Below are 72,089 nucleotides of genomic sequence, written 5' to 3'. Positions count from 1 at the left end.
AGGTAGAGGTGGATCCGGAGTTGCTCGTCCTTGGATGTGTAGGCGAGTCCGATGATTTCTTGCATGCAGCAGAAACGCCGGGCTTTCGCCTGTGGCCGCATGCCGAGTGCTTCGATAAACTCCAAGGTATTCAGTGATGGCCTCTCGAAGCGGACGGCGTTGCACCATTGCCAACTGGATGACGGACTTTAGGACTCTATTGAATCTTTCAACTTGCCCATTAGCTTGAGGGTGATAAAGGGAAGATTTTACGTGTTTTATGCCATTTGTCTGTAGGAACTGGTTGAACTCATGGGATGTGAATTGTGGACCGTTATCTGTTGTTATCTCGAGAGGCAGGCCCTTCGAGAAAAAATCGATTTCAAAAAGTCAACGACTGACGCTGTCGTGACGTTGTGGGACGAAGCCACTTCCGGCCACTTGCTGTGGTAGTCCACCAAAGTAATGAAGTAACGTTCTTTTGGTGGGGCTTGCTCAAACGGCCCAACAATGTCGATGGCAAGCTTGGTCCACGAACGGGAAGGAAATGCTACCGGCTGTATAGGGGCGCCGGGGAAGCCTTAGCGGGGTTGTCGGTGGAGTGACAAACAGTACAATGCTGGATTACGTTCTTGATGTTTTCTGCGATATGTGGCAACCGATAAAGTTCCTTTATAAAACTCGTCGTCCTCGATATTCCTTGATGGGTCTCATGGCCGACCTGGATAACCTTGTCGCGCAGACTCGGCGGCACGATGATCTTCTCCCCTTGGAAAAGGAGTCCGTCGACCACGGAAAGCTGATCTCTCAGAACGAAATATGACCTGAGTTCTGGAGATAGCTTGCCTTCATCTGGCCATGATGATGAAGTATATTTCATGACTTCACGCAACGCAGGGTCTCGTGAAGTTGCCTCCTGGAATTCCTTCTCTGTGAGGGAAGCGCAGACGATGGAAACAATTTCTTCTCTAAAAGTCGTACCATCTTCAGTATCGTGAACTGGAAGGCGAGAAAGGGCATCAGCAACGACATTGTCGGTTCCTTTGCGGTACTCCATTACAAAGTTGTAATTGAAGAGCCTGGCAACCCAGCGGCTGATGCGCAATGGGCGAACGCCAGCTCCTTGCGTAGACATCAGGGTGACCAATGCTTGGTGGTCGGTCCGGATGGTAAACTGTCGACCCCACAGGTAGATGTGCCATTTCTCGCAGGCCCAGAGGATTGCGAGAGCCTCTTTCTCCCCAGTTGAGTATTTTCGCTCTGCTTCCGTGAGAGAACGGGAGGCGAAAGCAACAGTCCTCAGCTGGGATCTATGCTGTTGCTGTAAAACAGCTCCCAGCCCGTAATTTGAGGCGTCCGTGTACACAACAACTGGGAGGCAAGGGTCGAACATAGTCAAAATGGGTGCCTGCTGAATGCAGGCCTTGATCTGCTGGAAACTGGTGTCGGCTTCGGACGACCAGACGAAAGTCACACCCTTGCGTAGAAGACGACGAAGGGGCTCCACAATGGTGGCACAGTGCTGGATAAACTTACTGTAATATTCGACAAGGCCCAAGAATGCCTTCAACTGAAAAGGGTCACATGGCGCCGGAAAATTCAGAACGACGTCTATCTTTGACGGAAGGGGCGCTAAGCCTCCCGCCGACAGACGATGTCCAAGAAAAGTGAGCTCTTGGACACTAAAAACGGCCTTCTTATTGAGTTTCATCCCAGGTTGGGAAATTTTCTGCAGCACAGTATGCAAATTTTCATCGTGTTCTTGCTGAGACGAACCGTACGCAATGACGTCGTCCAAGTAAAACTGTACGCCCTTGCAGTTTTTAAGGATATTAGACATGATCTTCTGGAACGCTGCAGGCGCGGAAGCCAGGCCAAAACAAACTCGTGTGAAACGAAAAAGGCCTTCATGAGTGATGAACGCTGTAAGGTCACGGCTTTTAGGATCAAGCCGGACCTGATAGTATGCTGATGCGAGATCCAACTTGGAAAAATGGGATGCTCCACTTAAGGAGTTCAACAGCTCGTCAATGTGTGGGAGCGGAAAAGAGCCGACAACGATGGCCTTATTCGGCGCTCGGAGATCCACACACATACGGATGCCGCCCTCTTTCTTCTTAACAACCACGATGGGCGAAACCCACTCCGAAGCACTCACGCGCTCGATAACTCCCTGCTGCTCGAGCTTCAGGATCTCCGCCGTTACTACGGCACGCAGGGTGATCGGCAGTCGACGGAGCTTGGCTTGAACTGGCGGCACATTTCGACGGACGGTGATCGTATGGGTTTGGTTTTTACCAGACCTAGACCAGGTGAAAAGAGATCTTCGAAATGTTCGAAGCCAGCAGGAAGCTTGGAAACGTCCCTCGACGTAGCTGTGCTTGGTGTCCTCGGTGGAGATACACCTGGCACAGATGGCTCATGTGGGATACTTGAAAAACGATTTAGAGGACTGGGCATGTTCAATGGATCTGAAGATACTTTCGAAGGTCTCTGAGACTCGTCTGAAGAACCTGATGGACTGGGACTCGTTGGCTGTGAAACACCAGCCGGTGTCACATGTCCCGGGATGGTTGAACGGGAGCCACCTGTATGAACGATACGACACGTCAGAGACGCGCCCGAAAGGATAAGTTTCAGATCGCGCACGGCATCGGTGCCAAGGAGCGATCGGCCGTCACGAACAACATAAAAAAGAATAGTCGCCGACCGATCCTGAAATTTGACAAGTCCGTAAAAACAACCCAGAACGGGGATCTGCCCTCGCAGATAATGGACGAGGGTCCGTGGCGGTTTTCTTAACTGTAGTTTTTTAGAGGTCGTAAGCCGTGAAAACGTCGCTTCAGAGAGAATTGAGACTTCGGACCCAGTGTCAATCAGAAGGGACATGGGAAAATTGTTCACCTCCACGTCGACTACGAAGTTGAGGCTACGGTGACGGTCATGCTGCTAAGGACTTCTGGCCGGTCCGACGGTGTAGACAGTGGAGAGGATCTCCTCGTCCTCGTCCTCCTCAGGGAAGGTCACGATGCCATGGATGGGGGCCCGCGCTCGGTTGCCTCCGCTTGGCGGAAGTCGGCGACCGGATCCTCGGCCGCGCCCAGCGGGAAAGGCCAGCTGGCGCCGATCGCAGGCGGATGGAGGTGGACGACTCCGACACACGTTGGCGAAGTGTCCGGCTTTGCCACATGAAAAACACGTAGCTTCCGACGCGGGGCATCGGGCCCGAGGGTGGGGTTGACGGCCACAAAAGTCGCATAATGGTGCACCGTAACGGAAAGCACGCGCTCCCGGAGGGGCGTCACGTGCTGGTCGTCGCTCGCAAACACAAGCCGATGGGCGCGGTTGGTGGCGCGGAGATAAATTGAAACCTTCAGCTCGGGATGAGGAGGTAACAAATTGCTGGCGCTCGCCGTCTTGGACACGGCCTGATGACGGTGACGGTCGAGCGGCGTTGTTTTGCGTCCGCGGCGCGAAGACCCGCTCAACACAAGACTGTACTTGCGAGTTTAAATTTGTTGATAACTGGCGGAACTGATCGCAATCGCGAGAGGACTGCTCGAACTGCTGAGCAAGGAGTACAGCACGTTCGAGGCTTGGTGGCTGAGCCCCCGCAGCCTCTCGGATTAAGCGATCTTGTACCTCTGATGATCGTAGTCCAGCCAGAAAAATCTCGGCGATGCGATCTTCTAAAGTCGCTCCGAAATTGCAAAAGGAGCCCAGGTGACGCAAAGCACCAAGGAATTCCAATACACTTTCTCCTGGGGCCTGAACCCGAGTTAAGAATTTCTTGCGTTCGAGAACTACGTTGGTAGTAAAGCCGAAGTGTCGATCTAATGACTGGAGCAGTACGTCGAATTCAGTAAGCTCGGCACTAACGGCAGCTCCTGCTAGGTTGAAGGTGGACACGACCTGTTGACCCTCCTGGCCAAGCATTCCAATTAGCAGGGCCCGTTTCCGTCTCGGGGTGAATGCGTCGGCATCGATAGCATCTAAGTGGTTTAAAAAAATTAATTTCCACATCGCCCAGGGTAGCGCGGGGGCACCCGGTATTGGCATGAATGGCGGAGGAGCTCTGCTCGCGAACGCCGACATCTTGAAATCTGTCGAGGTAGCTCGATCTCAGTTATTCCAGTTATCCTCGTCGCAAGAATGTAGTGTATGAGGGGCTATACTGCATTAGGATATATGCGCAGGAAGGCTTACGGTACGACGACGATGGCGTGGAGGGCAGCGGCGGCCCGCGGCCAAGCGGACACGCCGAAGGAAAAAGGACACGTCCAGCCCCGACGAACGCTGCTACACTTCTTCTTTATTCACGCGCACAAGGGCGATTAAAGGAAAAGGGGCACCCTGGTGGCGATTCATAAACTCAATTACAACGCACTGCTGTTCTCAGAATCCACAGAGCGCGACACAAGTCCGTGCGCCTCGCTTGCTAGCAGTCCGAGTATTGCCTGGTTGCCTTTCTTGACAATGAAGAAGTCGATGTCTCCCGAGTGACTGTTCGCAAATACTGGTAGGCTCGCTACGCCGATGTGCTTGATGACGTCTCCGTTTTATGCTCGAAGCACGGAGCTGCTTGGCTTCAAGCTTGCCTTGTCCATGCACCTTCGGTAGACACAGTAGGGCAGCAAGTTAGCTTGAGAGCCCGTGTCCACCTTCAAGAAGACTGTCTGGTCAGCGACCCTTGCGTTGATGATCCAATCTGCCTGGCTCCTGACGCTACAAATCTTCACGTCGAGAATCTCAAAGTTGTCGTGGTCATTGAGAATTTCTCCGACACGGGGGTCTCTCTTGCAGCACGCCGCAAATTGATTAGTGCCTCTGCACATAAAACACGATTTTCCAAATGCCGGACATCTTCCACGCTCATGCTGGCGGTTGCAGTTGCCACACTTGTACGGCTGCCTCTTTTTACGCGTGCCACGAGCTTTTCCCCCTGCGCCAACACCTCACTCTGCAGAGCTGATACTTCCGCTGCTTTGCAGATCTGTTCGGCCTTGAGCAGCGTGAGGACCTTTTCCTTGAGGATTTTTTTCCGCAACTTCGGATTATTTGTTCCGAACACGACCTGATCCCGGATAACCGAGTCGGTTAGCTGAGCAATGTTGCAGCAGCGTGCTTGTTTCCGCAAGTCACGCAAGAAATGTTCGAAGGGCTCTGCCTCCACTTGCATTCGTGTCCGGAATATGTACCTTTCATAGACCTCATTCTGTTGTTCGCGACAGTACTCCTCAAACTTGGTAGCCACTGTTCCGTAGTCATCCTGGACTTCATTCTCGGCGAAATAAGAATTTTTGAATATTTCCAAGGCGTCGTCCCCAGCAGCACTCATCAGCAGCGCGGTCTTGACGGCTTCAGACCTTGGTTCTTTTGGTAAAGCCGTTGCCTTCAGGAACAGCTCGAACTTTTGTCGAAATAGCTCCCAGTTCTTTGCAATGTTCCCGAATAGAAGCAGCGGCTCCGGTGGCTTGAGTAGTTCCATTGGGTTGAAAACTACTGCGTTCCGCTCTTGCTTCGAGCTATCACCGACGTGGACGGCATCGCACTTCTGACACCATGTATCAGATAGGCTGTAGCAAGTCAACAACAACGTCTATTTGGTAAGCAGTTTGTAATATAGGCCAACGCGGCCAGTACAGGTACTAGGCACGTGGCTCATGTTAATCTCTTAGGAAAGATGACAATGCGGTTTACATTCAACGTAGACTTGACTTGCACGATACAACTGTGGTACGAATAGAGGCTCGTACACCCATTTGCTTCGACCGCGGTGCGCTACGTTGTGTCGTGCAGCACAGCGCCTCCCAGATGGCTCACCGAAAGTTTTGCAATAGCAACAGCACGACGCAGGCAGTCTAAACGAGGCGCTTGTGGTTGCAGTCGCACTCGAACGCAACTTTGTGAACGAGACTGAATGCGCCCGGCATGTGTCGCGTATTGCTTCCGCACCTGGGCAGTTACCGTAATGATTGGTAGCCAAACAACTCAGTCAACTTCAATGTTAATGGGCTTGTCAAGTTCGTACAGAGGTCATTTCGAACGACAGACCGTTTCCGACGGGTCTCTCCAGGAACGAGAAACAATCTACCTTTGCAGCGGGTCCCACGGAGTGGATCTTCGCCTCCCTCGCGAATTTCGGAAAGAACGTCCGATCAACCACTGGAATTCACAATAAGCAACGCGTGTAGCGCGAGCGCCAAGTTGTAGAGGACGCGGCACACCCGGATAACGACTTTAAAAAGACGTGTATCCCCCACAGAGAAGCATGAGAAACCAGCCCTGCAACAGTGTATTCCACTAGCCGCTTATCAAAGGCTCATCTGCTGGGGTTGCATGCAACCGAGCGAAGAGAGAACATTAGACAGTTTTAGTATTGCGTTGCTGGATCTTACGCACGCATACGCAATAGCATACCGTACGCTAAAAATGACCTGCTCGGACCGAATTTAGTTGTGCGTTACGTTTTCGAGTGAACACCGCGCATGCATGATCTTGGTTAAATTTGCTAGAGCCGTAAAATTCCGCGTGCTTATAGCGCAACCATGCTCCTGGAAAAAATACTGAAAAAGAAAAAGTGTCCAATCATTTTATTTCAGATTAAACCAAGCCACAGTTGCCTCGTCAAGCGCGCTTTTCTGCGGGATACAGAGGCTACGAGTACGAGTGCGTAGCCAAATTCGATCACGGAGCCTCCGTCAGTCGTCCCGTTGAAACGGCACCTTTCATGAATGCTATCGCTGAATGAAATTCATGACCCTGATGTCCAGTGCATAGCAAGAACCTCGGCAATTTCTTTTAGAGTTGTTCGTCCGTCGGCGATGAACTGTGGGAATAGGCTTAGCGTTGAGCAGATCGCAGCGTCGACGCACACTGCGAGCGGCGAACATTTCCACTGTGCAGTCCTTCAGCTGCAGGGCGATCTGATTCGCCCGCGGTAGGTCCCAGAAAGAATCGCCGAGATGAACACCACGCAATTTCACGTAACACAGAACTTCAAAAACACCACGTCGCCCTTGCTGCGCCAGTCTAGGCAACCGCCATCTTGAAACTGGCGCTCTCGTTGGGTACGAGATCTCTCGAGAGCGTCCCGCAAGGCCCGCTAGCCAGCAACGCAAAATCCCCAGCGTTGCGTGCGTACGCAATATTCTAGCCCTTCTATTGCGTTCTGCGCATGCGCACTCGCGAGCCGCAATCTCCTTGCGTACGCAAAGCTATAGCGTACGGTCCACTAAAACTGTCTATTATCTAGTGGCTGCGACGCGCGCATGACACCACCTATTGTACATGGTGTCACAAAAAAAAAATTACACGGTCTTTCTTACCGCAAAAATAAACTAGGCATAGCCGAACGCTCATTATTCGTCCAAAAGTAGAGCTAGAGGTCAAAACCAGACTCCAAAGTTTCAGCCCAATCCGATAACTTAATCAAAAGTTATAACTGATTTTCTAAAAATTTCATTGGGAAAATGGCGGCCAATAGAGTTTTCGAACAGATGGGGCTCTATGGCACATGAAACCGAAAACGGGTGAAAATGGGCTCCATTTTTCCATTGAAATTTCCGGAAAATCACTTATAACTTTTGATTAAGTTATCGGATCGGGCTGAAACTTTGGCATCTCGTTGTGAGCTCGAGCTGTACTTTTGGGCGGAGAATGAGCATTCGGCGATGATTAGTTTAGTTTTGCGGTAAAAAAGACCGCGTAAATTTTCTTTTATGACACCTTGTATATGCCTCACACCTTGATCAAGACGCAAGGAGCGTTCGACGATAAGTAGCTTATTTTACATTTCGACAAACCCGGTTGTAATTTCACCCAAATACCCAGTATGTAATCTCGTTGCCCGTGGATTGGATGCATCGGTGCGTGAGGCTGGCGTTATTACCGGCGTTAATTTCTGTGGTAATTAGGAAATATGCAACTTGTATTTGGAAGCGAAAAAAGGGCAGGAGTGCCCCCAGTTACCATGGTGCCCGTGCACAACTTACTCTGGCCTTTTTGTGAAAAGAAGTGCGCGTGAACAGCTCTAATCGAGGTTCACGCGCGTGTCTTCCAAAGCTACAAAATCAATCTTTTTTTTTTTCGTTGGGTCGTTTGGTGAGGCGCGCTACTTTTTTTTAGTTGGCCGTCGCACTGCACATTTAGTGTAAACCGAACGGTATCTTAATGCTTACAATTTCGGTATACTTCCATACAGCTAAAACCAAGTAATTTTCAGTGTTAAATGTCGCGTCTTCTTTCACTGAGAAGCTATGATTGAACACTAAATAATAACAAAAAAGGCTCCCAGTCACGAGGAAGCTCGCATTTCGAACGCATTAGCCTCCACGATTGACTGCTGCCATTGGCAGAGGTGAGCTCATTTAGCTTTGTATTTTGAAACCTTGCTATTGCGTACCGATTCGCTTTTTCAAGGCAGGAGAGTTGTGTTTTAGTGGCACCTCGGAGCTGGTATTCAGGGGCGTCTCGTACCTGCCGTGTAAAAGGGAACCGTGTCTTTTGGCCAGCGTAAATGGACCACACATCGGAGGGAGCTGAAACCTTGTGAAATTGTGGAGTTAGCGGCCGGCAGAGAAAGCGAGAGTTTAAGAACGTGCTGTTAACTGGGCCAAAGCTAAAAGGAGAGAAACGATTTTTTTTTTTGAGCCCACGTCTACCTAAGCACGATATTGTCAAAAGAATAAATAACTTTGCAGGCATCTATAGGGTGTACTTTACTGCAGGAACCAGTAAGTAAGAAAGCAATGTTCCTTTCCTTGCCGCCAAGATTTTTGTCGCCGAAAGCGAAATGCGAAACAAGCGAAATGTTAGCTGTGTTTCAGGTGAGCATTCCGCTTGCCTTCGAGGAATAAATCACGCAGTGCACCTTGCTTATGGAGGACTAATGGCTGATCTTGTTCTTGCACGCCTCTCGGTTAGTTCCGAACAAGCGAAGATAGTCCCCAGCTTTTGCGCACGGTGCCTAGCTCGAACCAGATGGCCTCCTTGGGGATAAAATGGTAGTTCGTTGGACGAAATTCTGCCTTTCGTCCTTTGAGACCATCTTCTTTATTGGAGTGTGGAGCGTACTGGTGAACTCAAAACATGTAGGTGCGCACTTATGCGCAGTATCCATTCGACTCGTTGAGATACCACTGTTAAATGCACACATTTTATCGTTCTAATGTTTACAATAAAGTCCTTCATGATTAGTATGATGACTGCACTTCATTAGTGAATACTCTGTTTATTTTGTTGCTCCCAGTGAGCATAACGAGTTCGTCTAATGTTATCTCCCTTTTTTGTAGCTGTACAGTACATTTTGAAAGAAGAAAGACTCGGAGGATGACGCTTTTTGCATAACTCGATTTCGGGCTCTCTTTCCAGGTCGTCAAAAAGAAATGTTGTTTACGGTAATGTTCATTTTCGCTTCGCTGAAGGAAGTTGCACCAGCGAGCATTGACGGAAGGGACGGCGGTTACAACGTCGTTGTTGCTCTTCACAGTTCTGTACCACCCTCTGATCTGATCATCCAGAATACCAAGGTACTCAAGTAACACCCCGGGTTAAGATTCTAGATGCCTAGTGTTTTGGTTGTCACGTGGCTTTTTTTGGCCTCGGTAAACCAACGAAATGTCATAAGTAGGCTTCAATGCTGATTTCTTGGTTGATATGTTGCCTATTTGGCTCACGTCTGGAGTTTTATCAACTGCTCTAAACGACTTCATTTTTGCGAAAACATTATCTCCTCGAATTTCGCGAATCGCCTACAATTCGAGAAAAATGGTTCCCGCAAACAAGTCCGGTGAAATGTAAACACATTAAAATCTGTGTTGAGATCCCATCGCGTCGCAAAATTTAGAACCCGCGAATTATTCTAAAACCTCAGCTTCGACCTAAATCGCGAAATATTGAGCCTGCGAAAAATACGTCGCTTACAGTGTGTGGCAAAGGAGAAAAGGTCATAGAAAAGCCAACGATAAGTACCTTGACACGACGTAATGCTGAGGTAGCATAGTGAAAATGCAGGGAAAGAAGAACGGGGCAACACAAAGTGGTAACTCGTAACTTGGGGTTTTACTGTAAAGAAGGAAGGACAGAAAGAATGTAACACCGCATTACACACCTTCGCACGTGCATTCCCCACCCTGCGCCTGACAGCTGATCATATTTGCGCGTCCAAGAGCCACACCGTCAACTTCATCGTAACTATTTTTGTGTTCGACTACATCATTGATGCTTCACTAATGCTGTCTGTGTTTTTTATGTAGATCTAGCCCGCCTCTAGCACCTCCCCCCTCTATTTGCTATTGCGCCTTTCACAGATAGTTGTGTTCCTTAAGCGTGGTTGCCCTAAAGAAAAAAAGGTAATTGTATCTTCTTGTATGCACCATGTTGCCAAGGATCGCCAAACGTAGACCAAGTGAAGCGTTCTCTTGGCGTGCTGCCTAGGAAACGTTTGCTAACATCCAGTATCTGACCCCGTTTTCAGTTAGTTTAGTTACGTAATTCACCTTCAAGATGAACCTATATCAACGACAGTAATTGCAGAGTAACTTTTTTATACATTTCGTTAACATGGGAGCTTGGGCGATTTGGTGACTCACTTTGAGGTTACAGCGCACGAGACACTGACAAAGCGAGACACACGCAAAGAGTTGTTGATTACGGGCTTTTTGGCGCAGAGCGAAACACACACAAAGAGATAAACACAAGTGCTGACTTACAACTCCTTTGTATTCGTCTTCTATTTTTATTCCCGAAACTAGTTTAAATACTTGAAGTGGGGCGCCAAAACAACGAGGACACAAGGAGAGATGCAGACAGGACGAGGCGCACTTTCAACTGAACTTTTAGTTTAAATATCAGATGATTATGAATGAAAGCAAAAAAAATAAATAAATAAATAAAGTAGCCTGACAAGCGATTGCTATCATCGTGCTAAATATTCTAATTCTTCTTTCAGATAGCGTAAGGGACGGGCTACTGAAACAATTATCTTCTAGGCGCGCTATCATCGCTGCCTTCTAATATTTCTCTTGAGAGCGGGTTCTTACTCCTAGCTATGCTGGTACTTTTCCCGAGATCTGCTGAGCACCTGCAATCCCTGCAGTGGATGCCGAGTTGTACAGAAATGACTTCGTGGGTGTTATAATAATGTCCCTTAATAGATCATTTAAGCACCGGCAACTTTGTCGGATATATTTCTTCCAACATGAGACTGGAATAGAATAAGTCACTCCTTCAGAGCAAGGAACAAAGCATGTTTGGTGCACGGTGTGCTGAGTGACTTACTTTCCTACGCACAAACAAGCTTTTTAACCTGTGAAGGACAGTAAATCACCCAGCACACCGCCAATAAAAAAACAAAAAAAAACATAATTTGTGCCTTTCTCTGACGAAGTGATTTCTTCCGTTCCACTTTAATGTGGGAAGAAATATATCGAACAAAGTGGCCGATATTTAAATGATCGATTAGGGGAACACCATTATAACACCCACGAAGTCATTTCTGTACAACTCGACATCCACTACAGGGATTGCGGGTGCTCAGCAGATCTCGAGAAAAGTACCGTCATAGCTAGAAGTAACAACACTCTCACCATGCAGAGAAACAATAGAGGCAGAGATGATCGCGCGACTGGAAGATAATTGTGTCAGGAGCCCATTACCGGTGAGATGTTTCGGTGGCGCCCTCGCGTGGTTACCTTTCGTGACGTCATTACCTTGCGAACAACAAGTTCGATGGTGTTTGTACTTAGCATGGCGGAAGCTTAAAACCATAGCATTATTGAACCAAGACCGTCAAAATTGAAATCCTCACGTTCCTCTATTGCCGTTCATGAGAACACTTTTGCAGACGTCATAGTCAGCATTCGGCCAATCGTGGAAGGCCGACCACCGCGACCGCTTTCGATCACGCACATCGCCAATACCTAACGCTATGTGGAAAATAATTAGAATAATTAGCGCAATAATCGCCGTTGTTTCTGAGAAGACTTTTGGATTATTCTCCTTGTTTTCATTTAAAGCAATCTAAGATTTAAAATAGTCTCGCGAAGATAGAAGTAGAAAGATAATACGTAGAAGTTGTAAGTCAGCGCTTGTGTTTGCCTCTTTGTGTACCTCTCGTTTTGTCCTCGTCTAGTGCGCTGTAACCTCGAGATGGTAATTAGGCTCCACATAGAGGACACGTTGCCACACAGATATTTTGACTTCATTTTCGTAACTCTATGATCGATAACTGAAATTGCATTTCACCAAAAGTACGATATAATAGATAAGAAGTAATCGACGATTTGTTCTTGAGAATCAATTCTATTTCTTTCCAAATATTTTGTGACCTAAATGGCTCGGAGTGTGATTGCAACGAGACTTCCTTGCGCTTATTGGATATTTATATATTTACCTTTTTAACACAGTCTACAATAACGTACTGACGCCTGAACGTGTGTTGCTTTTGTTCGTGGTGGTTCTGTCACACGACGCCTTGATCATGCGAATATAAAAATGATCCTTGTTTTTTCTCGGTCTGCTTATCTTCATAAACTCCTCCTAAAGGTGCTCTTCAGGCAAGGCTCCCAACTACTGCACGGGGCGACGTACGGGAAGTTCTTCTTCAAGCGCGTGACCATTGTCCTTCCCTCCTCCTGGCCCCAGACGAGTGAGAGACAGGTGACAGGGGACAGCCTCTTCCCCAGAGCTGACGTTCGCGTTGGCGGTGCCCCTAGCGGTGGGAGCGGGAGTCGCCCTTTCACCCGCCACCAGAGAGGCTGTGGAGAGAAAGTAGAATACATCCAGGTGCCGACGGAATTTCTAGTCAGCATGAATCTTTCTTCACTGGCAGAGTGTGCGAGTCCAGGTAGGCACGGCATTAGGGACGTTTTTCAACACGAACATCGTTTAAGCATTACAAACATGATGATCATGTACCAAGCGGGGATGAAAAGACGACTTCGATATATCAAACATCAAGAACGCGGAATGAAAGTGCGCGTTGTTTCAAGAAATTTAAACTACGACAGAAACCGAAAGTTTGGCGCATTGATTGCCAAGCATACGTAACCTGCACTAAGCGTTTGAGTTTTTTTTTCAGTGTCACCTTTTTGTCAATGTTACATTTTACACTATGCTTTGTTTCATTTTAAGAGTGATCGCGGCAGAAGCTACACGAGGAAGCTCAGGGCTTTCAGCGTCCCTGTGAAGCACGCGCTCGTGCAGTGCAAGCGTTGTTCAGGGCCCGATGCTCGTGCTTGTAGCATCGACTGTGTCTGGAGTTGAGCCGAAAGGAAATATAAACACAAGCCTCGTAGAATGCCTAAACGCTCACGTGCAAGTTGCGTTTGACTCAGGCACGTAGCCAGGGGGGAGGCCCATGAGGCCACGCCCCCCCCCCCCTCCCCCCGAAATCTTCCATTTTGCTGGGGCCTCCCCTCCTCCTCATACAGCATTTTGTTATGAGCGGGCCCCCCCCCCCCCCCCCCTCCCCCTAAACAAAATCCTGGCTACGTGTCTGGTTTCAGTGCATGCAATGGACATTTTAAAGCAACCAGCGCCGTCTGGGGAGTTTTTTGCGAACTACAAATGAAAGGCAGCCCCACTTGCCTTCGCCCGTCAAAACATATTGGCATCGTGCCGTTTTAGCGGTTCCCAGAGCTTCCGTTACGCCATGCTATCAATACTAAACAAACGAGGCGTCGAAATAGACGAAATACGCGTCTATTTTGACATATATTGACAACGCTGGTCGTGCGGGATCATAAGGTCCATTAGCGTGAGTCATACGAAGCACGGATGTCCTCGTTAAGAAATGGGCCAACTGGCGCCGTGGCCCTGGCGAGCCCGAGAAAGTTTACGGTAAAACAGGGGAGACTTCACTCCTCGCCACGACACGGTCCGGCAAGCTACGGCGTCCCGCCCCATCACATGTTCCATGACGAAACAATGGATGCTACCAATCACGTTCACGAGTGGAGTGGAGAGGAAATTAAGGCTAGGTTTGCATGCAGTCGGGCGTCGCCCGGCTCCCGGATGCAGCGAAACGCACCGAGCAATCGGACATGTCCATTGGTGGGGGTATGTCAGTCACATCGCTTTCCCCTCTCCGACCAACATGGCTCGCCACGGCTGGCTGTCGTGTTCAAACGGAAACACGGAAATGGGAGTCCAGCGTTGTTTACGGAGCGGTCGTGAGCCGTTCACGGACCACGCCGCCAGTTTGCATTCCCTTTAACTCGACGTCATGCGGAGCCCTAGTCTCCTAGGTGGTGTATTGGTCAACCGCGCGCAAACAATCCCTTACGCATCTGTGTGTGCGGGCTTTTTGTTAAAGTGAACTGAACTCTCCTACTTTACGTCGCGTCTATAACGGAACGGGTGCACTTCCGGTCTGGGGTGTCGGCGGAAGACCCCATGCAGGCAGGGCTTTGCTATGTTGTATGGAAGAAGCCAAACTAACGCTTATAATTAACTTCTTGACAAAACGCCACAACTGGGGCTGAATCAAAAGCAGCAAAAGGGATCAAGTTCATTTTATGTATTTTCGGTTCACCCGATTTGTCTGAAAAGGTAGATAGGTGCAGTTACAAGAAAAAAAAAATGACTCCTCCGGATCGGGTTGCTTTTTGCGAGAGGTAGTTCGGAATTGAATTCGCGCATACATTTGGTTGTCAGATTTTTTTTCATTTGTTCCAACATGAATGCGGAAAAATCGCGAGATTGTGCGGACCATCTGGACCGCGTTCAGTGCCCCTTCAGGTTCAAGCGGCCGTCTGCTCGTTCAAACGGTCGAGGAACCAGGGCCCGTATACCGCACATTGACATGGCAATTGTGATAAAGGGGACATAGTTTTAAATAAGAGGATTTTTCGGGAATTGTTTAGACTAGGTATAAACAACAAAGAGAAGGGGAGGCTGATCATTGCTACATCCTTACAAACATATGTATACACTTTCTACAAAGAGGATATATTTAAGAGGACTGTCAGGTTCTTTATGGTAAAAAGGAAGGAAACAGGTCCGTCTGCTTTTTGATATCAAAAATATATTTGCACCCAGCTGCTGTTCTACTTTCCGAATCCCCTTAAGCCTGGTTCAGACAGTTGCGTTTGACTTCGTTTGACTGCGTTGCGGCAGCGAGAAACCAGGACATCCCTGCTACTTATATCGCGTGCTAAGATGATTCTTTGAATTGGATTGCACGCTTCACACGAAGCACAGATGTGCCGGTGACTCGCTTTCGGTTCTCGACGCAACGCAGTCAAACGCACTCAAACGCAAGTGTCTGAACCGGCCTTTAGAGAAAAAAAAAGATAATCTTATTAGCAAATAAGCAAAAGAAATGGGCGTACGTCCGAAGTTCGAGTTGCCAAGGTTGGCACTGGTTTACGCACGTGGGAGAAGCCGGTCTCGTTGGACGAAGGTGATCAGTCAACCGGTTGTTGGGATGGCTTTGCCGGTTTGCTCTTGAGCCAGGCTTGCCGTTCAGGGTTGACGGTGAGGACAGGTCGGCAGACTTCTATGGATGACAGCTTCGCCGGTGTATTCCGGAGCCAAGCTTTTCCGAATGCGTCCGCTCTCAACCCTGAATCTCCTCGTTCTTCTTCACTTCCTTTTCTTCTCCTTTTGTTTTTGTCTCCTTCCATTTTCTTCTTCTTTTTGTCGCCGTTTTGATCACATCATTACAAGGATATATTAAAAGAGGATACATTTACTTTGCTATACACTGTCATAGCCTTTTGGCCGATATTTTGTAAACATTTTATCCCACTTAGTGTATAAAGATTGCATAACAATTGTATAAATATTCTATAGAAGACATATAAAGCTTCCTCCATCGTATCTATCCCCTTTCTATAGACAATTGGCAGTTTCTTGCAAAAAAATAAATGAATCCCGAACATTTATTCTAGGTTTGTCACAATAAATCCATGGAAACATGCACTCGCTACTTGCCTAGTGGCCGTACACAGACATCACAACGGCACACGCCACGTAGCAGTCAAAAACTTGTATTTCAGTTGTGTTGACTGCTCCACGGTCACATATATACCTAAACTTGAAAAGCAATCATTCGAACGAGAACCACCTCGGAAGCTAAAAAGATTGCAAGTATATTGCTTTTTTTTTTGCCAATTATTTGCACGATATGTGATCTCTAAGGGTTGGAGAATTGTATCCCCTAATATAAAGTATTGCAAGAAGCGATATATATTTGATACACTTGAAAAAAAAAACAGCTTCTTAAGGGGTTCAAGCTGGGTGAGATGTCGCTTCGCGGTGAATCATAGTATTGTTTCAAGTCTAGTGTGTAAATATGTAAGAGAAATATGACGTCAGTCTATTGAGACGTGTTGAGAAAAACACTAGTATTTTAGAGCGCAGCTCTTAGGGGCCCGTTCCCGGCTTGAGCGGCGTCACCGTCGCCGTCGGCGTCGGCGTAACCAAGGTCATCCCAAGGTCATCTCAAGGTCACGTGACCCCACGTGACCTCGTGATCACGTGACCCACAAGGTCACGTGACCCCTCCCAAGGTCATCTCAAGGTCACGTGACCCCAAGATGACCCCAAGTGGCCCTTTGAAGGTCACGGGACCCCCAAGGTCACGTGACCCATCTGAGGTCACGTGACCCCTCTGAGGTCACGTGACCCCCGAGGTCACGTGGTCTCCTCCCCAAGGTCACGTGGCCCCCGAGGTCACGTGACCCCCAAGGTCATGCGACCCCTCCCAAGGTCATCTCAAGGTCTCGTGACCCCAAGGTCCCCACGTGACCCCCAGGTCACGTGACCCCTCTGAGGTCACGTGACCCCCCGAGGTCACGTGACCCCTCCAGGTCACGTGACCCCCAAGGTCACGTGACCCCCTGAAATCACGTGGGGGTCACCTTGGGGGTCACGTTACCTTGAGGTGACCCCCATGTGACACCCAAGGTCACGTGACCCCCAGGTCACGCCTCCCCAAGGTCACGTGACCCCCCTTCTCGAAGTCACGTGACACCCCCCTTCCCGAGGTCACGTGACCCCCCCCCCCCCCGGAGCATATTAAAAAATGAGGGGAGGAGGAGGAGAAGGGGGGGTCTACCCTCCCCTCAGTACCCTTCACTCCTCCTCCTCAAGAGCTGCGCTCCAATTCGGCGTTACAGGGATTTGTAAACGGCTTTCCCTTTTTTATCGTCTGAACTCTACACAATTTGGAAAGACAAAAATTTATATAAAACATATTAAATATTCTCTTTACGACGTCACTCGATAGGGAGATGGAAGTGTCATTGAAATGCGAGTAGAATTTTTATTGAAAGCATGGAAATTTTCGGGAGGGCAGGAGACATTCACCGACTTGAAATGTCTGATTATCATTATCTAATTTTACTTGATGTTTCCTGTACTTGATGTGGAGAATCACAGCTGCCGTCCGAGCTCCTTTTGCAGCCCAAGCGACGTCGCGACTGAGAATAGCAAGCAGATTCTCATAAGTACGTTTTGGGGAGTTGGTGGTCATACATAATAAACACTGAAGCGCCAACGACAAGGACATGTGAAAGATGTAGACACAAGCTCTAAATTAATAACTGACGTTTGATCAAAGGGTGATGAAACTGAAGATGTTAAGTGCATTTAGATTTCAAAGAAGTTATAGACTTTTAATGTGGACTTATTTACAATAGTATCTTGGGAGCGTGTCATTCATTAACATGAATAATCTCACGGATATACTGGTAAACACAGGTCAAAGGCTACATTCAAGTTTGATATATAAAATATGAAAATGTGGTGAATTCAAGGACTATATTTATATGTAAAAGGAGGAATAAAAAGGTAATTTAGGGACACCAGTCAATCAATTTTAGCTCTGTCGTCGACAATGCAAACGATGCCGAACTCATGTCAGCTTGACCTTTCGATGTCATCTCTTTCGCTTCAACACTTCTCTATTTGTTTGGTGACTTTGGGGTTCACCTACAGTTCATCAGGTGCTTTTCTAAATGGGCCGACGGTGATAATTTAAGGGATATTGCATGCACTCTGAGTCTTACGCTTATATACCCCCCCCCCCCCCCCGACTCTTCCATATAGACTTTCCCACGGGGCAACGGGATTTTGTATTGGATGCGCGAAATTCAATGAACTTCCGAGTCATTGTGACTTTACGCTGGTCATGACAATCTTGCTGCTTAAATTTCGCGGCCACTCGCTTTAAGCTGAGGAACACTCAGGGAGCGTAGGGTATTACAAAGATAGGATAATTCTCTGGTTTCTTTTCTTTTATATGATTTCAACATATTCTGGACGATCTTGGACATAACTGATATTGGGTACCCTAAAGCTCAAATTCTTTGCACTTGGTTGTTGAAACTCTCTCCTGCTGCGTGCTCGCAAGAGGTTTTAGAGCTACACCCAAAGCAATTGCAATGATTTTTCTGTGCAAGCGTTTGGTGCGCGCTGACTCATATTGAAGTAGACTTTTCTTCAGACGCGGGGAATACATCCAGCCCATATTTTCGTTGTTGAATGTTATTTTCAGACGAAGAAATTGTAGAGTCAGGTTTTTTGTTAATTCGCGTATGTAGTTGAGCTCCTAAGCCTGTTCGACGAAAAAAACTTTAGTGGTTTCCACCAGTTGTGATTCGTCCACTGGTCGTGCATTAGAGTACAAGACAATCATCGAAATATCTGAAGATACCTGTAACTTGAACAATTATAATGTTCTCAGCAGTGGCTATGTTATATCTAGAGAGGTATAAATCACACCAATAACGAACCCGCACGATCCGATGCGTATAGCTTTATTTTGTACTAGGAATTGTGATTCAACTTCACCAATGTGAAGCCGACATACAAGTTAGAAGTTCCAGGAAGGAATCCACAGGATTACCACAGTTGTCTTTAAGTCCGACGCTTTCATTCTCAGTATGTTCTCTCGACGTAGTAAATAATTCCTCGAGAGAGATTGAGTAAAATAAGCTTTCCACAACGAGAAACAAGCCGTAACAAACGGTTGAAATATAGTTTTCAGGTAGTCTAACAAAGACTCCGAATTTGGGACTAGGAATGGGTCATCCAGTCGTAGAGTTTGGAGGTGTCGTTGGAGATACACTGACATGTCTCGTAGCTACGAGCCTTTTTCCTTCAGAAACCCGCGAAGTGGAAACCTCCCTTGTGTGTCTTGACGCTGAAAACGACATTCAGTTGAACCCTATTGGCTGCTGATATATATTTCCTCTTTGTGTTAGATCACTCCTGCGTCACACTTGAAGTACGCTAGTTTTCCGAACCTTATATTTGTGCCCTCGTTATTTGTTAATTTTTTTTACTACAATGGTTGCACCCCTATTTTATTCGAGTATATATCTTCTGGAGCAACAATGCTTTCTCCTTTTCTTACAGTTATCTGATATATTTCTCTTCCAGAAGTTTGTTCCACTTTCATTAACACATTCGCACGTTCTTCTACACTCCGTCCTCTCTAAGATTCTAGAGTTTCTGTGGCTAAGTCGTGAATGGTAAGCACCACTTGTACGTTCTGCATTTTTTGGAGTGATGTTAAGTTTGGGACCTTTCATAGCACCTTAGTTTTTTTATAGATTGTAGACCTTTTCCTTTTACATGTAAATATCGTCCCTGAATTACCTTCATCATCGCATTTATATGTAAATTTTTAATGTGGCCTACAATTAATGATAATCACTATATGCGTGATGATATCTATATCGATGAACAGCACGCTCAAAAAATAATATTGTAGTTAATTCTACATTTGAATCATTACTTTAAAATTTATAATTATTTTAACATATTTTTTTCCTTTTGATAAGATTTTTATTAAACGCGACTTGTCAGTTTAGCGCATATCCTGCCTACGTCTTTCACATTTCTGTGTTCTTGTCGCTTCCGTGCTTATTGCGTCAATCAAGCCTTAGCGTCCATTCTGCGGAGTCCATGTGGAACAGACCGCCGAGCGTCACATTATTGGCACGAAGTTTTTCGAAGCAAGAAATCTTGTCAAGTTCACTGAGACGATAACACACTCAAACATTACGATGAATTCGTAGAATCAACAATTTCAATGCGAGAAAGAGCACGGAGACTTTCACCGACGCCACATGGCACGCGAATGGTTGCTTCATGGAGGACGGCGAGTTTCTTGCGTATACATCATCGCGCATGCGCGCCGCCGGTGTCGTGCTTCCAGGGACGCTTCAGTTTTGTTCTAAATATAAGTTGTGTAGAGCGAACTCTAATGATGCGTCGATTATATTTTTTCAGTGTTTAGTTTAACTCACGAGTGGGCTCGTTTTCGGTATGGAGTGTTTGACAATTCCGGACATCCCTCACACAACGCTTGCCATCTTTTCTGTACCGAAGGTTTGCAGGTGAAATTAATTTTTTGCTTTTTTGTTTGTTTTGAATGTTTCGTGATGTACTTTTGTGTGTATCTTTTACATTCTGAAGTTAGTCTGCCTCAACTGACGACTTGTCTCTGAACTCCAGGTGAACAATTTAGCCAGTTCATCAGAACCGCTATCCCGAGGTCTTTGGCTTGCGCCAAGCAGTAGTGATTCACGACTGCACGCTTTGCAATGGTCACGGAGATTGAAATGGACAGGGGTGGAGGTTAAACCCAGCATCCCTGGTTTTGCAGCGCGAGCTTTTGCCCCATCTGCTGCGAGCTGGTGTACGCTCTTCAATATGTCCTGCTATAGAGCGAAACTTCACATACAAATCCTATACCCAGGCTCCTCTCACGTGACCCAGTTATGTTTCCAAAGATGCCCTGATTTTTTTACAGCCTCAATTATCAAATCTGTTTTTTTGGCACAGCAGTAAAATAAATTGTTTAGGAGAAGAACTTTGGTTCAAGCATTCGTTCACTAGTATGAACTGTTACATTAAATTTGCAGAAGAGTTACAGACAAGACAAGTCATAGCATCTGCCGAATTTACCGTGACAAATTAGGCATTAGGCGAAGCGTGTTATCTGTAAGTTCTAATTAAAGAAAAACAAAAATGTGGGGCTACCTGATGCTTGTCATTTTTAATGACGTCAAAATATAGGTTTATACTGTGGGGTTTCCTCTATCCCTATCTAGGCCTAGCTTCAAGCAGGCCGTGGGAGTCGTCGTCACTAATGGCGTCGGCCTCCCGGATACAAGGAACCACGAGGCCGAATTCCCCGAAGGGGCCGGCTCTCCCTTGCCCATTTGGGTGAACGCGCCTTCGGCACACCCTTAAGAGTTATAATGGACGCGACTGCTAGTGGCCTCCCCGGGCGCGTCCATTCTCCGAGGCTACATAAGCTGGCCCCGAAGGTGGGCCAGAGGCTCTCGTCGGCGGAGGCCCTGGCTCTACGGAGCTCGGTTTTTCTTTGTGGGCCTCCAACTTCCCGTGAATCTGTCTAATGCGGCAGCGCGGGAAACCGACCGGGTGATACTGGCAATTGAGCCAGCGCCCAGACTTGTTTAAGATCGAAGCGTGCTGGCATTTCAGTCAATAAACACGTCTTTATCCGGACCCATGGAACCTTTGTGCTTCTAAGTGGTAACCCCCCCCCCCCCCCCCCCCCCAAAGGGCAAATGCCACAATACAGATCATGATTAGGATAATTTTTCCGGCAAAGTAGAGATTGTACCTAATTTGCAAATGTTATGTGGGTTCTATTAAAGTTTCACTTGATGGAAAAATTTGGTACGTCTCCGTTTGCTACAGGATTTCAGGTTTTGCAATGAGGGACAAACTGACGACGATTTGCCTACAAAAAATTTGTATTACGAAACTTGCGCATCTATATCAACCTGGGCTGTTATAAGGGGGAGCGACGACTTTCATGAGTAAGCATCGTTTGGTCTTATTTGACACCTATCTTAACATGAAAGGTTTTGCGCATTAATAATTTCCTAAAATCGCATCCTTTCTTTGACCAAGGTTGGAAGGCCCTGCTCTTGAGACCATACCCGATGTCATATTTCATGTGATTCAACACATCCAGGCGCGTGGAAGGCGAACTGCACTTGTTTTTGATACTTCAAGTGCGATTGTGAGTGATTATATCTTAATTATGTTTTTACCGTATTTTTCAACACTTCCAATTCGGACACCCAAAGATTAGATATGCCTGCGGTATTTCTCGGGAATCACATTTTTTCCTAAACAGCTAGTTTCGACAATATAAAGATCGATTTATTTCTAGATTTATTCCTCGCAAATTTTTGAACTTGCGTCAATATTAAATACATTAGGGCTATGGAATTGATATTTGTGAAACGATTTTTATGATTAGGAATATCTTGTTTGAAGGTTAGTCTTTGGTGTCTAGTAAGCGCACCTCGTTGAAGAAAACATCTGATTCCATATTTTAGGAGCCAAGACTTTTCAGTCATGTAAAACGTTCGGCTATTTACATAATTCGAAGTATATTTCCGGATGAGGACCGACTGAGTATTGTGTCACTCAAAGAGGGAAGTCACATCGAACACCCCCTTGCTGTCATTGGTCCATCGACCCGTGAAACGTTTGCGAATGCTATCAGGTCTCTCAGACCTGGTGGCGATACCTGTGTCGCCTGCGGATTGGAGAGATCCCTGACGGTAAGTTTTAGAAACACCTTATCGAGCCTTTATATAAATGAGTTTTTAATCAATAGGTTCTGATGTCACAAGGTGAATTGCCCGACGGTGCTACAGTGTGGATATTTCTTGGCTCCAAATCAAATCATAGCGAGGACACCTCTAATATTTTCTTGACTATACTGGAAAAAATGTAGTCCTGCACACCTTCGGTTTTGTATTTGACGACATCTACAGACTTTCAGTGAAAACTGGTGGAAAAGCTGTTTTATTCGCAAATGTTAGAAATGAACCAGAAATGGAGCTCGAAGCAGTCTTAACTGAACGCGTTTATTCAGATCTTCCGGAGCGGCAGCAACCTGTGATGGTGAGTGAAAAAACCCTTATATCTGACTGTATTGAAGGGGTCCGCAACAAGCGACTTGAAACAGTGTGCCTAAAGGCGATTGTCCAATGATGTATGCCAGACTAAATTGGTGGAGTCACCCAACTTACAAGCACCGATAAGAAAATACACGAGTTAAAAAAAAATATTGGGTAATCCAAGATGTGATTTACTTATTTTTATTTTATTTGGTGCTTTCTTTTATCACTGTGTGTTCCAAGAAATTCCGTTAATATCCGTGATTTTTTTCCGCCGTAAGGTCCTGTAGTATAACCTCAGTATGTTTGTGGACACTTCAGTATTCTTCATGATGTCCATTTAACCAATTTGCTGCGCGAATGGCACAAACCTCTTTGCTCGCGTAAGAGTAACTGTTTTTTTTTTGTGTGTGTGTAAATGGTCACTCTTGCTCTACGACCGTTTTCAAAACGTTTAAAGTGACAAACAAAAAAGACTAATGTTGACGCTACTCAATCTCTAGTGGTTTTGCTCGCGTCGAGAACCACTTTTAAAGAGAGCCACTTCCGCACACACACACACACAAGAACGCCAGTTTTGCTACTATTCAAAATACTAGGATATTATATTTATGCATTCTTTTAAAACTACTTGAACTAATGACGAGTCCATATGTACGTTTAAACATAGAACTATAGCCTCTTTGCAGAAAACATCTCGTTTTACATTGCTCAGTGTTTGTCACCGTCTTCGATATTAAGTTTCAGCATAATTTAAATCTTGTCATTCTGAAATCTTAATCTGTAAGCTGTGCTTGAAATTAGAGACAGGTTAATTTTGTTTCGCACTATAGTGTTTTGGATAGACCTAAGTAGTTTTAAGATAAATACTTCTAATCGCCGTATCCCAGGGAGAGCGCTGTTCATGCAACTTGTAGCCTTCCATCCTGGTACAGAAATAGCCACAATGAGGCGCAGAAAATGCGTGGGACACAAATGAAATTTCGACCATATATTTTATGTAAAAGCTGAAGGAGGATGGGGATAATGTTTCACTTTTAAGACATTTTAAATCGCATGTATACAAACTTACCAAGAAAGATGAAGGCAAAAACGTTTGCAACCACCTATAACTACAAGAGTGTCGAGGAGCTGTTGTGAAATGTCCTCCACACTACCTAGTGCCTTCGCTATATAGATAAAAATTTGGCGATATATATAAAAAAAATTTAAACCAATGAAACTGAACATAATGTTGTTTCTAGGGTAAAGGCTCAAAGGTTAAAAAGAGACGCTTACTTTTTGTTGTTTTTTCCCGCAGCTCCTGAAAACGTCAGAAACGTTTGTGAAAACGTTGACCCGCATGTTCATTGTTCCCTTCGAACTGGGGAACAGAACATCTGTCCGCATTGTAGGCAGTCCAGGACAAGAACTGGACGCTCGTCTTATTCGTGAGAGAGGAACAACGTGTGGAGACTGCACTATAATCGAGGATGACGAAAAGAGCTCTTCGTTTTTGATCATTATCCCTTCACCAGCCAAGGTTTTGTTTATACTACTTACCAAGTGTCATCGAATGCTTGCTGTTTCAATGCAGAGTTAAAATCGGTGGATCGATGCGCCCACCATCAACCAATATCAAGACAGCTTCTCCCAAGAAAACATATTTCCTATAAAAACGAATATATGCAAATATACAATCTACCAAAGTAGAGGTAAAACGAATATTGACTTTTATAATAAGTGGTCTTGGAACACTGCCGATAATAGTGTCACTTGACGGGGTGCAGTTTGAGATTACCACTCCTCTGAGTAATTTACTGTTCATATTTTCTGTTCAAATTTGGTCCTTTAACATTTAGAATATAAGTTGTTTACATATCCGTGTTATACTTTATGACAATGATGTTTTTAACCTGTACTGGTAGGCGTTGTTGTAGAAGTAGCAGGGGCAACGCTTTGTGTGCCTATTGTATTGATATTGGAGCCTGGTAGCATACATCTCGTTTGTGTCTTCAATGTTTGCTCCCTGCACTGTCTAATAGCTATATATTTTGTCTTTCTATACTTAGTTTCAGCTTCGGTCCGAGCGCGGCCGATGTTATGAGCCGTAAGGGCCAATCAAAGAGCGCGAAAAGCGCAGCGTCATGGCGTGCTCTCTGCGCTTGATAGGTCTAGCCGGCGGACGAGCGCGCACAGAGAGACGGCGAATACCGGCTGGTCCTATCAACTGCAGAGAGCACGCCATGACGTTGTGCCTCTTTCGCTGTTCGATTGGCCCTTCGGCTCATAACATCGACCGCGCTCGGACCGAAGCTGAAACGAAGCATAGGTTGAAGTAGTTTTTTAAAAAATGGGATTGGCATATTCGTTTTTCTGATCGATCTACAGCATATTCACCCCTAAGCTTTTATACTTATGCGCCTTGCTTAGATATCACCTAATCTTTCCAGTCAGGGCAGTGGCAGCTGATCGTGACCGCACGCCGCCAAGGGCCAGCCGATGTCGGCATTCTCGTCAAATCATTTCAAAGGGACATGAATGTTGACGCCATAAGAGCCGTCATTTATTATGGAAGGAGCGTTGTGACTGCTGGCATCGTTCCAGTTATATACGCAAAGGTTACGAAAGGTAATAACGTGGTACGGCATGCTGACGTGGTTGCGATGGTCACACCACATAACACTTCATCCGGAGCCCGCATCACACTTCGTGACGACGGTCTAGGTGAGAACGCCCCTTGTCAGAATGTTCACTCAGTATGTCATCGAGGAACATTTACAGAAATTACTTTTCAGTTTTAACTAGGGCTGTACATTTGATCGATTACCCTAGCGATTAATCGATTAATGCTTTAATCACGATTAATTTGCCTAATCGGCTAACCGGTACAAATTTGACGAACCAGAATTTAAAAAAAAAAAAATGCTTTCACCAAGCAGAAATGAACGAGCACACATATATGAAGTGAAAACTTTAGGTGAAATATTATCTTAAGGTAAACTGTAAACGCGAGATATATAACTTCATACAAGTGCAGAAGGTTTTCACATGTCCCAGCGATTTCAACGACGTGCGAGTGTCCCTTTAGTGCAGCAGAGATTATTCTGTGAGTAATCAAAGGAAGCCGCCCATCCCGGAGAATATCAACGAACATTTTTGTCTCATGGAGCTCAAATAGTAATCTGTGAGTGTGAGTGTTTTTGAACTGTTCTCAACTGTACATCGAGGTTGATTCATAATTAATATTACTGCGTCGTTTACCACATTTTCAGCGAAAAGAAAAAGAAAAGGAGAAACAAGATGCAATTTTTATTTTTACGCGCTATTATTATGCATGAAAATGGAGGAGACCGATTAATCGATTAATTACTCGATTAAATGGTGGCGATTAATCGGGTTAAAATTTTTAATCGGCGCCCAGCCCTAGTTTTAACGTAAGCGCTTTCCCAGAATTGTGCATACACTCAGGGAAATGCCTGCCCGTCTACATAACCGGCAAACCTCCCAAAGAGCCAATCTCCGCAATCTACCAAACCTGCTCAGCGAATGATGGGCCGGAACATGTGTTTAGACTTCAAAATTTAGTCTGCGCCATGGCATTACGCAATGCAACCATGACGTTTTATATTGCGCAATGCAACAGCGGAAACTTCGTTTATAGGTCTAGACTGATGTTTCTTCTCATCATTCGCTGAGCTCTTTGAGTGTTTTTTTAGTGTTTTTTGGGTAAGTAGACGCGCAGGCACTTCTCAGAGTCTAGCAGGTAAGGTATATACTCTTGTCATAATATGAGCTAACTCCCCTACAAACACGGCTAGAGCGAACTATGAAGAAAAGAGTGACACTAAAATTAAACCTGAATAGTTATTGACAGCTAAAGAGATGCGGGGCGTGTCGAGGCCCGAGCATTTGATGATCACTCAGCAGCCAATGAGATGGCTGTATTAGACGATAAGATATCCTAAGAACCAACCAGAAAGCAAGAAGCTGTAGCACACTGAACCACGTCCGGCGTTCCTTAATCTCTCAGCGAATATCACAAAAGATATGCAGGCGGTTTCCAAGTCCGGCATAAAATGTTCTACGATCAATCGATGTAGCGAGTTGTGAACTCAAAATGAGTGTATATAAAGGCTGCCTGAAATTCCGAGGGCGGATGAAATATGGGACGAAGCTATTAACATCTTCACGTCGCAATTGAAATTTGTTCTTAAAGACGTAGCTCACAGGTGGGTTTTACCTTGTAAACTTACAGAGCGTAACTCCCTCTTTTCTTGAAAAGATAGAGTCAAACAACCTAACAGGGTCAACGGAAGACGGCGACGGATACGGCCGAATCGAGTGGCGGGGCGCGTTTAGTGAACGTATTGATAGATGGCGCAAAATCCTCATCAAGGCTGCTCGCGACGGACGTGGTTTATTAAAACGGGCATAATATTTTTCTAATGTGCGTTTGCTTTCAAAATTAATGCGAACAGTGATGCCAAAACGTTACGCAACCAAAATGACCGAAAATGCGGTTGCATTACGAGGGCGCTTTGCTGCCCACGGATTTTGTTTGTGAGTCTCTTTCACGGCCACACCTTCTGACGCTCTTCCTGACGCCCTCTATTATTACGTGCGCCAAACGCGACCCGCCGCCCGACTGGGTCGTCTGCATCGCCGTCCGACGTTGACTTTGGGAAGCGTTTGCCCTATTTCTTACTGTTAAGGACGTAAGCTTTGTAATTTTCCAAGGTAAAACCCACCCATGAAATACACCTTTGACGAAAATGTTTCACTGCTACCTGCAGGCGGAGATTTATGAGCCCCATTTTAGTTCAAGTCTGGGTAATTCAGACACCCTATGTACAATACCGAAGTGTTGTCGACGATGTGTTTATATTTCACGAGGTAGTTATAAATAGCTAAAGGCACTGTCGTCTCTAACTCCTTGTGTGGAAGAAAAACATATTAGTGTTTTTACATTGAAATTACTGCTCATACTTTTTGTGAGAGCAACGCCATTTCTGGCGGTGTTTTTCGACATGGTAAAAAACCTTTTGAACATAAACTTTTATTCAAGTTTTACAGTCAATAACTATAATTATATATGAAAGAATCTTTTTTGGTTGTAAATGAAAAAAGGTAATATTGATTTAAGCGAATGGCCTGCCATATTCATTGCGGTTTAACCATGTATGTGTCCCTTTGGCAGGGTTCGATGTTCGAAGGGGCGACGGGGTTTACACAGCGTCGTTTATTGGTGACAGAAAAGGTGGGTGGTATCAAGTTCAGGCTGAAATCAGGGTTGTTGAAAAAATAGCATCTGGGATGAACCTTGGAGAAAGAGGTCCACTTTTCAAATTAGTACAAAGTAAGTTTGAACTTTTTTTTGAATTTTAGAATGCAGGAAATAATCGTGACCAATTTGAGTCTATCATTTTGCGTTCCAGTTCAGGTGGCTTTTTTACTGTTGCGCCTTGATGTTCTGACAGAGTAGACACATCACGTTGCATGCTATTGCTCCGTGGAGCGCGAAGCTGGACGGCGGTAGAAGTTGCGTGCTCTTCTAGACTGCGAGCAGTGGGTTTGTCTGCACCGCGATCATGATTTTTGCGCATAATCAAGGTCAGAGGGCGGAGTTGGCGATAAAGCGGAAGCTGCTCCTTCTGCTCCCGAACTGCAGAAGGCAAGCTACGCCACGAAGCCAGAGCCTACCGCTTGTGGCCTTTTTCCCGTGATAAATCTTGAGGAGAAACGTAGTATATCGCTCTAACGCTTGGTTTCCGGATGATTGAACATTTTATGCTTTACCAAAACATAATTTTTATTCTCAAGAAGTGACCAGAAATCAGTACGTTTAACAACTCGTCGAGGCTGTTGTGGGACCTTGATAGCTTCCAAGTTGGAGGAATGTCAAACAAAAATTAACATTTATTCATTATACTTCAAACATACTGGGTAAAAAAATTGTAATTTTTTTATGCGTTCAGAACGCTGTCATATATTTTTGCTACCTTTTTGCATGATCACAAATTAAGACAGTTATTACGACATAGCAACATTTTTGTTATACACTCTACAAAGAGGATTGCTGAGGGGGTTCTCGGTCCTTCAATAATGCATCAGAAAAACGGTCACTCCCTACGACATTTTATATTTACGCGGGAAACGGCATGAACCATCGGAAAATACGAACAGATGTCCTTGATGTGAGTGGTAAGGAAGATGTCTGGAAACTGATCGTCCTGTTGAACGGTTGATTGACTGAGAAGTTAGAACCAGGATAGTCTATATTAAAGAGGCTATCTGAAAGCTTTGCAACGTCTGCTTGATCTGTGGGGCGATTATGTAGAAAGTAGCTAGAATATTATATCCAGACTTTATGTAAAACAATTTAGTCATTCCCCTCTGTGAAGGCGGTTGGCCAGCAAAGCTGTAGAACACCGCCGCAAATAATTCACCAGGAGACAGAAACAAAAACGAAAGCCGTTTACAACTCCCTGTAACACTGAATTAGAGCGCAGCTCTTCTGGAGGAGGAGGGGAAGATGCAGAAAAGATTCTATGCACCCCTTCCTCTCCCGCTTGCCTCCCATTCGGAAAGCATATTCCGCTAAATTTAGCGGGCAATTTTTTTCGCTAATTTTAGCGGAAGAATTTCTCCACTAAATTTGGCGGGGAAAGTTTTCCGCTAATTTTAGCTGGGAGATTTTTTCACTAAATTTGTCGGGGAAGTTTTTCAGCTAAATTTAGCGGGGAAATTAACCCATAATGCACCGCGCGATTACACCGACGGCGAAGCCGGCGTCGCTCAAGCCGTAAAGGGGCACCCTAAGAGCTGCGCTCTAAAACGTCACCTAACGTTTAGTTAGAGCATATATACGTAATATTAAAACGTAAGTGATGATTGCTCTGTGATCACTATGATATGCACGAATCGGTTCTATTAAAACTTTGGTGAGATTCTATACATGACCGATGGCGAGTAGTTAAGTGACTGAGATTGGTGTAGCACTTCAAACTAAGCTCTTCTAGCACAAACGGAGTGAACCGTTTCTTGTGTGTATTTTTTGGCCAGAAAAGATACGTAAAGCAGTGGCGTCACTCGACTGAAGCAGGAGGAGGTACACTGTTCTCCGATGTATCTCCATATCACACGTTTCGACGTCTTTCCTTATCAAAATACATGTCGAGGTGAAGACGCGTATATGCATTTTTATGCAATAAAGCGCTTTTACATGCCATTTGTGACTCGTCTTTGCACACGGATACCAAAAACGCATAAGGCCCTGGACATATACGTCTTTGCTGTAAAAGCTTGTTACCACTTTAAATATTCTGTCTCCCTCGTTTTTTCTTTATCTAGTTCATTAAAAGGATTGAGAACACCGGCGGCAAGCTTCTTTGGGGAGAACATATAAACATTTTTGCAACGTCAGAATAGTTGTGTTAATGTATGCAAAAAGTATGTCAAAAAGCAGCTAGGTTACAGGCATTTCCATCTTGTGTATACAGAAATGTTTTCCTATATTTGTTTATTCAGTTTATTGAAAGTTGAATATAAAAAGTCCTCGGTAGATATAACTATCTGATCAAAAATGTTCGACCTCTATCTGAGCCAAGTATATTTAAGAGAACAAGAAAGATCTAGTCTGTTGTTCCGCTGGTTCGCTACCTTTTAAAAGGAAAAAGACTCGGAAGATATGAGGCAGACACTAATAAAATAGTAAATGACAAAGAAAGATAGAGATAAAAAAACACACATGTATAAATTTGTACTTATAAACACACATCCAACACACCTCCCTAAGATCAGCACAAGCGCAAGTTAAAATCCAGTTCAATTTTCTCCACAACGATTTGTCGGTTAGAGTAGAGTCTCGCAAAAATCTAAGCGCTGATGCGTTCTGGACTTAATCGATTTACGTTCAATGACGTTATTTTATCAGTATGACAATCGTCCCTTTTTGCTTTATTGTAATAGTTGCTTTTACTGCATAAACAAAGTGTATAAATTTACGACTGACTGAGTGAGTGGGTTGGGATTTAACTGAATCGAAATGATCATTCAAGTATTTATATTATCTTGTACATACCGCATTATGGCGTAAACAATTGCAGATGCGGATCCCAAAAGTGTTCTTCCCGTATTTGAGAACTATCGACCACCAAAAAGACGAAGAAGTATGACTCAATTCACGACAAGAGGCATCAGAACAATTCCTACGTATGACTGGGATGTAAGCACTAACACCCTAATAAGTAGTAACTTGGATGTCTTTTTGGTGTCACAGGCTTGATCTTAAGTCTGATTGCCACTGACGATACGAGCCGATGCCTTCATTTGAAACACGTCAATATCGTTACAACATGCTGTTCGTCGTGTTTATGTAATTGTTGTATCATAGCCGAACCAGCCATGTAAAGAGAAGGCCCACTTATTGAAGCTCTTTACGTCGCTTGATTGGTCCAATCATCTCTACCTGTTCTCTGCGTCTCAGATTAAGGTAAAAAAAGGATAACACTTTTAACAGCGCCAAGCGCGGCGAGTCCCGAAAATTATAATACCATCAGCCAATGAGAAAGTAGCAGATGATAGAACAAATAATTGTATCTACGCGCATATAAGGAGCAGAGTAGGATATTTTCTTGCTACGAATACTTAGGAAACAATACGAAAATTATTTGCGCTACACTTTTAGAGCGAACAAGCTACAGCCGTATTTTATGCGTTACTCTTGGAATCAGAAGGCTGGCTGTAAAACTCCTATTGCACTGGGAGGCGTTTGTTTGAAGCGGTAACGAAAAGAGTAAATTACGGCACCCTCCAATAACGTTTCGAGGTAAAATGTTAAGCCGAAAGCACAATGCTAAAATATTGTACAAAAGACAGCCTTCAGACGTTGTCTGACGTTCTTTCTTGTACGACGGTTCTTTCACATTAGTCATACAAAAACTGCAAAGGTGTTCGATGCGCACGTATGTAGCAACCAAATGTGCTTGGAACATGAAGGAACCGTGTCCGCTGATACTGCTGTCATCGTCTGCAGCGAGCACAGTGTTCTTTTTCATGACGGATGAGCTGTGAGAATCAGCCGTTAAAAAGACAAAAAAAAACAAAAAAAAAAAACAACGCTGATGACGTGTTTTCCCAAACAGAAATATGCCGTGCACATGCCAATGTAGCTTAATTTTATGGTAATTCACTATTTAGTAAATGTCATGGTAAATTCTAAGCACATACATTGTTTGTGTTCAGTAAAGAAAAATGACCGAATAGTTTGGCACGTGTACGTGAAAATGTAAACTACGAAGGTTTTTTTACTAACCATTTCAACATTTATAAAGCTATTAAGTATAATTCAGTACGCAAACGCGCTAAGTGATTTTTAATAATTTTGTCTCGATAGCTTTTTAACACATTGCGGGAGTGAACAAAATACTCTGGGACCTATACTGGGATAATGATTGTGATAATAAAGATATCATTTATTTTCCCGTGACCCAAAGTACGCGCAAGTATTCTGTTTGGTGCACAGAGTCAATCAGGAGCAAAAAGAAACACTTTCACTGGCTTCACGATCACTGTAATGTCACTGAATATATCAATTTCGGCATGTTCAATAATATTAAACAGGGTTTGTGTCCGTGAGAAAGAAGAGGGTTTACAGCCAGTGTGCACGCTGAAAGTACTCTGATTTTCAGTGGAACGGGGATGACACGAGTATTCCCATCAATTAAATGCGAGGTACTGTATAATGCGCCATTTGTAATCTTGTACAGGAAACCTAAATCGCGTTTTGGTCTTGTATCGGTCAAAGCGAAACCTTATTAAGAAGAAAAGTATGGTTATAATAAAAGTGACATTGGAAGTAGCGATCGCGAGCAACACGTATTAGCATTTGTACCACATTCTCAATTGTACCATGTTTTCTACTGCTGCTGCACTTTAGATCGAATGCTTCTGTTTTCTGCTTGAAGGCACTTGAATTCCGCAGTCATAATTCCAGCTCGCTAGTGTTCAACACTCGAGCGATGCTCGAGGCAATGAGTAGGTTGTCTTGTGCTGCACCTGACTCACCGTTTAAGACATTCATGCTCTCATCGATGCTGGATACTGAAGCGCCTGCAGATTTGTCAGATAGACTGCGTCTTCGGGTTCAGTCTGTGGACTTGAAAGTACTTGAACCAGTTTCCTTATTTACGTTCTAGTCCTCGAAGCAAACGTTCAGGCATTTGCAGTAATACGTCCGGCAAGAATCAGCTGAACGAACAAACAATTGCTGCCTCGCGTAGAACCGCGCGGCGAGTTTTCCGCACACAACGTTTTTTGGAGCACCGCCACACGTCACTCCCTGCCCCGTGCTTGCCGACTGATGGCGCCGGAAATGTTTCACAAGCCCCCCAGTACAAAAACTTTCAGCCTTTCCACTCTGGTGAAGAAGGAAGCCGGGCGGAGCTTTGCGATGGAGAGTAAGGGCTGGCCGCAAGTCGGCAAGCCAGAGTGGAAAGCTGCCGCCATCTATGAGGGATGGCGGTAACCAGATACGCGGGTTGCCGCCGTCGCTCATAGATGGCTGTATGTCTCCAGAGTTCCGTGTCTTCATTTCTTTGCGGGGGACAGGATCCTGGGGAAACTAGCCCTTATCAGCTCCGCTGTAAAATAAGAAAAAACGAATCTGATGGAAGTAATCTAGGCGAGGACTGTGGAATATAATAATGAGTCGGAATACCCTATTCTCGTTTTGAGTGGTTAATTTTATACTCAGACATAGGGCGTGTGGATAAAAAAGATCACCAAAAACAACAATAATAATAATAATAATAATATAATATAATAATGAGAAGGCTCGAAGGAGATCTGAGTGCTTCTTATGAGTTGTGAATGCGAAAGCATGCATGTCGTAGTTCCGCTCCCTTAGTTTGTCTGAGGTGGCATGGACGGCCGAGCGCGCGCTGTCCTCGCCGCGCTGACCTCGGTGGTGGAACCGCTGCGCCGCTTCGAAGTCAGACGCGGCGTTTTATCGGCGCGGTGGCGGCGCCAACCCGCAGCGCCATGGAGTGGTGGTCCTGGAAACTGACACGCGGCGGCCAATAGGAGCCTCGTTCCTTGAAAGTGCGACGGGCGCCAGCCAATGGGACCTATCCGTCAGATTTCGGCTTCACTGAGCTCCATTGGGAGCGGTGAAACTAGGTGCCGTCCGGCTAGGCTTTTCGCCCGGCTCCAAAGCTGGGAGCCATCAGATCGCGGCTTCACTTCGAGAAAGACGTTTGGCCGCCGTTTGGCGCGGCGTCACAGCTGATGACGTCAGCTCGCTCCCTGGAACAGTCAGTGCTTTCGCATTAAAAATCGTAATCTATCAATCGAGCAAATAATTTTATTGGGTTTCCAGGAGCAACCAGTCGGTCTTGGTGCTGCCACGCTGGCGATCCAAACACTCAAAAACAATGATCACACCCTCATTAAAATTCAAAATATGAAAATTAAAGCTTGACAAAGAGACACAAAGATGAAAATCACCGACATATAAAATAAGAAGGTAACTATTTATGTTAGAAGTTAATGTGTTGGTGCGCCATGAAGATGATTGTATGTAAATGTAGGAGGAGAGTGCATGACTCAGATGGAAGAAAACAGAAAGAGTAAGATTACAAAGTTTCGTGCAAATATTTTATGTAGCCCTCATGCCATTTTTAATTATTATCAGGAATTTAAAAATTGGTAGTGACATGTGGGCTAGATGAGCTTCAAGAGTAAAACAATGTGTCTACAAAGTTACAAGCAAGAATAAAAATTCGTGTGCGATTCACTATAATATCTGACTACCCCTCATCTCCGCTTTAATTTGAACAGGTTTTTAATTGAGCGGTGGTAATTTTTCCGTCTGGAGTGCGCAACCGTTGTAACAATTCAATAACTTGAGAATTGGGCACAAATTACTAAATTCTCTGGATGCATAAAAAGGTGAACTCAGTGTTCTGGGCACTGTTAGAATCATAATGATCGCTTCCGATAAAATATTTGGGGAGTCAATTAGGCCGTGAAGTGTTTGCATAAAAATTGCAAAATCCGCTTTCTCTCTACGTTGATGTCGGGCAAGTAATCTAACACGTTCCAACAGAGTTTCATTATCCAGAGTTTCTTCATTCCTAGCCAAATAGGAATACCTAAAAATTCAGATGAATTCGTGTTGCACCCGTTTAATTATCAATGAATTGGTTTTACAGTTACCGTTCTGGGGCCACCACCGACGCATAGCCTAGCTCCGTGCGGCCCAGTGAACAATAAAGTGTTAAAACGTGCATGGCTTCTTGAATCCTCTTGTCAGGCAACACATAAGGCCGAACACTCGTAAAGAAACGCAAATCATATTGCTCACGTAAACATCAAATCTTGTGTTTGAATCAGATATAACACCGACATTGATAATGCAATTCTATGCAAAGATGCAAGCGATATGGGCATGAATGACGAACCTAGCTGCGTTTGGAGAGTTCTGTTTGTTCATTGTCCCCCTAGTTCCCCTTCTCGAGGGATTATTTTCGTCAGAACACCGGGGTTTCTTATTTTGGTTGCATGTGTCCCCCCAATTCGAAAAGGAAAACCTACATTTGAGTTTTCCGAGGAAATGCAAATACTTTGTATTGTGAACGGTTCAGACGGAGACTGTTTTCTTTACACCAATTGCCTAATCTGTTTACGTCTGACTTTGGCATTAGGCTGTCGTCAAGAGGTCGAGTGTCACTGTCGAGGTCGAGTAAACGGACACCAGAAATGACGCACGTGGGTGGCACTGCTCAACAGGATTTCTGAAGAATCCGTGGTACAAATTTGCAGTTTTGTTCTAGTCACAAATTTTTCATCATTATATATTTTTGACCATTTCCTTAGGACCCATCATTTTTTAACGATTTAACATGAATTTAACTTGATATTACTAGATAACAATTCCCCACATATACTATACCCTGGAGGCACCACATCTTACCTTAAGAAAAGGCGACGTATGTCCATCGACCACAAGTCATTGCGTACGTTGCTCAAGGGCTAAAAAAAAGATAGAGTTACGCCAAAGACTACGTAGCTGTAGAGTTTCTCCAAAAAACATTTTGGTTAATGATATCAAATGCCTTTGTAAAATTGATAAATATTCCTATGTTAAACAATCGGTCCTCTATGATTTTCAAAATAATTTATTTTTGTTGAAGTAATGCAGACTCTGTGTACTTTCTTTTACTTGAATGAAATGTGACAGTTGGTTTCCATTAGGAAGTGCAGTCGTGGTAGCGGGGATTTAGGTTTAGTATTAAAATGTACAACCCAACGCCTCTGAAGCGGGCAGCGGTGCAATAAACATGTTACGGCGCTGATTTACTGGGTAAGACCAAAAACGCATGGCCAACAGCCGCATTCTACTTCTGTTCTTTTGGCGATGCGAGTGTAGATGAAAATTGAAATATTCAACGAACATCATCCATAAGGAAGGTTTGTTGGAAAGCGTAAACCTTTGGCGCTCTATAAAACACTGGGCTCAATATATGATGCATATTTTGTTCCTATTGTGTAGTTGCCTGCTTCTCATGTTTTCCCTTAAATATTTTTATAGTAACTGCTTTGCCAGCCTTTATTAAGTATTAAGTTTGTTACGATCCCTTGAAAAAGATTTTAGTTCAATTGGAATGTTTTCTCTCAAAGAAGTTCTATACTAACAAATCTTTATATATATTAGCCAAGGATACTTCTCATTCAAAGCTTACGTAATATGTTTCGTTGTAAGATTTATGTCAAGCCACATAGATTTAAAATTTAAAGAAATTCACAAGCGGGAGATAGAAACACTGGCTGCAGAATCCACTGTTGTTGGTTATCTATGAATGGCAATAACATTCGTCATGAAACTCACGATGCAGCTGGCTGTGAATACGACCATGAAATTTTTTATTAAACACTCCCTTTTAGGAATTCAACCTTCCCGCCAGATTTAGCGAGGAAATATGAATTGGTGCATAGGTGGCGCCATCAATTATCACCCTAAATTTTGCGGGAAAACTGAACTGGTGGAAAGGTCAAGGAACGTAAATGTTTCCACTAAATTTAGCGGGGAATCTGAATTAGTGCATAAGTCACGTAACGTAAATGTTTCGCCAAATTTAGCGGAAAACATGAATTTGGCGGTAGGTCCCGCGAAGGCAGGTCACGTGACATCAATTTTTCCGCCAAATTTAGCGGGGAAAATCAAATGGTAAATAGATCACGCGGCGTCAGTCTTCCCGCTAAAGTTAGGGGGGAACCAGCATTTGTCATTAGGTCACGTGACGTCACATCATGTGACATTATTTTCCCGCCAGATTCAGCGGGGAAACAAAAGGAGGAGGCCCTAACGGTCCACTGAATCGGGAGAAAGGGAGGGAGATAGCTGAAGAATGCAATCGCAATAAAAAGCAAACAAGACGTATTCCAAAACGGCATGATCTTTAGGAAGGTTTGTAGAAGCTGTACTCGTCTAAGAATGAGTTCACGTAATACACGCAAGATGCCCTTGCATGTGTATGAAATAAGCTGTTTTTTTATTAACATTTTCTTACGGTGTGTTTTCTTTTCTATTAAATACCTAGAACCCAGTCCCAAGAGTAGAATTAAAATATGAATTCCTGCCGGATGGAGGACTCGAGATATTTGAAGACTTTGTCAAGACCAACTTCGCTCCTTTAGCTATCAGGGATCTCGAAGTTATTGACGATCCAATAATTAATCACAACAGCCCAGTAGTATCATTGGGTTGGACTAGCATGGGAGCACATGGAGATCAAGAGAGAGGTATGTATATTTTCTTATATTCCTTTCTTGTGCAAATTAATTTCAAGTTCAAAAGTGGCAGCAACTGTTATCACTCGATACTTTCGACCTGATTTTTGAAATTTCGGTAGTGCATTGATGTGCTATATATAGTACCAAATTTCAGTATATTTGACTTATGGTTAGAAAAACAATGGTCACTTGTAAATATCTGTCTAAAAAATAGATTTCTTTTAATTTCCCACTGAAGTATATTTTGCGCAGTAATCAAAGTTTGCTACCACGATTTGGGGCAGTTAGAAGTAAGCAAAGATTAGTGGGCGTTTTCAGATATGATCGTAGAAACATATGTCTGATCGACATTTTTAACTATTACGAAAATATAATTTTGTTTAGTTTCAAACACCTGGGGGACCGTATCGAAACTTTTCTGTGTGTAAAAAATGTAATTAAAATGAAAAAAAAATAAATGAAAAATGTGAAAAATGTAGAAGTTTAAAAATAGCTTCAGGTTGAATTTGCGTTTCGCGGCATGCTGAAAATAGGTATTTATAGCGGTCTTGAAGCACAAACATTTGTCTTTGTTGGCTTAATATATTTTGTGCAGGGCATACACTAAAAAAAGTCACACATTTCCTGTTGCTTATTTTAGGTCGTTAGAAGTAGGGATTGACAGCGAGGCGGCAGGTTTCACTGCTTTATTGAGGACATGCTCAATCGCCAAGTACGAACAACGATAAAGTGAACGCGTACAGCAGCGGCGCTCCAGGCTTTTCGCCAGGGCGCCAAGCAATAACATAGGGCACGCAAGCGTCGGGAGAACACATCAAACAGTGATATCAAAATGCAAGTCAACGACACTACGCTTTACGAATCATTATTTTTTATAAAAATGGATGACGAACACATGAGACTTAATGTAAAATCGTTCAACATACAAAAAAACACCGTATCTCCGCACTAAAATATTTTCGAAAATTTAGATTAATCAATATGATTGGTGTTGAACGTTCGTATAGGTTTTTATACATAATGAAAACTTCCATCTTTCTCATGGTCACTCAAATGTAGGCGGGTTACTCATTTTGTGATAGTTTCAAGAGCATTTGAAAAAGGTTATGTTTAATTTTGTTTTAAGTTTGAAAAACCAAACGTTGTATTGTACCCTATCAGGCCTTTTGAACACATATTGTAATATTTCTTGCAATTTGTAATGGAGGGTGTGGCCAATACGACGAAATTAGTAGTACTGCCGTCATTGGAGGAAAGAAAGATAAGTCTTCCAATACAAGGACGGAGAAGAAAGTGACCGAACAATACAATAAGCTAGTGGGCAGATTATACTCCGTCCGTATTTTGTTATAATTAATTGTTTATAAAAAAAGCCTCAGTTGAGTATAAAATGCAAGGGCTTCCCTCGCGCGCAATAAAGATACTGTGCCCTTTATTTTATTTTCCCAACCACTTTTTTTCTTACAAGAGCTGGTGTGGGAACAAATATTAGAGACTCCGTTTACAAAAAGTTCTAAGGCTCCGGATGCAACTAAAAACTTATAATAAATCTTTAAACGCTTTGCAGAAAGGTGTTTTCAGTGGTAATATCTGACTTGTCTGACGTGGCTTTGAACTTTTTGTTGCCTGTCTAGAATTCTTGGTGCATAAAAGTCTCCATTTTTAGTTGGGAAACGAATTCAGATGCTTACGCACGAATAAACTCACAGCACGTTTTAGTGTTCCACAGCGTAATATCTGAATGGCGTCGCGGGCGCGTTACTTTCACTCGGAACAATAATGTTGGCAGTAAACAAAGTTGATCTTCCCTACGACTTTCAACGTAATCTTTCCAATATAATTCAGCGTTTTGTGAAAGATAAACATAAACTAAAACAAAAGACCCCCCCGAATGAACACTAACTTGACCTGAACCCTCTTAAAATTCACCAGCCTGAAGAAAGCAGTATTTATAAGGTAGACAGTATTAAAAAACCCTAAACTAGCAACGATTAAAGCTATTTACGCTTTTGCTTGCATGTGGGCTTAATACTTGACGCACGTTTTGGTTTAAGGTCCTTATCTTTAGATATTGTTATACGATAGCAGTATTCGTGAACTATTGCATTTTTTGGGGTCGTTCCCAGAAACAGGAACTAAGTTATGGGTAAACATAATCATGTAGCCCACCATTAATTACGTTAATTTATTGCCAGCGTCCTTCATAGAACTTAGAATAAGTGATAACGGCCAAATGCTCGAAAGCAACTTTACCAAAGCCACTCTGATCACGTGGGACAACGTAGTGACTGGATCGTTGATCCCAATTCACCCCTGGCGGTAAGACGTCGATTATTTTCATTACAAAAAGTAATATTGCGTCTTTGTATTTCCAAAAATACAGATTCGCTAACTGTTTTTAGAGTTTCATGACTTATGTCGAAAAATATACTTTTGAATTTAGCAGGCAAACGTGAATAATATTGCTGATAAACTGAACTCTTACTGGTCGCACTATAATGCCAATTTTGTGCTGCCACAATATTGGCAATGTAGTACATAAGTAAGCGTGAATACAGTGCTACAACAAAAACTCAACGAAGCGCAGCTAACATTTGGTCTATTTATATCTATGTCGCCCTTTACGTGTAGTGTTCTTAATTGGTGTTTAAGGTTGCTCTTATTTATGTATGTTCGACAAGGGCAGAGGTTTTAAATTTGCAAATGAGAGATGAGACCTTCCCTACATGCACCATGCAGTCAGGAATCATGCATTTCAAGATAGCTTGCTGAAAAGAACCGCCGTGCTTTTTACACTTATCTGGTAGGACATCAGTACTTTTTTTGTACGATACTGAGTTGTTTGCGCAAAACCTCTGACCAGCGTGTGGTGAAGCACTCTGCATAAATTGTTTTAGGAAACACAGCAGACCAAGACATTCTTTTAATTGAAGATATATAGGGGGCTGACAGTTACGCAATCCTCACCATGCGTTTATGCGGCATGGCGGGAATCAGAGGAAAAAATAGGCGTCCCAATACGTTCAAGAACTAACTAAAATATGTTAATTCGCATTTTAATGATTGGCATGATACAACGGCGCCTTGCTTGGTATGCAGGCCAGTCATAAAGCGATAACCTAAAATATCAAGATATACGTTTCACACTAATTTCTTCTTGCATGTACCGTCAACTCAAGATTCCAGGAGATAAAAATTGCCGTTCCCCGGGAGTTTCTAGGTGTCGAAGGTGGTCCCCTTTTTATGGCCATGCGGTACTGGAACAATTACAGCCGAGTGAGCTACCTTTCAAAGATCGTTTCTATTATAATAACCAAGCTGGATGAAAAATCTGTAACCTCCCATACTTCAACTTCCACAAGTATAACACTTGAAGTAAGGAAAACAACCACCACCGAAACCACTTCACAATCTACACCGTCCAGCCAATCTTTCGGAACAGCCACAAGAGCACCAGAAATTTCGCCCACTGTACAAAGTTTGGCGATTCCTCCAGAAGAGTCAAGTACGGGAACATTCATTCTACTGGGCTTTGTACTATTCATATTTTTGTTCATAATCATGTGTGCAGCTACACGTATAGTCGTGAGTAGCTTGAGCGATGATGCTCAACATTGGAGAAAGGCTTCTACCTCAAGCACAAGTTCCGGGGAAAGCTAATTCAAATTGGTTCGTAATAAAATTCAAGCTGAGCAACAAACCTTGTCAGTTTTGATCATTGTTTTTCTTTATATAAATGAAACCCTTCAATATCCTATTTTTTTACACTGTCGTATTCTTTGACGTAGTGGACGTGGGTTCGCCTTAAGAAGCTATTAGTTATGTGAACATCTAAGTACTTGTATGGTCTGACATGGCGGAATGCAGTGCACAAAAGGTAAACAATCATTGGCTGCAGAATGAACAGGCCCAACCTTGCGTCTGCCTCCGGCTTTTCTGTCGTTCTTTTTCTCGTTCTTTCTCTCACGATCACAGATGTCAGCGCTTACGATTTGCCACGCTCCACATTCTCGGCTTTTTATCCCTGATCTACGTGAGGTAGAAGCGTTCGAGCCGTCACAATCCCGCGTATACAATCGACGCACCCGCACAGATCCAACTCCACGGCCTGAACGGCCCGCCAACCTCGCCCACCTCTCCAACCTCGCCGCGCATGCGCACTGCCGATTTAGCCGGAAATCACGTGGGCCGCTCTGTCAACTTCCGGAGAGATCTGTGAAATCCCGCAGAGTAAGTTCGGCGGGGTTTAGGGCGCTCCGTGGAGCGGGCGCTGCCAGAGATCTACGAGCGGAATATGACCAACTTGAGCCAGATCCGCGACCGAATATGCGCGCTCCAAATGGAGCGCTTCTGGAGCGCTCGAGATCTGCGAGCGGAATTCACAATACGTCACCACGCTGGCTTACTCTCTCGCACTCCTCCGCGCGTCTCCCCGATTTCGGGAGAACAGCGATATCGCGCGAAGGAGAGTCGGGCCTGCCCTCCGTGTGGTCGGGGAGTCCTGGATTGGGCACCGGGCGACGGGTTGAGACGCGGCGTGAGCTCGTCCGACCGGCGATGACTCCTTGCTAGCGATTCCCCTGGCTCTGACAGTCGGCGTCCCCACTACCTGTGGACGTCCGTCTGCCGAGAGCCATGGCCCCGAACTCTTGCGACGACGGGTAGCGGCGTGAACTCGTCCGACCGGCGATGAGTCCGCTCGCAATGACCCCTTTGGCTTTCAAGTCGGCGGGCGCTGCGGGCACACTGTGTCCACGGCTCGCCTGACAGTTGCCGACTCCGCTGCCAACCCCCACCTGGTTAGAGGGTTGTCGCCTCTGGCGGCGTCCTCAGAGCCTTCGTGCCACGGAAATCGCGTTGCATTGACCCCCGTGGGCCTAGCGACGATTGCTGTTAGCAGCAAAGAGCTTCTTATGGGTCAGCGGGACAATCTGGGTTTGTAAATATGCGCGTTTTTTTGACACTGAGTTGTCGGACTCTCCGGGAGAGTCGGGCGGTGCGTCTGCCATTAACGTTGCCAAGTAGCTCGGAATGCTACCGACGGGCTCCGGGAGCCGTAGGCCACGCATCCGCCGGCGTCCAGAAGCAGTTCTCACACTGTGGCCGCGCGCGCTATACGCCACTTGTATTGTGGTTGGCGCGAGGGTTTTCTTCGGGATAGATTGGTTTTGCTGACACCTTTGAGCTTCTGATGATTTCCGAGAGTAACGGTTTTGCGTTATAAGAATGGCACAACGCACTACAGACGGGGCGGTTTTTTAACTACCTGGTTCTGTGCGCTTTTCTAAGGATGCGTGCAGCTCGAAGACTCTGCGGAGTTAGTTGCTTTCGGAGTCCCCGGCCCGGCTCCAGGTGCAGCCACCGCTGGCAGCGGAGAGTCGCCGGCTCAGTTCCCGGCGACTTCAGTTTGTGTACGCAAGGTGCCCTCTAATTCTGTTAGTAACACCGCGTGGCCTGCTTTCCAACGTGAGCCTCCTACCCTGCGGTAAGCCGGTTAATGTACGCAGGCAGCCGAGTCCAGATAAAGTGAGGACCCGGCCAAAACGTGTTTTCCGGGTCCATTGCTTCCCCTCGATGGCAGTGTGTCCACCGAGAACTATGACCTGTCCCTTCGACCTTGCCATACAGCGGGTCTGGGGAGGGCGAAGAGATGTTTGCGGACTGCTGCGCGGGCTCTTTTTTCCGTCATTCACCCCCGAATTCATAGATGCGACTTCAACTGAAGCCGAACTTCGACTTGCTCAAGTCCGCCTTAGCACCAAGTTCGACCTGAGAACGGCCGAGCTGCGTTTTACGTTTCACAGACGCTCCCGCGAACTTCCTTCGTCAAGTCCCGCTCAAGTCGCGAGCGGTCGCGGCCCTCCTCGCCTGGGAGCGAGAATAGCTTGCAGTTTTTCTCATAAAAGTTCTTTCAGACTTTAAAATAAGGTACTTCTCTGAATTTTCTTTATAGCATGTGTTTACCAAACATAAATCGCGAGAGATGATAATGGGAAGTTTAATTATTTTAGCGATTGTACGCGTTTTCTGGACATAATGATGATTTCGTCTAGCAACATACCAAATAGCCGCCAAGCACGCTCTTCGCACGTCCGGACGCTCCAGCCTTCCCTTCTGTGCAAGTTTTCTTCAGTTAAACGGCAAAACTTTTGAGACTCCCCCAACCCTTGAACAGCAGTGGAATGGCCACTAAAAAAAAAACAATCGCCGCGCTTCACCGCTGATGAAATATCTATTCTATCGGGGCTTGTCGGCAAGCATAAAACGATCATTGAATGCAAAAAGACAGACTCCGTATCTTCGAACCTCAAAAACTAGACCTGGGAGAAACTCTGCAATGAGAATAACTGCTTACCGGGTGTTAGTCCACGTTACTCTAATCAGCTCAAGAAGTGTTGGGGGAACCTCAAACAAAAGTGGAAGAACGAGCGCTCGGACGAGAAGCACAAGACCCACAAGACAGGTGAGTGTTCTGTCCCTGCTCGTCCACGTTACTCAGAGGGATCGATCTTCTCTAGCATTTGCGATTGGCGAAAGATCATATTGGGAAAACTCTTCGCGCTTCCTTTTTGTCAGCGTGTGTCATTCCGCATTTTCTTCAGTTCAGTATATAGAAAGATGGTAATATGCGCAATGTTCCGAGTGCCGTGGATTATCCCGCTCCCGTTTAGATCCACTTTAGATCCGTTGTACTGAGGCGCACAGCAGATGTCGACATATCTTCCGTAGGGAGCGGGGAAATAGTTGTTTTGCATGCGAAATGGCATAATATGGCATTGTTTTAGTTTACTCTTACGGCGTTATTGCCTTATTGATCAACCTACCTTTCTATTTTTTACCCGTGTCACAAAAATGTCGTGCTAAAACGTCCCAGCCTCGTCTATGTACGGGAGTGTTTCTTTAGAATATTCAGTATGTGCCTATATCTCGACTGCTTTATTCAAGTGACTTGACATACACGATTGTTCCTTAGGAGGGGGGCCGCCCCCCACACCCATGAGCGCAATTTCTGTGCTTGTGGGGGCAGTAGCGGGGCACATGGCCACCCGCCTTGACAACGATAACGACTCCGACGGAGCGGCCTACCTGCCCCCTGTCCAGAACGAGCCAGTGCTGCGGCTGCTGGAGGGCATGGTCGACTGCGACCCAGTGTACGAGTATGCAGGTACAGTGTTGAGACACATCGATCTGCACTTTAGGCTATTTGTAGGTTGCGTGTGATGGAAAAACATAAATAAAGGGACTCAGAATTCCAGAACGGTGAAGATAAGACGGAAGATATTTACAGTCGTAAGAAAAAAAAGTAAGAAATAAAGCGGTGTAGATATATAAACAAAGTTCAGTTCGGCAAATCCGCTTACGGCACGATGTTGCATGTCGGCATTGGCATGGAGTTGGCAGGCTCGCTTGGCACAAGCGGATGTTTCCCAGCAAGCTTGGTTAACAGCCCCACGGGCCTGAATTTGTTTGTCCGGGCTCTTCCTTGCCTGCCGGGACCACTGCTGTCAAGCCGGGTTCCGTGTCGTGCCCGCCCTTTTTTCACGTATCACAAGCCTGTGTCATCTTCCTCTCATCACGTCTTCCTTTTTCATTGTATCCATCTCTTGCTTTGGCCTTGCTGTCTTAGTCTTCTAGTTACTCACACCTTCACCACGTTCACTGCGTCTTCTTTCTCGTTTTTTGCTCAGTCCAACTCACAGTTTTCATGTATGTCGTTTTTATCATCCTTGGTTCCCCCCCCCCCCCCCATCACAGTGTGCACCTCACAAGGGATTGGTAACACAGAATCCATTCTATAGCTTTGTGGTAATGTGGCACAAATTAACCGGTCACAATGGCGCCCAAGCGTGGTATGCTACTCACTCGCAGGAATTTCACGGGGCTTGGTTTTTTTTTTTTTTTTTTTGGTAAGCTTTTTTTTACTCCCCGTGTTTCCTACCGTCCCGTTCTTCGGTCACGTCCGCGTTTGTTGTATTGGTTTGTTTTTGACCGTTCGTTTTGTGACTGCGGCAATAGTTTCGCACGCTTGTGTTGGTTTCTGGGGGGCGTTTCTTTGTTTGTGCTTGCAGCCATGCTCACACGGGAGCAGGAAGCTGCAGTGGCCGCAGCGGCACAAATGAACCTGCTCAAAAGGTCACGGTGATATGCAACTTCGTGATGCAGCGCATGGCCCTCACGCCTGGCCAGCAGGAGACCCCGCCGCAAGAGCCCCGACCACACTTGACTGTACCAGTCTACGTGGGGTACGACGGCGTTAAGTCCGTGGCAGACTTCCTGGGGGAGTTGCAGACGTACTACCTTGCCTCCGGTGCCTCGAAAGCCTTCATCATGAACCGCATTGTCCCGCTGGCGTTGCAAGCCAGTGCTAGAAGCTGGTTGGGGTTGCAGGCCCCGTTCACGAGCCTGGCGGTCTTCCAGACAAGGCTTCGAGAAGGGTTCCTGCCTGTGGGCTACGCAACGCAGATTCTCCAAGAGCTCGAGGCAAGGCCGCAGCACTTGGACGAAATTCAAGACCGGTACGTTCAGGTCATGCAAGAGCTCTTCAAGAGGGCGGACCCGAATACACCGGAATCGGACAGAGTAGCTCGGGTCAGAAGACAGTGCCACTCAAGATACCACGCCTACCTCATCAACCATACCTTTGAGACCCTTGAAGAGCTAGCCCGAGGTGCCTGGCTCATCGAGGAAGCTCTTCATGCTGAGCGGAACTACGTGCCGCCGCCACCAGCCAAGTACGCACTCAAACCAGCATGCCCCGAGGCCTCCACGCAAGTGGACTGTTCGAATGAGACCTCTCTTCCTCACCACATCAACCGGGAGAGTTGGTGTGACATGTATGGCGTTCGCCCATGCAAGATAAGCGGATGTTCGACTAACTCTCATCAAGAGGCACCTGGCGGTCACAGCAGTGCCTGTGACGATCTCGGGTAGGGGTCGCCACGACAGGTGGAAGGTCGTTGGCCGTGCCCTATCACAAGTTGGGGCCCAACGGAGATCACTACCGAAGCGAACCATCTTTATCAGTGTGCTCCTGCAAGTGCTGGGGAGAACTGGCACGCTGCGGTCGAAATCCCGCAGCAAAGCAGTATTGACCTCCGCCACAACGGAACAAGCCCTCCCCACAACAGCTAATCGCAAGCCTGGTAGAGGCCTTCCCATAGTGGTTCTTTACCCGATCACCGGAGGCGGGCACCTCGGTGCGGGTGACCTAAGCAGGCAACTGTTGTCGGACTGCTGCTACGAGTGCGAGCAGCCCGGCCACCAACGAAGCCAGTGTCCAAGACTTTTGGACACTACAAACAAGAGGTGGCACGAGACGGCGGGAAAGGGGCTGGAACCAGAACAACCAGGGAAACTACCACGGCCGCCGATGCTGAAACCAGACAGCCACTGGCTGAAAGCCGTTACAGTCCCGGTGCTGCGGCAGTGAGGCTGCAGCACAGATTCCATCGGAATGTCGAATCCAGCCCGAGCCTATCATCATTGAACTGTGCATGATGATCGCTTTGCTCGGTTTTCCTTTTGCCGCACTTTTGAATTCTGGGGCCGCTATCTCAATTAGAGGGGATTTTGTTTTCGAACTCTGCAAAGCAAAAAAAGATAAGTCTCCGGGAATGCGAAATGCGACTACAGTTAGCTTCTCTGACAAACTTCGAGAGACCCGAGAAAATCTAGACGTCGCCCGAGTGCAGCAGTCGTAACGGTACAACCAGGGGCAACGTGACCTGCAGTTCGAGTTGTCGCAATTTAATTTAGATACAGCTGACGGCAGCAAAGGGCTGGAACCAGAACAACCAGGGAAACTACCACGGCCGCCCATGCTGAAACCAGACAGCCACTGGCTGAAAGCCGTTACAGTCCCGGAGAGCAGTTAGGCCGCAGCACAGATTCCATCAGAATGTCGAATCCAGCCCGAGCCTATCATCATTTAACCGTGCATGACGATCACTTTGCTCGATTTTCCTTTTACCGCACTTTTAGATTCTGGGGCTGCTATCTCAATTAGAGGGGATTTCGTTTTCGAACCCTGCAAAGCAAAAAAGATAAGTCTCCGGGAATGCGAAACGCGATTACAGCTAGCTTCTCTGACAACCTTCGAGAGGCCCGAGAACATCTAGGCGTCGCCCGAGTGCAGCAGTCGTAACGGTACAACCAGGGACAACGTGACCTGCAGTGTATTTCATGCAGTGCAATTTATAAACGTTGTACCTTGTGCTAACGGCTTGTAATCCAGATACGGGTTTACCCCTCTTGTGATAGGGGACAACTTTCAACCTGGCAGCCCTTCTATGGACGTCGCAGAGCCAGAGGCAAGTGCCAGTGCCACAGCAGCTACAGGAGCAGACCCGGGTCCCCCCACCGAGCAGACCGTACCTGCTCCTGCAACTGCTTCAAGCTGCAGCAGCGACAGGGTGGCGGCGACTCAGGATGAAGGCAGGCCGGCCAGAGGGAGGATGGTGCTCCTAGAGCAGGCTCTCTCAGCAGAGAACGGTGTACGAAGTTCTCTGCTGAGGGCAGAGTCTGCCATCCGAATCAAGCTCCTTGAGGAGGAGCAGCAGATGAAGGTGGCAGAGCACCAAATAAAGGTGGCAGAGCACCGCGTGCGGCTCCAGGTGGAGCAGACGAACTTAAAAATTGCGGAGTGGAAGCTCAGGGAGCTTCAGCAGGGAGCTGAAAAATAAAAAGCAGTGCCAACGCCTCGACTTTTGAAGGGATCTAATTTATTTCACAGAAGTTGAAAGCTGGGGCTATATCCAGAAAAGGATAGGGTGCGATTTCAGCTTGTTTCACATTAGGCATGCTTTGGTGAAAATGCATAATTACATAATGGCTCCTGCCTTTTATCTATTATCATTTGGACTAGTAAAAAGCCACTGCACAGTCACTACAGCAAAGGGTATGGCAATATTTTCGCATTTTTATTGGTGAATAAACAGGAATAAAAAAAACAGTAAAGGCATTTGTGAAATATACACAATAAAAACTTATTAACATATGAACATACCTCCAGACGATGCTTATAGGACAGTTTCATTGGACGCCGTGCTATTTACTCCAGTACAATGAAAAAAAGCCACTTTCAAGACAAAAGCTTTAAAGGGGCGATGGAACAATTTTTCGTACTTCGTGCAGATACTGCGTAAAACAAATCCCCAAAGTTTATGAGCTATGAAACATGCTTGTGTTTTTAAACCCGTGCAATAAAAAACGCCGAAGAAAAAAATGAAATAAATGGCAGTTTCCCCCTTTAACTTGCAGCCAGAAAAAGTGGCCAAGTGATTTGGAGACGATTATATGGCACCATTGTTAATCATAGTACAGGACACGCGCCGAAATGCAAAAATTGTTGGTTTGGCTTTTGTCGTCGTTGCAGCACTTGGACACGAGCCACTACCTGAATGATTGCCAAGCTGTTATCACATGCCCAAATCGAATGCTAACGCAATACTATAGGGTCCAATCTGTGAGCCGCATTCAAATATTGTCACTCTGAGGGGGGACTACACCGACAATGCGACCCCTGAGCTTTTGTGAAGGAGTGATTGAAAGAAAATGCTTGCTTTTATCTGAAATTACACTGCAACAAAAATGTTTCTTGGTCAGCGGCATTGCATTCAAGTATACTAGGTTTCCTCTAGTGCCAGTAAGCTTGTGTAAAGTGAAAAACATTATAACTGAATATTGTTCCACCGCCCCTTTAAGGCAAAGCTCGATCAGTCATTGCAGAAGGGAGCTTCCACTTCGAAAGAAGTTTCTACTTGAAGCTTCTTTCGATGATTTGCTCCCGTTTCTCTATGCCCGTGAGGGAGTCCTCCACGGTGTCCACGGCGGGTGGCAGGTGGACTAGCCGTGTGGCCCTCCTCCTGGGTCTGCGTGCCCTGGCACAACTGGCGGAGCTGGGGGAGCTGGAGGCTATGGGTCCTTCCTCAGGCAGGCCAGGTTGCGGAGTGCAGCGCAGGCTGTGATGATCTGCACGGCCCGACGTGGCTTGTGTTGCAGCCTCAAGTCGAGGCAGGGGAAGCGCCGCTTCCAGATGCCAAAGGCCATTTCGACAGAGTTTCTCGTTTTGATGTGGGCCTTCTGGTACCTGATCGTGTGAGGGAATATCATGAGTGGCTAATTAAATTATAATATTGCCTGTAGATCCCTTTCATATCTTTCTCTCGAGTAGCTCGGTTTCAAAATGCTCCAGCACAACGCACTAGCCGCAGACAATGGCAAGCAGGAGAAGCTTCACTTGTCCCGCCTCCAGCATCAGCATCATACATTCGGTAACACATTGGCATCTTGTGCACTTCGTGCATGCATGTGCAGCCAAAGCATGCCAGAATGCATTGAGCGTGCTCTGGAGGCAAGGCAGAAAGACTCCCTGCAGTCCTCACCGTGTCAGTGACTATAATCCTCAATAAGGGCAGATATTTTCGGGGCGAATGTTGCCGCACCCAGTATCTTACTTATTTTGTTCGTACATTATTTAACCATCGCAACTAGCGCACAAGTTGAGCAGTCCTACTACTGTTCCACGTTTGTATATAATGTTTTCCTTGTCTCCACACATAGCCCTACATTTGCTCAGGCGCTTGTAGGATTTACTTGCCTGCCTCGTGGTGTGTTGGCTGGACCGGGATCTGCCAGGGGGGTCATCAGGAAGAAGAAGCAGGCGTAGCCCATGTCCCCAAGCAGCACCCCTGGTACCCGGCGTTCCTCGTACAGCACCCGCACACGGGAGTTATCAAATATCTGGCTGTCGTGTACCGACCCGGGCCAGCTTACAACCACATCGTAAAATTGCAGCTAGGGGCCGGTGACAGCCTGCAAGTAGATTGCGTTGAAATGAAACATGGAGACATGAGCAAGAAAAATTAGTGGCAATCCCTACTGAAAAAAATTATATGAATGTTTTTCTGATATGTTTATTGGACACCTTTTTCATATCAGAACTTATTATTTCATATCAGTTTCCTATGCCGCATATCAGTTACACGAGGCTAGGTGGCGCTAGGTACCGCCCAATTCATGTGCTGCAAAAATATATTTATTTACTCACGCCACCATGTAGATACATTACGCATACCACTAGCATCAGTTGAACATATATATTGAGTGCATACACATACACGGCACAACGAACATGAATACAACAGCACACCCAATAACTACTTCGGAGCTCTGCGTTTCCGCCTTTTATACAGGTCGTTTTGTAAGTACGGAGTTTTTCGGTGACCACCTACGCAATAAATAATATTTTCAGCGTGCTGGATTTTTTTCAGTAATGATCGTACCTCTGAGTGTATTTAGAACGGCTCAGGGGACGAATCTCTTAATAAAAAGTAAACGCTCATGCCGTAATTATTTGAAAGCCAGTAAATCAAGCCGCTCCACTGCGGTTCCAAGTCACGTGTTTGCTTTATCGCGCGGCACGTCGTATACTGAAAAAAACTTATATGAATTTATTTCTTATATGTTTATTGGACACATTCATATAAGTTGGCAAATGTTGCATATCAGTTCTTATATGTCACATATCAGTTTTTGGGTATTTCATATCAGTTCTTATATTGCATATCAGTTTTTGGATATTTCATATCAGTTGGCATATGTTGCATATCAGTTCTTATATGTCGCATATCAGTTTTTGGGTATTTCATATCAGTTCTTATATCGCATATCAGTTTTTGGATATTTCATATCAGTTTCATATGTCGCATATCAGTTTTTAGATATTTCATATCAGTTCTTATATAGATTCATATACTTTTTTTCAGTAGGGATGGTCCCATCGAATGAAGGTGTCGTAATACTCGACAAATATTTCCATTACAAAAACTGCTCAAGTGATGTGTTCTGACAATGTCAATATGAACATTGCAAGCTTGGAAAAGTATGAATATTGCAGTTCATTTGGAAGCGAATATCAAATAACGTATTATTTGAAACTGCTATTAGAAAATTAAAATATTCGTGCAGCCCTACTTTTTGCACATAGAATTCGTGCAGCCCTACTTTTGCACATAGCATCAAGGGGAAAAAAACTGTACTTTCTTAATTTTCAGTGGCCTCGCCAACCATGTCATGTGCCAGACACTTAGAGCAACATGTAGCAGGTTATTCGTTCTGGCTCAGTTTGGCGCAGCAGTTCAACCACTGCATATAGCGAAGCAAAGACGAGAGGGCTTTGACTACAATGTTTGGGGCAGAATTTCCGAATTTCATGCAGTCAAACATGAGCGCATACTCCAATGAATAACATCTCGCGATCGCCACAAGCGTTGCTCTTTAAACTCTAAATTCGGTAAACCGCGAACTCTGCACTCGTTACCTGGACGTTGATTGAGAAAACTCCCTTGCGGTTGCGGAACACCTCCGCGTCGTCGCCGCCGGGGCTCTTGATTCGCACGTGGGTGCAGTCGGTGCACCCGGTGACACCGGGGAATTTCGCAAGTGCGAAGAAATCGAGCATCACCGTGTTGAATTGGGCGGCGCTGGGGAAGTCAACGAGGACCCGGAACAGGTGCCTCGCGATCAGCTGCGTAACTACTCCGACAGCGCGGCACACTGTTGTTTGGGACACGTTCACGAGGTCCCCAGTCACAACCTAGAAGACTCTGCACCATAAAACCGCAGCGTGACCAGCAGGTGCAGCATGGGGGTCAGCGAAAGGCCCCTGCAGTCGGTGCTCGTTTGTAGCGGCAGCATCCCGAGCAGCTCTCGCACGGTTCCCTTCGTAAAGCGGTACCGCGCCAGGAACTGCCCGTCGTTCTAGCGCTCCATTGGGTTCTCCCTATCCTGAATTGATGGTCGCGGGACTCGTGACAAAGGAAACGCGTCCCCGAAGATGATATCGCACGCGCGAGTTGCGAATTCGAAGGCGGAGATCCTCTCGGCGACGTCGCTTCGCCAAGCCGCCATGTTGAAACGACTACGAAGTCACGTTCAAAATAGATCCAACCCAGCCTTGAAATTTGGGCACTTCAAGTTCGCTTCAAGCTCCGTTCAAGACCGGTTCAAGTTAAGGCGCGTTTATGAACCGCGCTTGCTCGTCGCAAGACGGACTTGACCAAGTTGAAGCTCGACTTCAGAGCAAGTCACGTCTATGAATTCGGGGGTCAGGGAGACCTTCGTGCTCCCCCTTGATCCGTACCATCCCCCACTACGTGCGACAGCGGCGGGACGGGGGACACGCCGAGCGACCGGGCGGAACCTGCCGGATGTGCGTCATCGCTGACGCTGCCGGGAGTTTGAGGAGTAGCCGACGGCGGCCAAGAGCAGAAGACGGAGGAAACTGACTTCCGGCCGAGGCAAGATGGCCGCTGTCGTCATTCTGTCGTCGGACCTCACCGAGGCGCCCAGCTGAGCCAGTCTTCCTGATGCGGGCCTGGTCACGGACGTCACCTTATGCCGACCTCGAGATGCGCCTTCGACTTCGGTGGCCGGCGTTTCCCTCGCCACCGGTCACCTGCACCCATGTCACCTGCACGCGTCACCGTGTCCGCTTCAACGGAGGTCGGACCACGACGAGTCGACGACGTGCAGAGTGAGCCGAGCAACACCGCCGAACATCCACGTCTGCATGTGAGTGGCGCTTGGTATTTTAAAAGAACTTCGTGTCGACCCCTTCGTTCGTCCGACATCGAGGAACTTTTCTTGGCTTAATTTGACGGCACCGGAGTGCATCGCCCTACGAGTGCGTCGTGGATTCCGGTACGACGAACATTTGCGGTGGCGGTTCCGGGGGCTACCTAGGCCCCGAATCAATATCTTGTATTTGTAAGCGCGACTGGCACCACTGTTGTCAGCGCGCAGGCCTTGTATTTTGGGGGTTTGGGAGCCAGCGCCCCTTTCTCTGAAAAGGGTGCCAAATATCTTAAGGAGGGGGGGACTGTGGGAGCCAGAAGTTCCCCTCCCCCGAGAAGGCGTGAGACGCCGACGTTCCGGGCGAAGCCGTATGACTTCGAGCTCGGTCGCTCCGTATCGTGTCGGAGAGACTACATCACCACGCTGGCTTACTCTCTCGCACTCCTCCGCCCGTCTCCCCGATTTCAAGAAAACAGCGATATCGCGCGAGGGAGAGTCGGGCCTGCCCTCCGTGTGGACGGCCGTGTGGTCGGGGAGTCCTGGATTGGGCTCCGGGGGACGGGTTGAGTCGCGGCGTGAGCTCGTCCGACCGGCGATGACTCCATGCTTGCGATTCCCCTGGCTCTGACAGTCGGCGTCCCCACTACCTGTGGACGTCCGTCTGCCGAGAGCCATGGCCCCGAACTCCTGCGACGACGGGTAGCGCCGTGAGCTCGTCCGACCGGTGATGACTCCGCTCGCAGTGACCCCTTTGGCTCTCAAACCATGTTGATTATACCTGAGACTTGGGTAGAAAGGAAAGCTCGCCTGCCCACTTACTATTTTATCTTTGGCTCTCAAGTCGGCGGGCGCTGCGGGCACAGTGTGTTCACGGCTCGCTTGACCGCAGTGTCTTGTTGGAGACCCCTTGTACTCAATAAACGCTGTTGGATACCGGGATCATCGTTGTTGGCATGGCGTTGGCCGAACCCGGCGCGGCGACCGCCCTCGCTGGTAGCCGTAGGCCGCGCGGTAGGACGGGCACCGGATTTCCCGTTTGACCGGAAAGGTACCCGCACGTAAAGGTGCGTAATCCCTCCCTCCTTTTATCCCCACACTACATCAGTAATTTTATCTGCAACATGCTACAAATTCCATGTTGCAATTAATATATCATACCTATTTGGAAAAACCAAGCTAATTCACCTACTTTAGGGTTGTTGCCAGGCGATCGAAAAGATCATCCGAAATTTCCGATGTTCCATCAAACTTTCCTGGTGGCCGATCAGACGTTCCTGATGGCCCATCCGACTTTTTGATGGATCATCGCACGTTCTTGGCGGCCCATCACACCTTATGGACGGACCATCACACCTTCTGGATGGTCCAAGAGATCTTATCTGATGGCTCAACAAACCTTCTTGATGGTCCATCAGACTTTTTGATCGTCCGACAGGTTTGCTTGATGGTGGTTTATGCGCCATCAAACATTTTTTTTTATGGTGGCTGATGGACCATTAAAGGGTTCTCTTTGTAGCTCAGAGACCGTCAAAACGTTTCTTGTGGTGACTGACGGAGAATCGAAACGTTTTGACGTTGCCTGCGTGAGACCATCAGGATATCTCGATAGACCATCAGAACGCGAAATGCCTGATGGTGCTTCTTATGACATTTTTCGGTGGTGAATAGGACCTGACTATAATTGGGGGGTTCCAGCTGTGGCTGAGAGAAGGTGCCAATGATGCCACGTCGGCGTGCATGCGTGCGTTACATTCGCTGTGAAAAGCCGACAGTAGCGTGGCTCGATAACAGGGTGTTCAATCCGTAGTAACCCGGTTCAACAATTGTCCCATACTCAAAAGGCAAAGAAGGCAGTTTCTTATAAACTCCGGCATGTTTTTGCAGCCATACGTTTGCTTTCTATTGTTTTATTGTTCGTTGGTGAAACACTTTGTTGATTCACTTTGTGTGTAAAGTAGGTCATGTTTGCGACCTAAGGAGACAGAATATGGCGAAAAACGTTCTTTGCTTGATAGGTAATTTATTTACTAGGCGTACGTGCGCTGAAAACTAGATGTTTTTGAGAAAACATTTTGACAAGACAGGGAATGCGGTGATCCGAGACTTCCCACATTTGCGGTCCGACGAAGCTTCGTGTATTGCAGGCTGTCACACGACGCCGCCATGCCTAGCAAGGACGATGGGGACAGAGTGAAGACAGTCACTCAACAAACACCGATGAAGTGGCCTGCGCGCCCTGGAGTCTCCTACATAACAGCCACTCGGTTCTTCGATTGGTGACAGTTCATGTCCAACGATAGTTTGTGCCGCCTGATGAAGTACGGCTCCAGTTCTTTGTCAAGAACTTTGGGCCAACCATGCCAAATCATCCCGCGGACTTGCCTCAGCTGCTCGTCTTTTCAAGTTTGTATTGCGACGCCTTAAGTTGCTAGCGGCAAGTCCGGAACGGGCGGGATATCCTTCACATATGTGAACTTCAGTCGCCGAAAGTCTCCTTAAGCAGATTCAAATAGGTCAAATCACATCCCGCAAGCCACGCGAAAGATTCGGTAACCAGAGACCGGTAGTCATCCCCTACATTCATAACATTTCTCATAGCCTGAAGAAGATTGGGAATCGCGCAAATATCGATGCAGTCTTTTCCGCCCTCATCAAACTATCAGGCCTAGGTAAAAAAGTTAACGCCATACCAAAAACTAATACCGTCTGCACTAAAAAGCATAGAACCCCATACATTCTAAAATAAAGAGTATAACCTTACACCCTTTCGTCCCATATAATACACCCCAAAACTTCAGTTCGACGTACACCGCCCTTTAATCAAACAGACGGCCCCAAAGCTTACGAGGGGCTTCATAACTGTGCGATATAATTTATTAAATTCCTAAAGTAGGTATCAAAGACCAAAGAAAGAAAACACGGAGTTTTTGCAGTAGGGCCAAGAAACCTCCGATAATCTTTTTTCTAGTCAATAATACGTACATTAGCTATCTTAATGAGTTGTACCACTCGGCTATCAAGCCCCTCGTAGAATTTGGGGCCGCCTGTTTGACTGTAGGGCGCTGTACGTCGAATTGAAGTTTTGGGGTGCATTATATGGGACAAAGGGTGTAATAATACAGCATTTTTTCTGAGAGTGTACATACCTTGCTCAGAAGGAGTGATTTATTTATTCCTTTCCCCTATCATGCGGCACATATAACACAGGACAAACTGGAAGATGTATTAATGACAGATTAAGGGAACACAACAACAACACCCGATTAGCAAACTCAGGACTTTTGGGCATTCACTGTCGTGACTGTGGGCGCGCCGCGGACTTCAAAAATGGCACCATAATCGGAAAGAACCATCATCAGTTAACACGTGAGGTAATAGAGGCAGGTAACATCATAAAAAGGAGTGACACCTGTGTTAGTAGTCCATCCATAACGCTTAGGAAAAAGAATTGTCATATCTTGATTCTCGAAGGTAATGTGCTAATTGCTAATTGTTTTGTACAGAAGAGAACGAAGTGAGATGACAAATTAAATACGGGTAAAAGAAAAATGAAAGAAGACGAAAATACGATTTGAGTTGAAAGTCAGCGCGACGTGAGTGACCGTTTTTCTGGTGTGAATGTGAATGTGAGGGTGCGTGAGTCTACTTTAGCGCTTCTCCTATAATAAAAAAGAGAAATAATGAACAGCTTCCTGCGTCTGTGGGCAAGGTAACGGTAACCTTGACACTTCGCTTGCATTTAAAATGAAGCCACACTTTCTATACTGTATAATGTACTGGTAACTGGCAAGTAAGTTGGACCAGCGGTGCATTCTTGCGGCAGCTACGGAACTACAATGCCTTTTTAGGATCAAAAATGTGCTTGAGCGGTTGGAGGTCTATTATGATGGTAAACAAACGTCCATACAGATTCTTATAAAATGTATGTGTGCTATACAAGCTCGCCAACGCTTCTCTTTCGATATAGGCGTAGCTCCGCTCAGCGGCGCTTAACGTTTGAAACGCATAGGCCACTGGCATTTCTTGTCCGTTGGCAACATGATAGATAACTGTACCAACGCCATAAGAAGTCATATCAGATGTCAGTTTGAGCGGTTTCGCACCGTAATAAAGCTCAAAAACAGCGTTGCTGCACAGTAACTGTCTGCAACACTCGAAATTTTCTTTACACTCCTGCGTCCATTTCCATGGGTATTGTTTTTGTCCGAGTTGTTTGTGCCTCGGTTCTGATGTTGAGGCAAGGCGAAAATTTCGCGTAGAAGCTCAGTAAGCCTAAAAAAAACCTCAAATAGTTTTCGTTCTGTGGCTTTGGCGCTTTGAGCGCCGATTCGGCCTTTCTTTTTGTCGGCTGCAGTCCACCGCTGCTTATCTCGTGTCCGAGATTCCTGACACTTCTCCGAAACAATCTACACTTTTTGAAATTTACGCAGACTCCATCCTTCCGTTGTCGCTCCAAAACACGGTCGAAGTTTTCTGCGCTTTCTCGTGTGTTATAATGGAAATTAGAACATCGTCGATGTAACAAGCACTGCTTGGAGTCTGATTCATTACTGACTGAAACAACGCAGGCGCACCTGTTACTCCATAGGGAAGTCGTTGGAACCGGTGTAACCCGAAGTGGGTGTTTACCGTTAGAAGCTCTTGCGAGTGCTCCTCGAGCTCTCGTTACAAGAAGATTTCTATAAGTCAAGGACAGTGAAAACTGTCACTCCCACTACTGCCACAAAATATGTTTCAGGTAGTGGGAACGGGTAGCGATTTCCCTTCAAAAGAAGATTTATTTGACGCAAAATTCCCCACAAAGTCCCATTGTTTTGTTTTTCCTTGGAACAAAGACTGAGGGTGCTGCCACATCGCTATGTTAAACTCGGTAGATTACACCGCTTTCTTTCAAAGCATTCAGCTCTTTTTCTACGCATTCTCGGAGGGCATAAGGCACAGGCTTTGCTTCGCAAAAGATAGGCCGGGCGTTATTTTATAAAAGTAAGCTTTTTTTGAAGCCCTCGATTACGCCGAATCTACTTTCAAACACGTCACTGTACTAATATTTCAATAGAACTTTTGTCGTGTCCGTGTGCAGTGAATTAATCTGAGAACAGTTCAGTCGCACTTTTGATAACCAGTCGCAACCCGGCAAGGTTACCGTGACTTACCGTTTTTGCATTCTGCGCAAAGATCAACGGCAGAGTGGGGTCGTTTCCCTCGTATCTTTACTCGAACGTTAAGATACCGTTTCACTGGAAACAATCTTTCATTGTAAGCTTTTAGCCTTAAGTCACTTTTTTCGCAGCGTTTGTTCCCGAACGTTTAACGAATTGTGTTTTCGCTCGTTATCGAAACAACAGATATTGTACCCACTTGCATTTCGACCTGTTTAACGTTGATCATTACGTTCACTCAGTAGGTGTTTCCTTCGGGTTTCGTTCAACTTTGAAGAATTCAGTTTCCTTTCTCTGCCGTTGTTACTGCTTTGATACTTGTTCTACGGATTTTCGCATTGTGGCCAGGATGTGAGCATTTGAAACACAAGCTCGTTATTTGCGGCCATACCTTTTTGGTTTGTGGGCTACCAGATCCAGTACACGCAACATTTGTCTTTGAATCCGGAAAGTTACTTTTACCTTGACGCTGCGTAGACCTCCGCTGCCATCTGACGTCAGTCTGCACGATGGTGCTAGCTGATGGTTCCTCTGTGCGCCTAGAGTCATTAAATAAGCGACGCTTTCAGAGTACCGCATTCCTTTTCTTTGGCACTTTGCCGACAATACAGTCGCTCTATTCAACAATATTCTAGTTCGCTGCGGTATCATTGGACAGCGACAGTCACGTGAGTCGCTATCATTATCATCGCGCTCTTTCAACGCCACCATCTTGGGTCCAGCTATCTTCTGCCTGCTGCTGTTTGCTGTTTACTGCGCGCGCACGCTGAAGTCTGTCGCTCAACACGCACTTCTTCCTTCTTACGTCGAGATACGAAGAACACGACCTTGATTCGCTGCCACAGCTGCGGCTACGGCAGCTGGCGCAGGCGACGGCTACAGCTCGGCATGGCTCAGCTACAGTCACTCCTCCATCTGCGTGTGGACCCAAGATGGCGGCGCCTGACGCGCTTCAGACGCGTACTTTGGGAGTTTCGGTACTCTAAAAGCATATTTAGTGACTCTATGTGCGCCGAGCTTCCTTGCTTTTAGGGGCGAAGCTCCTTAGGGGCTAGCCATGTCCGTATGTCCGTCCGCCGTCGGGGGCAGGTGCTCCTGCTTGTAAGCTCACACGCTCACGTGCTCACGAGCACGTGAGCACGTGCTGTCGTGCTCGTGTAGGGCAAAAAAAGAATCACATCTCCACGTGGTGAATGATGTTGATTGGGGCGATGCTCTGGTGGTGCTTGTCTGCGTAGACGGTGAGCCGCAGCATGCCGAGCCTTTCGTTCGTTTTCATCCATGTCAGAAAGAGAATGTGTGGTATGGAACGTGGTTATATACGCATTTGAGCATTTGACCGCACCGTGACATGGAGGAAAACGAAGGAAAGGCTCGGCACGATGCGGCTCAGCGTCTACGCAGACAAGCACCACCAGAGCTTCGCCCCAATCAACATCACTCACCACGTGGAGATGCGGTTGTTTTTTTCTTTGCGCCTCTTCCATTTCCAAGGCAGAGCTGTTGGCACGGTCAAAAATGAGGTCTTCGTCCTCTGTCGCCGGCTGCCTGCAGCGGATTGCATCATTTGGTTGTCTCACGATGAGAAGGTCTAAAAATGCCTTTTCTAGAAAAGTCCCTCGGTGGCACGTAGCTGCCACTTTCTTGATTTCCACGACATCATTAATGATGATTTCACCTCGACGTTGATCCCTTCGGTAGAATCTGTATCGTTCCACGAACGCCGAACGCTTGGGAGCGCACATGTTCAGCAGGATCTTAAACACGCCGTCGTGTTTTGCTTCCGCAAGCTCTTTTGGAAAGAGCTGATCTAGAAGCGGGATGAACGCAGCCTCGCCGATAAGCGTGAAAAATATCTGCTGCTTGGTAGCCGGGTCAATCTTGCTTGCAGTTGCGAGAGCTTCAAAGCATTCCACGTAATTTTCCAAGTCGCCCTTCTGCGGTGAGAATTCCGGGAGGTGTCCCAAGACGGGACTGTTGTACAAGGTCCTCTCCGATGTCGTGTCGTCGTTTCCCACGCGCATGGTTATTCAGCAAACAGACTTGCTGACCCACATCCTCCTCGGCACTCTTTCGTTGTGCAAAATACGGACAGACGCTGGGGCAGCAAAGCTTACTGCTTTAGTGGCAACATGGCCAACCGTCAAGAAGGAACAAGGATCAAGTGCAAAAGTACTTGTGTTTGCGCTAGTTGGTGATCACTGTTTTGAACCATGGTTAAAAGCGCGAAAAAGACGAACACAAGAAAAAAGGCAAACACGAGAGCAACTCTCAACTATAAATAAAAAGGAAAGGAGTATATATATATATATATATATATATATATATATATATATATATATATATATATATATATATATATATATATATATATATCATGTTGATACATCTATCGTAAGATAGGCTACACAGGCGCAAAGATACCCGCCCTTCTATACGTTTACATAACTTTATATATTTAAAAAAAAAAACGTATTCTGGCATTATACCATGCAGTCGACATGTCATTGACGAATTAGGGCGCCTTCTTCGTAGTGAAGTGCGCCTCTCGCAGTTCGGGTGCTGTTTGATTCTTGCTTCTACCTAAAATCTTGGTTTTTGGTTCTTGGTCATTGATAAAAAAACGAAGTCATTTAGCCAACAGGCAGACTTCTTTTTATTGGGTCTTCAGGGTCAGAGCAGGTGCAGGTGACAATTAAAAATGAATCAACCAATAAGATTCATGACATATATTTTAAAAGTAAGCCCCTTGCAATATATGTCTTTTAGACAGCTGTACTCAATATAATATAAGTTCTTTTACTAACTTTTACTTTTCTGTTAATCATCTTTCCTCTAAAGTATGTATGTAATATCTGCTTTGCCCTTCTTTATTGTGAAGCAAGTTTATTACGATCTGTTTTCGCTCTCAAGAAGGGCTAATACAAACAGATATTTATCTTAGCAGAAAAAAAATCTAATTCAAAGCAATGTAATCAGTTTCGTTGTGATGTTTATTTTACACTGCAAAAATTTAAACATTTATAAACGTTTATAAAGGGGACAAATAAAGACGCAATTAAAACGCCCTTTTGAACACATTGATTATCAGGACGGTTTGCATAACCAGTTTCTAAGGCATGTTTTTTTGTTTATTACATACCTAGAACCCAGTCCCACCAGTGAAATTGCCCATCATATTGCTGCCTTCTGGAGGATTCATTGTATTAAAGGACATCCATGTGACAAACCACAGTCCTATCGAAGTCAGGGACCTCTCAGTTAGTGGCCCTTCAAGAATTAGGCGGAACAAACCACTAGTGTCATTGAATTGGACTAGCATGGCTGCATATGGTGACCGATATAGAGATGCGTATTCTTTAGCATTTTTTCTTGGTTTGCGTAGATTACTTTCAAAACAAGCGTCGTAGCACTTGAGAGTCATCTTATTATTTTGACCTTGCAATTTAAAGCGAGATAACGAATTGATAAACAATATATTGTACCTTATTTCAATATTAATGCCACGCGCCAAGTAGGCAGCGCGGCCGTAGCCTAAAGGCCGGTTCAGACACTTGCGTTTGAGTGCGTTTGACTGCGTTGCGTCGAGTGCGGAAAGCTAGTCACCGGCACATCTGTGCTTCGTATGAAGCGTGGAATCCAATCCAAGGAATCATCTTGGCACGTGATATAAGCAGCAGGGATGTCCTGGTTTCTCGCTGCCGCAACGCAGTCAAACGCAGTCAAACGCAACTGTCTGAACCAGGCTTAACGGTTACCGCGCTTGCCTCCCACGCGAAGGGCCACGGTTCGATTCCTGGCCGCGGCTATGCATTTTTGTTAACACTGTAATGTGATGTTCTGGTGAAATCGAGAATCGTCTAGCTGATTCGAGGTCAGAATGTTCTACGCGTCGAACCTTCTACGTCAAATGCTCCAGAAGCCAACGTGTGTACAAAAGTGGCTCCGCGGGCAAGCCGGAGTCAGTTTTCGCCCCAGCGTTCGACTGTGCTGCTGCGCCGACTTCGACGCCCGCGTCGCTCTGTTATTATCTTTGTACCCTTTTATTTTTGGCACAAGTTCGCCACATTAAACGTTTATTTCTCCCTGTTTATTTCCTGTTTTCTTTTGGTCACCACCCGTGACATTTTGGTGGAGGTGCGAGGTATCGCATGCCCGTGCAGCGTTCCCCTCCCAGGGCCCGCAGTGCAAGCCCGATTCCAAGGCCTGTGACAAGACCACTCAACGCGGAACCTGAAACTCGGACCAGTGCCGCACCCAAGGTCTACACCCGGAATACGGACTTCTGCCACCCAGGACCAGGCAGCCTACGAGGCCGACGATGGACGACCAGCAATCGCAGTCCCCGACCGCCGCCGCCGTCGTCTACCTGCCTGTTGCCCAGCGAACCCCGACGACCTTCCATGGCGAGACCCACGAAGACGTAGAGGACTGGCTCCTGCACTACGAACGTGTAGCACGCCATAATGGATGGACCACTGAGCAGCGCCTCCAAAACCTCTACTTCTCCTTGGAGGGTACCGCGAGGCAGTGGTTCGAGAACCACGAGGCGTCGCTTACGTCGTGGGACACCTGTATCGTTGGCCTGAAGGAGACATTCACGAACCAGACACGACGACAGCGAGCGGAAGACCTCCTTCAAGTACGAACTCAAGGGCCCAACGAAACGGTAACCAGCTTCGTTGAAGACGTCCTCCGCCTGAGCAGCCGCGCCGACCCTCAGTCCACCGAGGAAAAGAAGCTGCGTATCCTGATGCGCGGCGTGAAGGACAACATTTTCGGTGGCCTCGTACGCAACCCACCGACGACGATTCAAGAATTTGTAACCGAGGCGACGAACATTGAGCGTCCACTGCAAGCCCGAGCCAGCCACTACCAGAGGCTACCCGGCGTCAGCGCGGTTCCGCCGCCCGCTTGCGACGTTGGCTCCAGCATCTCCAGCATTCGCGAGATCATCCGGGACGTCGTCCGGGAGGAAATTAAGAAGCTCCTGCCTGCTACCCACCAGCCGGCTTCGGTGTCAATAGCCGAAGTTGTCCGCGACGAGGTTCAGCGGGCAATTCAACTGGAGGCTCCTGCCAACGTAGCTGCACCCGAGGAGCCCACCGTGACCTACGCCGCAGTGGCCCGACGGCCACCGCCTCCTCCTCGCGCCTATGTCGCGCCGCCCCGACGCCAGTCTCCTGCACCGCAGCACGACCGACGCCGCGACGACCAGCCCCAGTACGCCAGCCAGGAGCCCCGTGTACCCCGGAAGACCGATGTGTGGCGAACGGCCGACCGACGCCCGCTCTGCTACCACTGCGGGGAAGCCGACCATGTGTACCGCCGATGACCATACCGACGACTCGGGCTGCGCGGATTCCACCCAAACGACCCGCGCCCCCGGTATGGTGAACGCCCTCGGGAGATCGACGAGTACCTGCGACGACCTCAGTCCCCCGAGCCTGCGTCCCGCCGAGAGTTCCGGTCGCCGTCACCGCGACGTCCAGCTTCGCCGATGCACCGACCACGACGTGAAAGCCTGTCCCCCCTCGCTCCTCGCCGGGGAAACTAGGCGCGGCAACCCCTGGAGGTGGAGTTGCCGAAGACGACCGACGCCAAGATCCTCCACGAACGTCGGGGGGCCCCCACTCGCACGCTACCAGAGGCCGAAACGACGCCGCTGCAGTGGTGTCCAATAACCTAAACGTCGTCATCGACGGCCACGACGCATCTGCACTCGTGGACACCGCAGCAGACTACTCAGTCTTGAGTGGGAGGCTCTCCCGCCGCCTTCGAAAAGTCATGACGCCGTGGGAAGGACCCCAAATACGAACCGCCGGAGGACATCTCATCACACCAGTCGGGAGATGCACTGCTCGCGTCGAGATCCACGGTGAAACGTGCCCTGTCAAGTTCGTCGTTCTGCAAGACTGTTCGAGGGACGTTATCCTCGGAATGGACTTTCTCTGCGAGTATGGCGCCGTCATCGACCTCGGAACAAACCGGCTGACGCTACGAAAACCTGCTCCACCAGCGGAGGAACCCCAAGCGACGTCACCCACGGTCCGAGTCCTCGCAAACCACGTAAACCTACCACCGCGGTCGAGTGTTTTCGTACTTGTCGGGATCGATGAAGCTTCCTGTGGCGAAGTTCTCGAGGGAAGCCTCCAATTGCTCCTGGGAAGAGGCATAGGCGTCGCAAGGGGAGTAGCTGAACTTCAGGATGGGCGGACTGTGGCCCTCGTGACGAACTTCCGAAACGAAATGCAACACCTCACGAAAGGTGCAGCCGTGGGCGACGTCGAGAAACTCCGAAACCCCGCCGAAATCACCGCGATTACTGACGAATCCTCGCCGCCCCAGCAAGACAGTACGTCGCCAGCGCAGCTCGACATTGACCCTAAGCTTCCGGACCCTAAACGGCGTCAGCTGGCTAACCTCCTCGCCGAATACCGCGACTGCTTTGCGACGTCGTCGAAGATGCGCCAGACCGCGGTTGCCAAGCACCGCATCGTTACCGAGGACGACGCGCGCCCTGTGCATCGATCGCCGTACAGAGTCTCCGCTAAGGAAAGGGAGGTGATCCATCAGCAAGTTCAAGAGATGCTGAATGACGACATAATCCAACCTTCATGCAGTCCATGGGCCTCTCCAGTCGTGCTGGTTAAGAAGAAGGACGGAACTCATTGGTTCTGCGTGGACTACCGGCAGCTCAACACGGTTACGAAGAAAGACGTCTACCCACTCCCCCGCATCGACGACACTCTAGACCGGCTGCGCCACTCTCGATACTTTTCATCGATGGACCTGACGAGCGGCTACTGGCAAATCGAGGTCGACGAACGGGACCGAGAGAAGACAGCCTTCGTCACGCCGGATGGACTGTACGAGTTCAAGGTGATGCCCTTCGGACTATGCACGGCGCCAGCAACTTTCCAGCGTGTCATGGACACCGTACTGGCAGGGCTGAAGCGGCAGAGTTGTCTCGTTTACCTTGACAACGTCGTAGTATTTTCAGCTGACTTCGACGAGCACTTGAGACGACTCCGAGCTCTTCTTCAAGCCATTCAGACCGCCGGACTCACACTCAAGCCGTCAAAGTGCTGGTTCGCCTATGACGAACTGAAGTTCCTTGGCCACGTGGTTAGTAACGAAGGCGTCCGCCCAGACCCCGAGAAGACTCGCGCCGTCGCGGCATTTCCAGCGCCGAAAGATAAGAAGGCCGTGCGAAGATTCCTTGGACTTTGTGCATATTATCGACGCTTCGTTCGGGATTTCGCAAGGATTTCCGCACCACTTACGAATCTCACGAAGGACGCCGAGAAGTTCGAATGGGCCGAGGAGCAACAGCAGGCATTCGACGAACTGAAACAACGACTCCAGACTCCTCCTGTGCTTGGACATTTCGACCAGGATGCGGAAACAGAAATTCACACGGACGCAAGAAACGCGGGACTGGGCGCAGTACTAGTCCAAGTGCAAGAAGGCATCGAGCGAGTCATCGCCTACGCAAGTCGGACATTGTCCAAGACGGAGAAAAATTGCTCCACGACTGAGAAAGAATGCCTTGCGGTCGTCTGGGCAATAACGAAGTTTCGTCCGTACTTGTACGGGAGCCCGTTCCGTGTAGTCACGGACCACCACTCGCTCTGCTGGCTTGCGAACCTGAAGGACCCGTCAGGACGCCTCGCTCGATGGAGTCTTCGACTACAAGAGTTCAACATGACAGTGATCTATAAGTCAGGCCGCAAGCACAGCGACGCCGACTGCCTGTCCAGAGCCCCCGTCGAAACCCCTTCCGGCTGCAGCGACGACAATGACGACGAGTGCTTCCTAGGAGCAGTGAACACCGACGATATGGCACGACGTCAACGGGACGATCCTGAGCTGCGCGCATTAATCGAGCACCTGGAAGGGGGCAGGAGTACCGTGCCACGTGTCTTCTCACGAGTACTGCCGACCTTCGCCATCCGACAAGGTGTACTCTACAAAGAGAACTTCGGCGACAACAACACACCGTGGTTGCTGGTACTCCCTAGTGACCTTCGAGAAGAGATCTTCCAAGCCTGCCACGACGACCCGACATCCGGACACCTTGGTAACAGCCGGACACTGGCCCGTATTCGTGAAAAGTATTACTGGCCGAAGCTCCCCAAGACCGTCCACCTATACACACTATCATGCCACGAGTGCCAGCGACGCAAGAAACCGCCGACGAGGCCGGCCGGACTTCTGCAGCCTATTTCTCCTCCAACTACACCCTTCCAGCAGATCGGAATGGATCTACTTGGTCCTTTCCCGCCTTCGACGTCGGGTAACCGCTGGATCATCGTCGCCACAGATTATCTCACGCGGTACGCCGAAACGGAAGCTCTTCCTTCGGGGACTGCTGTGGAAGTCGCCAAGTTTTTCATCGAGTCCATCGTCCTCCGGCACGGCGCTCCCGAAGTTCTAATTACAGATCGCGAATCTTCGTTCATGGCCCAGCTGACGCAAGAGATTCTTCGTCTCAGTGGCACCGGCCATCGTCGAACCACTGCATACCACCCGCAGACCAACGGGCTGACCGAGTGACTCAACAAGACAATCGCCGATATGATCTCTATGTACGTCGACGTAGAGCACAAGACGTGGGACGAGGTGTTGCCCTACGTCACGTTTGCCTACAATACGGCGGTTCAGGAGACCACTGGATTCACCCCTTTCCAGCTGGTACATGGTCGGAAGGTAACGACCATGCTGGACGCAATGCTGCCCCATGAGCCAACTGACAATGAGAGCGACGACGCCCAGGCGGTTGCTCAACGCGCCGAAGAAGTCCGCCAGCTCGCCCGACTCATGATTCAAGACCAGCAACGCGTCGACGCTGGCCGCTATAACCTTCGTCGCAGGGACGTTCACTTCCAGCCCGGAGACAGGGTGTGGGTGTGGACGCCCATCCGTCGCCGCGGCCTCAGTGAGAAACTGCTGAAACGGTACTTCGGACCATACAAGGTACTTCGTCGCCTCGGCGAGCTGAACTACGAGGTGATGCCCGACGGAACAAGAACATCATCACGCCGCCCACCACGACCTTGAGTCGTCCACGTCGTGCGCCTGAAGCCGTACTACGCTCGATAGGACTGTTGATCTTATGTGTTTCAAGTGACTCTTTAGTTTGCCGTTCTTTTTATGTGCTTTGTTTTGTTTTGGGATGCATCGGGGCGATGCACTTTTTAAGGGGGGAGTAATGCCGTGCGCCAAGTAGGCAGCGCGGCCGTAGCCTAACGGTTACCGCGCTTGCCTCCCACGCGAAGGGCTACGGTTCGATTCCTGGCCGCGGCTATGCATTTTTGTTAACACTGTAATGTGATGTTCTGGTGAAATCGAGAACCGTCTAGCTGATTCGAGGTCAGAATGTTCTACGCGTCGAACCTTCTACGTCGAATGCTCCAGAAGCCAACGTGTGTACAAAAGCGGCTCCGCGGGCAAGCCGGAGTCAGTTTTCGCCCCAGCGTTCGACTGTGCTGCTGCGCCGACTTCGACGCCCGCGTCGCTCTGTTATTATCTCTGTACCCTTTTATTTTTGGCACAAGTTCGCCACATTAAACGTTTATTTCTCCCTGTTTATTTCCTGTTTTCTTTTGGTCACCACCCGTGAAAATATTGCTAGCCAATGTTTTGAGAAAACAATGGTAAAATATAAATACGTCTTAACAAAATATTTCTTGTTTAAAAATGAACTTTACTTAGCGCATTAATAGTGAATTTTGCTTGCTTTATATTGTGTACTTGCAAACGAGCAAACCTTTGTGGAAGCTTCTAGATAACATCAACCGACCATGATTGGTCAACATTCCTAATTCACATAAAATAAATTTGTCTGTACATTAAAACAAATTTCGCATTTTTTGGGGGGAAAATAAAATTTATTTTACGGAACAAATGTCACACGATCGCTGTCGGTGAGATGCGTGTTTTGCGACTTGCGCGGAGTCGGCATTGTGAATAGTTATCTAACACAAAGGTTTGTCACTAGAGCCTAATCTATTTTATGTAGAGACTGGACATACCGTGAAATGATTTAACATTTGTATTGCTTACCAATAATTGTTTTTTGTAATAAAAAATAGATACAGAATACATAATGAAAAAAAAAAAATTTAATACGGAACTACGTATCCACGCACTAACGTTTTACAGAAAATCGAGAATATTTAGGATTATTGGGACAAGTGTACGTGTTCACTGCTTATAAAAGTTTCTATACAAATTTAAGACACGTATTTTTTTTCAAACCTTAGCTCAAACGTAGCACATTACTTATTCTAAAATGTTTTCAATAATCTTTTCAAAAAAGGCCATCTGTATTTTAATGTTTAATTTTCAGAAAATGAGGCCAATATTGAGCTTCATACGCGTCCCTTGATAAAGATATGCGCTAATTTTTGTATTTGCAATTTATGGCGAGTTCAATACGACTAAATTATGAGAACTGTCGTTATTAGAGTAAAGAAAGATAATAAGCTCTAGATTTGAAGGAGGGACAAGAAAAAGCCTGAAAGATATGAGCCTGTGAGCAGAGTCACCCTTGCAAGATTTTGTTCAAATGAGCTGGTTCATAAGGAAAAGTTTCTTTTTTTTTCTCTTTTTTTTTTTGCTTTAGGTTTTCAGTACGCAATATAACTATTTTTTTTTTGTGGACAATGAAGAGATTGTACCGATTTCTTGATTTTTTCCACCTCTCTTTTACTTACAAATGTCGGTGTGGAAACGAACTTGCAATGCTCCGCTTACACTCGTCTCTTTATTGAGCCGGATATTTGGCGGCGGTCAATTTACTCGCAAGGTGAGGAACGGGAATGCCGGCGCTAAGAGTTACCGTAAAATATAAGGCGTAATTATTTTAAAAGGTTTTTGTTCTGGTTAATTAAAAAAGAGTTTGAATACGTTTCCCGGTACACAAACAAACAAAAATATATTTTTAGTAAGGATTAAAAGTGTCAACCGGGCATGATTGTTCGACCTTATCCGCAAACGCTCTTGTGACACAATTTGTGACTTAGTTTGCGACTTGAAATATTTTTGTAAGTGTTTATCATCGTGACGAACGACTTACCACCAAACACAGGGGCTATTCGCATAAACTATGCATTTCAAATTGTTTTGTAAATGATATGACATCTCTAGAACCGCGAAGAAATGCAGCAAGAGTGTTTCACTAATCTATACAGCGAACAAAAAGAATATTTGAAGCGATCTGGGCAATATCACTATGGCGCCTGGATCACGTCTTCGACTGGTGTGGTTAGCGTCCTATCCCGCCCATGCATCAAAAGTGGTCTCAATTTGGCGACATATGACGTCGCAGAAGCCGGAGTGTCAGGCTGTTGCCTGTCGCGATCCTGGCGGTTGGCCGTAGAAATGCTGTTGAAAAGCACGAGCGAACGCGAGTGTCGCTGTCATGACGGCGTCCCAGGCGTCCCAACTTCCAGTTGCTTTAACCTCCGTGGACTGTCGCAGTGGAGAGCGACCTGCAGCAGAACAGGCGTCTGCCACATACACCAGAGCTATTGGGACGCCGCCAGGTTCGCGACTGGCGACAGCATGACACTTCTATGACGTCATCAGGCGGAAATCGAGGGACTACTTTTTGGAAACGGTAAACACACTATAGTCGGTTACAAGTCAAGAAGGTAGGAGAAGCTCCTCCCACAAGTGTGATGCGCCCGTTTCAAATCCCTCCGCAGTCGAAAGAAGAGTTCACTGGAAACGCTCCTTGTTCCGCTTCAATGGATTCCAACTTGTCTCCGACCCCACTTTTTAAGAAAACGACCTTCGTATTCATCGGGGAGGGAACCGAGCCCCTGAAAGCAGACTTTGTATCCATCGGGGGGGAAGCTAATCCCCGAAAGTCGCATTTGTTTCCGTCGGTGGGGCAGAACTCTAATCTCCCTCTCGTGGCTTCCACAGTGCTAAGTCAGATTCGAAAAATAAAGCAAATATGTACAGAAAGGCAAGACCCTCCTCGCGCGTTGACCGCAACGTCATGGAAACGGTGGGACGCTATTGGATGCGGTGGTGGCGGAGGGATATGTGATTCCCTTTGAGGGGCATTTGCCGCTACCTTCTTAACCTGTAACTTACTATAGTCGGAGAGCTTCTGAAATTGTAACATATTTGGAAGTTTTTGTCTTATAGACCTTTTCTGTGTACTCTCGTCCCCAGCCACCTAATAGGCGTATCCGGTATGGGCGATGAAAAAATACTAAAACGTTTCAACCTGTAACTAGTAAAAAAATAAGGGGGAAGCAAAACGATAATGTGTGACGGTTACGCTTATATCCTAAATGCTTTCTCTTGGCGCGGCAAAGGCAAAACAATGTTTTCGCCCATACTGGAAGTGACGTCAATTCATGATGGCGGCGCACCTGCAAAAAAGGTCTATGGTAACCACAAAGTGCCTGATGATATATGTCGAATGAGAATGTTACACTATCTATAGTGCCAGGCTATTTTCAACAAGGAGAGGTCATTTACTTGGAGCGTACGCAATGGTGATTATATACACCACCTCATGTTTACAAACAAACCTGAGCGCCCCCCAACGGACGCCACCGGCGCCGCGCATGCGCGAGGGGGGTGTGGGCAAGAAGCTCGCCGTCTCCCATAAACAAACCATTGAAACGCGATGTTGTCGGCGTCGGTATGAGTCCCCCTGCCCTTTTTCGAGTTCGAATTGTTGATTCTACGTCTTCCTGGCGATGTCTGACTATCTTGAGCGGCGTCAGCGAAATTACCGAGGCACGTTACACCGCAAACGTTCGCGTGAATAATGTAACATGTGGAGATTCATTCCGCGTGGACGCCGCAGTATCTACGCTAAAGCCTGATTCGCGTGATGAAATTTTGGTCGCAATTTTCAGTCGCGACGCCACTCGGGCTGCAAAAGCGTGAACCGCAGCTGGGATGGTTGACGTCGATACTGAAAATTGCAAGCAGAATCGGACCCACTGAATTAGGCATAACAAGTCGCTGACGGTCACTGGTAACTATGATCAACATCCCCTTGTATCTACTGTTTACATCGAGCCTGCTTACCAATCTTTAAATTTAAGTCTTTTGAGGCCTGCACTTACTTCTTATCGCAAGTACCGGGCCAACATTTAGTCTACGGGCCGGCGTCGTCTAAGAGAGCAGACGACAAGCAGAAACGTTTGAAAGAGCAGACGACAGTTTGAACGATCAGGCGGCCGTTTGAACTTGAAGACGCGCTGAACGTAGTCCGCAGGTGGTCCGCACAACTTGACGGTTTTCTGGCGTTCATGTTGGAACAAAACAAATAAATCTGATGACCACAAGTATCCGTGAATTCAACCCAAAGTGCTTCCCGCCTGAGGAATCGTTGTCCGACGGCGTCTGCTTTTCCCTTTTCACGGCGCATATCCAGATTCTCGCACGAACCGAGCACGTGAAAACTGACCTTCAAATCTTTCCTGACACTTTTGGTACGGCCCCAGTAGCGGCGTTTTGACGAGAAGGCAGGTTTTTGTCTGGTTCCTTTCAAAACAATTGCGCAGGAATACACGTCTGGCATGGGGACTTCTGCCCACAGCCCCAGACCGGAAGTGCGACCGACGCGCCACCACCGCGCCGTGACGTCACAGAGCGGAGTTCGTGAATTAAAATGCCTGAAATAGAAACATGAAAGAAGAAAAATAAAGTTTTA

At 46.7% G+C, this 72,089-nt stretch overlaps 2 pseudogenes; both read right to left on the bottom strand.

The window, feature by feature from the left end:
• Window positions 1-49,299: 49,299 nt before the first annotated feature.
• LOC120848841 lies at window positions 49,300-50,504 on the bottom strand (annotated as a pseudogene).
• A 919-nt stretch (window positions 50,505-51,423) lies between these two features.
• On the bottom strand, window positions 51,424-52,571 carry LOC120848842 (annotated as a pseudogene).
• Window positions 52,572-72,089: the final 19,518 nt, after the last annotated feature.

Source organism: Ixodes scapularis, unplaced genomic scaffold (genome assembly GCF_016920785.2).
Source record: "Ixodes scapularis isolate PalLabHiFi unplaced genomic scaffold, ASM1692078v2 PGA_scaffold15__6_contigs__length_5221840, whole genome shotgun sequence".
Classification (NCBI taxonomy): domain Eukaryota; kingdom Metazoa; phylum Arthropoda; class Arachnida; order Ixodida; family Ixodidae; genus Ixodes; species Ixodes scapularis.
This window is presented reverse-complemented; position numbering and strand designations above follow the sequence as displayed.